The sequence below is a fragment of the Petromyzon marinus genome, chromosome 51, assembly GCF_048934315.1.
Source record: "Petromyzon marinus isolate PM22_M1 ecotype Great Lakes invasive population chromosome 51, UKy_Petmar_22M1.pri1.0, whole genome shotgun sequence".
Lineage (NCBI taxonomy): Eukaryota > Metazoa > Chordata > Hyperoartia > Petromyzontiformes > Petromyzontidae > Petromyzon > Petromyzon marinus.
Window position 1 is genome coordinate 7,320,075 of NC_133717.1, and position 72,089 is coordinate 7,392,163.

General features: G+C 47.6%; 1 protein-coding gene across 6 annotated transcripts; it reads right to left on the bottom strand.

Moving 5' to 3' along the window:
- Positions 1–15,008: 15,008 nt before the first annotated feature.
- TYR (tyrosinase) lies at positions 15,009–54,531 on the bottom strand. Of its 6 annotated transcripts, none has more exons than XM_076074931.1 (6): positions 52,294–54,508; positions 34,644–37,441; positions 31,564–31,780; positions 29,741–29,888; positions 25,855–26,033; positions 15,009–19,463 (listed from the first exon to the last, which is right to left on the bottom strand). In XM_076074931.1, exons 2-6 carry the CDS (start codon positions 35,556–35,558, stop codon positions 19,186–19,188), a joined length of 1,737 nt encoding a protein of 578 aa, XP_075931046.1. In that variant the 5' UTR covers positions 35,559–37,441; positions 52,294–54,508; the 3' UTR covers positions 15,009–19,185. The 6 variants fall into 6 exon arrangements, with proteins under 6 accessions (XP_075931046.1, XP_075931048.1, XP_075931047.1 ...); XM_076074933.1 differs by lacking the exon at positions 52,294–54,508 and having other exon boundaries at positions 34,644–36,976; positions 37,343–38,282; XM_076074932.1 differs by lacking the exon at positions 52,294–54,508 and having other exon boundaries at positions 34,644–36,985; positions 37,343–38,282.
- Positions 54,532–72,089: the final 17,558 nt, after the last annotated feature.

Below are 72,089 nucleotides of genomic sequence, written 5' to 3' on the forward strand. Positions count from 1 at the left end.
ATACAATTTGGTTGTGATCGCCAGGTCGTTTCGGAATAAAAAAATCGCTTATATAGCTCATTAGACCTTACCTGGTAAATAATAATAATAAATACATATCTAGATTTGGAGCTTTCGTGACATGCTGGAATCCATACTCGTTGGTTCTTTCGGTAAAGTCACGTAGGTAGAAAAAATAATAAAATGAAAACCAAAAATAAAATATCACGACGTTTCGATCGCAACACAAGCGATCGTCCTCAGGCGGACAAAATAATCCAGCAGTGGAACTGCTGAACCAGCGAGCGAATAAATAAATAGTTTAGTTCAAGTATTCAGCTGCTTTAAAGTGTTGCGAGTAACATTTCATCGACCTGGTGGAACGACATCGCCGCTGGTCTCGTTGGGGCAAAAAAATAAAATAAAAAACCTCGTGGCGAACCCGCCCACGCATCTGGCGACGTCACCACAGTGACGTGACAACAGCGAATCTATGAATAAATTAACATTCGATTCCACGTGCTCGCTAGGCAGAGCACGACGCCCCTCTGCCAGGCCAATTGTGTATGCGCGCGCGCGTGTACGTATGAGTGTGTGCGTGGGAGCGGTGGTGCAGCGGTTAGCGCGCTGCCCTAGGAACCCGGCGAGCCGAGTTCGATTCCCGCTCACTGCCAACACCAGTCACGTTTCTTTGAACCGGTCCTGGGCCTCCCCTAGGTGGGCTCAGCCTCAAATGAGTACTTGGTGCGATGTGTAAGCATCGCTGCTGGGGAGACAAAGGCGGCCGGGGGTGGTGCTGCCCGCCCAACTCCCTCGTGTGCCGTTCCGGCCTTCACAGGTGCTCGCTAACAGCACTTGCCCCAACAGTCTTTTAAGGCTATACCGGTGAGGGGATCTTTGTCTTTGTACAGAGTGTGTATAAAATGTATATCTCAGATCTATTCATATCACGAGGCGAGACATTTCAGGTTCACAGCGGTCTAATTAATATTTTTCACGGTTTCGCGTTTTGCAGTTTTATTTTGTTGTGGCTGGGAGCGGAGTGGCTCCCTCCTCGTCATCGCGTCGGGCGCAACCACCATCCCCCCACCACCAGAATATACATAAACATTCGTGTTCGTGACAAAACGGGCTTAATTCGATAGTTATCCTTCCCTTGTACCTCTGATTAGCACGGTTGGCTACGTACGATGCGAAAGAAGTTCAACATGCACACGTACAGTCCTGGGACCATCACCTCTTTCCCCGTAATTTCCACGAGCAAGACCAAACTTCTATTTACAGCGTTCTGAAGTGATCGATAATAATGCTTCTTTGTAAGTTACACCACGACAACATCAACAATCACAGGAATGTATAATGCAAATTGATGGCACGCACAATCGATAGCAGCTGGTGTGCTTAGTGCAGGACTCAGCTGAGATGGCGCAACCCCCCGGTAGCTTTCCTGCGGAAGCGTGGAGACGCAGCAGCAGTTTCAGCAGCTGCGGCTGCAGCAGCAGTTTCAGCAGCAGCTGCAGCAGCAGCAGCAGCTTGAGCTGCAGCAGCTTGAGCTGCATCAACTGCAGCAGAAGCATCAGCTTGAGCTGCAGCAGTTTCAGCAGCAGCTGCAGCAGCAGCTTCAGCAGCGTCAGCAGCTTGAGCTGCATCAGTTTCAGCTGCAGCAGCAGCATCAGCATCAGCTTGAGCTGCAGCAGCTTCAGCTGCAGCAGCTTCATCTGCAGCAGTTTCAGCAGCAACTGCAGCAGTAGCATCAGCTTGAGCTGCAGCAGCTTCATCTGCAGCAGCTTCAGCAGCAACTGCAGCAGTAGTAGCAGCTTGAGCTGCATCAGCTTGAGTTGCAGCAGCTTCAGCTGCAACTGCAGCAGTAGTAGCAGCTTGAGCTGCATCAGCTTGAGCTGCATCAGCTTGAGCTGCAGCAGCTTGAGCTGCAACTGCAGCAGTAGTAGCAGCTTCAGCATCAGTAGCAGCAGCAGCAGCTTCAACTGCAGCAGCAGCAGCAGACCACAAAAGGAAGTCAATATTTGCTTTAGCACGGCTGTTTGGGTTCCACGTGCTTAGCTGGTGACAGTTTCGCATTTAACATGCGTGCATTTGCTTGAAATGTCGATCAAATGTCGACACATTGTACGCGTCATTAAAACAAAATCACCACCCGTTGCATGGGGTGGTAAGCATCTGTGTAGGCACAATTCTCAATCCACCACCTCCGACTCTCACTCGTCCTGTCGACGGCACTGGGCATGCAGGCCACGGCGCTCCAACTGCACCCACACGATCGCGAGGAGGCAAATTCTCGCATTTTTGAAACCGCTTCTCGTCCGTCAGTGAACTACTATATTTCATTATTTTTTGTTTGTTTGTCAACACCGTCATCATCATCATCATCAAACAGCATCAACAACAACAACAACCGACGGCGACGACAACAACTCACGACAAAAAAAAGTGACCTTAAAGAAAACCTCAACAACAACAACAACCCCGGCACGAACGACCCTTTAATTATTTTGTTCCCTTTATAAAACGTCGCCGCTTTGAGATCGCGAACGTTGTAACCCCCCCCCCCCCCGCCATGTGCTTGCGTGCGGTAGTAATCAGATTTCACTCATTGGCCGCTATTCATGAGACGCGCTGGGGACACGCGTTTAGTGGTGCGAGCGTAATTGAGTCTCGTCCTTCGCGGGGAAGAGATCGCATTACTGCCCCGCGTGATGTGATTTTACTTCGCTCGCGTTCCTCTCTCTCTCGCTGTCTCTTTCTCTGTGTGTGTCTCTGTGTGTCTCTGTGTGTGTGTCTCTCTTTGTCTCTGTCTATGTGTGTGTCTCTCTCTGTGTGTGTGTCTCTGTGTCTCTCTTTATGTGTGTGTGTCTCTCTATCTCTCTGTCTCTCTCTGTGTTTGTCTCTCTCTATGTGTGTGTCTCTCTCTCTGTGTCCCTCTCTCTCTCTGTGCGTCTGTCTCTCTGTGTCTATCTCTTTGTGTGTGTCTCTCTCTGTCTCTTTCTCTGTGTGTGTCTCTCTCTTTCTCTGTGTCTCTCTCATTATGTGTGTGTGTATCTCTCTCTGTGTCCCTCTCTCTCTGTGTGCGTCCGTCTTTCTGTGTCTATCTCTTTGTGTGTGTGTCTCTCTCTGTGTGTCTCTTTATCCGTGTGTGTGTCTCTCTCTGTCTCTTTATGTGTGTGTATCTCTCTCTGTGTCCCTCTCTCTCTGTGTGCGTCTGTCTTTCTGAGTCTCTCTATGTATGTGTCTCTCTCAGTGTCTCTCTCTCTGTGTGTCTCTCTCTGTCTCTCTCTCTCCGTGTGTCTCTCTCTCTGTGTCTCTCTTTGTGTGTCTCTCTCTCTCTGTGTCTCTCTCTGTGTCTCTTTCTCCGTGTCTCTCTTTCTGCGTACAAAGACACGCACCGGCAAACGACGCACAGACAAAGATACTCCTACACACAGTTCCCCGCGCCTCCGAATAGCGTGGTTGGTCACGTGCTATGCGAACGAAGTCCAACACGCATGGCACAGAAACAGATGCACTACAGAGACACACAGACAGAGAATGCAAGGACTAAAATCCCCCTACAGACTTTGACAGGCGTGTTGGCGCTGTTAGACAGCACGCGTAGGCACACGCACACACACATACACGTATACACATACAGACACAGAGGCAAGCATAGACACAGGACATATACGGTACACAAATACCAGAGACACACGCACACGACACATGCAACAACACAGACAGACGCGTGCATACAGACAGCCACAAAGACAAAGGTCCCTCGTGTAATCTGCACAGACTGTTGGGGCTAGTGCTGTTAGCGAGCACCCACAGACAGCCACAGATACGCACACAGACGCGCGCATTGAGACAAACACAGACGTGCAGACATACGCACAGATACACACACCGACACACACACTCACTAGCGTGGTGAAGTATGGTCCAACAATCATCCCCCCGACCAACGCCACCACCACTCATGACTATAAACTGCATGGGTTGACCTTCATCCAGCAGTGGATTGACAAAGGGCTGTAAATGTCTTATGATGATTGTGTTGTATATAAATGTTGTCGCGTGACCTCTGTAGCAGCCAACCAGATGTGTGACCGCTGCTCTATCCACAGATTTTTTTGGGAATCGTCGTTGTGGTTGTGTGGGTGGGGGGCCGTGACGGGGGTGGAGGGCGGAGGGGGGGGGGGCTAGGGGAGGAGGCGTGGAGGGGGTAAATGGAACGTCTAATACAAAATACAGGTTGCTGTTTTTTTTGGGTTAGATTGCGTGAATATATAAATGTGTCGTTAAACCCGCCACCACCCGACACAGCCAACTAGTAAGGGTTGTCACGTCAACAGAGCGTGTCCAATTCGTGTGTTGGAGAGCCAAACCACAACATTTACGATCTGAGCACGACGTCTCGCCAGTAATCGCAACCAGCTTCATCAGTCGACGGCCAGATTTTTGTCTAATATCAAATTGTTAGAGAGTCCACTCGTACCACTGCGTCACCACCCCCCTCCCTCCCCTCCCCCCGTAACCGCTCGCTGCTTCATTGTCAACGAGCTGCTGGCATTTTGACGTCGTGAAGAGACGAGAGTCCCACACGTTGAGGGTGATATTGGTTAGATCGGGGGAGCGTGTGGTGGGTGGGTGGGTGGGCTGGGGCCTAATTTCCACGTGTGCGTCTGGCTGCGGGGAGCGGTGGCGGAGCGGTTAGCGCTACGCTGCGCTGCAAACATGGCCACCCGGGTTCGATTCCCGCTCACGGCCAACACCGGTGACGATTTTCTGAGCCGGTCCTGGGCCTCCCCTAGGTCGACTCAGCCTCAAATGAGTGCCTCGTACGGTGTGTAGTAAACATCGCCACTAGGGAGACAAAGGCGGCCGGGCGTGGTGGTGGCAACCCACCCCCTCGTGTGCCGTGCCCGGCCTTCTTTGGTGCTCGCTAACAGCACTTGCCCCAACCGCCTGTTCATGCTATATGGGGGATCTTTGTTTTTGTGCATGTGTTGGGGAACGGTGACGCAGCAGTTAGCGCACTGCGCTACGAACCCAGCCGGTTCGAGTTGGATTCCAGGCCGCGGCTAACTCTAACTAACGAACCAATATCAGCCGGCAGGAAGTAATGTTCTCAATCGGTCCTTGTCACCCGCCACCACCACCCCTAGATCGACTCAGCCTGTAAATTAATACCCAATGAGGTGTGTAGGAAGGAAAAGCGCATCATCAACATCATCACCATCATCAACATCATCAACATCATCAACATCATCACCATCATCAACATCATCAACATCATCACCATCATCATCAACATCATCAACATCATCACCATCAGTACCGGAGAAAGCCACCGCCACTAAGGAGCCGTGCCGGTCTACACAGGTGCTCGCTGACAGCACTTGCCCCAACAGCGTGTGTAGGCTACACGGGGGATCTTTGCCTCTGTTGCCGGCTGGGTCTCATTGTTATTCAGCTCGCGCCCGCGACTCGTTAACATTCAGGGCACACGGCAATGCATCGAGCTTTGCGTCTTTCACGGAGACGGAGTCGTACACGAAGACAAAGATCCCCCGTACAGCCTTAACGGACACCTTGGGGCAAGTGCTGTTAGCCGGCACGATATCCATACGATAGGGTGGGTGGTCAGCATCACGCCCGACCGCCTTTGTCTCTCCAGTGGCGATGCTTACGCATCGCAACCGGTTGCTAATTTTAGACCCACTCGACCTAGGGAAGGCTCAGAATGGCTTCAGATAATCGTCACCGGTGTTGGCCGCGAGCGGGAATCGAACTCGGGTCGTCCCCGGGTTCGTGGCTGCAGTGCGCTAACCGCTGCACCACCGCTCCCCGCAGTCGTACACGGACACACAGTGAGACGCAATCGCATCTCGTGCACATGCTGATAGGCACACACACACTCACAATCACACACACGTACACGCTGACATACACGATCATACGCTCACGGAGTCATCACCCATTGACACACACGCTCACACGTGACGTCGTTTGTAAGAGTTGGCCATTGTGTACCGGCCTCACGGTTCAAAATTTTATTAATTGTGACGGATTTTTCCTCCTGTATAGCAGGCGAGGTAGTTGACATCTCATAGCCACCGTGGTGAGGATGAGAGAGAGACACCCAAACTCCAAACATACACCAGCAGGCGTCAGAGTCTGAATCGAACCCACGACCTCCTGTATACCAGGCAAAGTAGTTAACATCTCAAGCACCGTGGCGCCCTTCGGCTCAGAATTTCAATTGAAAACGGTGATGTCCATCATGAACCAAAACCTGGCCTCAGCCTGGTCCTTAGCCTGGCTCCCCTGGCTGGCAGCGGGGGGTGGTGGTGGTGGTGGTGATGATGATGGTGTTTGTGCTATCGAGTGTGGCGGTGTTTCGAGAGTGGATTCGATTTGCGGTTGTTGTGAACGTTCTGCCGAGTTTCTGTTGTTGTTGGTTGTTGGCGTTCGCCACAACGGGAGGTGGTGGTGGTGACGCGAGGCGCTCACCAAAACCCACAACCTCTATACCAGAGCCGGCCGAGCCTGCTTCTTGTTGAGGGTCCAATTTGACCTTCATGTCACTTTGGCGGGCACCCATCCACCCACCCACACTCGATTATAAGACGCACTTCTCTCACTCGCCGCTGGAGGCGTCTTTCGGTGGCAGCTGCTGCTGAGAGCGGTCCTGACATTTGAATTCACGCGGTGGAGTTTCCACGGGGGGGGGGGGGGGGGGGGGGGGGGCGGGGGGGGGGAGATATTCCACCACCCTCCCCTCCAGAACCCGATGAGTGCGACTAAGATGCTCGCAGCGACGGGTAAATAGCGATTGCGGGCCGTTTGGAAGCGGTAAGCCTCATATGACAAAGTCATGAAATTCGCGGGGCCCTGTGATATGAAGTCGCGGGCCGTGTATAGCCCACGTGGCGTAGGATCCTCCCACCCTTCGTATATCCCGGGGCCAAGACCTCTGTGCTCGAGGTCCCATCATCGGGTTTCAATAACCAACGTGAACGTTTGGTCATGAAGCACTTGCTCGGCGTGTTTTTATTTAACATTAACCATCATCATTCCTCGTGATGAAAATAATGCTAATGATGATTGTGATGATGATGATTTTTTGGGGAATCGTTTCTCTCCGCCAATGGCTGTCCATTCCATTTTTGAACAAGAAAAAAATCTCAGCGATGAAGATTTAATTTTGGTTATTTTTTTCGCCTTTGTTTTTCAAAGAAAATATATTTAGTGATTGCGACTTGAAGCACTGTACAGAGCGGGTTTTGATAGACGCACTTTAGTTCTGCCTTTTATGAAGCGATACCCCGTGCGTGTGAGAGTGCGTGTGTGTGTGTGTGCGCGTGTGTGTCTGAGGAGCGGTGGCGCAGTGGTTAGCGCGCTGCGCTACGAACCCGGCGACCCGAGTTCAAGACCCGCACTCGACCAATAACAGTGGCGGTTATCTGAACCGGTCCAGGGCCTCCCCCTCCCTTCCCCTAAGACGACTCGGTCGTTAAAATTAATCACTGGTGCGGTGTGTTCACATCAGCACTGGGGAGACAAAGGCGGTCGGGCGTGGTGTTGGCCACCCGCCGCCCTCCAGTGATGTGCCGGCATTCATAGCTGCTCGCTAACAGCACTTGCCCCAATAGTCTGTTAAAGGCTCTACGGGGGATCTTTGTCTTTGTGTGTGTGTGTGCGCGCGTGGGTGCATATCCATTGCATATCTTTACTGTACAGCAATCTATTTAAAGACAAAAACAAAACGACAATCTGAATTTTAAAGGCAAAGGTGCACAATCGTCTGAAACAACAAAAAAAGCTAAAGCAAAAAAAATGATGTTCAAGTTGAAAATAAAAATGCATAACATTTCCATTCGCTAAAAAAAAAAAACCCGCACCGTGTCGAGACTCTCATTGCTCCGTGTGGATTTCACCGGCTCTGTTTCCCGTGATGCCCCCCCCACGCCCACTTCACAAGCGAGGTTGTTCGACGGCTGCCGCCAAAAGCCCGGGTCGGATCGACGGATTTGCAACGGCGATCCTGGATCCGGATTGTAACGAGCAGATCAAGATCCACGCGGTTACGGGAGGCGCGCGGGTGATCTCCAATCAACTGCCGTGACAGTGTGCCACCATCTGCTCTTAAACTCACACAGAGACCCATAGACTCACACAGAGACCCATAAACTCACACAGAGACCTATAGATTCACACAGAGACCCATAGACTCAAACAGAGACACATAGACTCACATAGAGACCCACAGACTCACACAGAGACCCATAGACTCACACAGAAATAGAGATCCACATCAAATTGAAACTTGTCCAGTAATACGGAGACACGCAGCAATTCGTCGACTCACACACAGACCCAGATATAGTCACCCACAGGGGCGGAGCCACAGGCTGCCACCTCGTGCTGCCCTGCAGGCTGCCACCTTGTGCTGCCCTGCAGGCTGCCACCTTGTGCTGCCCTGCAGGCTGCCACCTCGTGCTGCCACCTTGTGCTGCCCTGCAGGCTCCAACCTTGTGCTGCCCTGCAGGCTGCCACCTTGTGCTGCCCTGCAGGATGCTTGAGCGGCAGCCTTTCGAACTTATCGAACTTATCAGCCACATCAGCGGCTCCGACCTATTAATAAACTCCGCGCTCAAATCCAATAAAATTTGTTTTATACATTTGTGGCGCCCATTGGAAAACATTACACTGGTTATCTCAGAATATTGAAGTCAGCCCCCCCCAAAGTCAAAATCCTGGCTCCGCCCCTGGCCACCCATAGACCCTTAGACTCATGTAGACACCCATAGATCTGCCCTAACAGCCTGCCACTCTTTGGCCTTAGGCCTCCTCTTCCCCCGTTGTCGTCGAATTTGTGGAGGCCACTTCAATGCCGGTCTCCATCCTGCCGCGCACGCGCGTTCCGCTTAGCGCTACCCTTTTTAAAAAAAAAATCTCGTTCCGAATGATGAGCACGGGTGGACCTTGAACCCGGCAGACGAGAGTAGAGGTTTGAGTGTGAGCGGGGCACAACTATTGAAGGCGGGCCCGGATCAAAACAATGAAGGGTAAGACCAAGGCCATGCGGCGTCTAGGAAGAGAGTTTGCAATCGGCGCTTCCAACCTGCTGTGCCACGCGGGCACAGAAGACGAGTCCGCGAATGACTAAACGGCGTGAGAGCCAAACGTGAAAAGTGAGCGGAGGGGCGCACGCGCTGGCAACTGCACGGAGAGACAGAACGAGGAGCACGTGGGTTAGGGAACTCACCCAGGGCTTGGTTAACGACGTCATCCGAAATTCTTAGGACGGGGCTCGGCAAACAACATAACAAGAAGTGCCTTTGTAAAAAAAAAGAATAGAATTGGGTAAAAAAATATATATAAACGCACAACTTTACTCGTGATGAATATGATGAACGCTGCACTTCACGTAATTTTCTGCAGGGGGCGCTGCAAACCTACGCGCGCCCCCCTGCATGAACGACGGAGGTGCAGGGACAGACGTTCGATCACGTTGGAATCGATCTGCAGACGGCGGTCTTCTCCGCACGGCCAACAGCTCCGCGTCGCCTTATCTCGATCCCGCAAACCCAAACAGGTGGAAGTCCGCATCGAACCGAAACCCCCCAGCAAGGCCATCGTCTACTTAACGCCGCGTAGAAATTCACGCGAAATGTCGTTTTCAATGAAGTCCTCCGGATGTAAAATGATATTTATATATGAACAACTTTCACTTTCTGTCTATGATGAACGCTTGAGAGAGTGAGAGAGAGCGAGGCGATTCGGTGTTGATTCCTAGCATCGAATTGGTCCCCAACCGACACGACTTTGCCATTTGTTCTGCATTGACGATGACAATTCCTCATTCTCCCCGCACACGCTACACAATCAACAAGTCGCAAGCACAGACGTCCCATCACGTTGGTAAGCGCACTACTTTATCTGTCTTTCTATGATGAATACGAGGTTGTTGGGGGGGGGGGGGCGACGCAGGCGACCCCCAAACAACCCAGTCAATCAATATTTCAAGAGCCGAAATGCTCTGCGTGACGCACACGAGACGGTGACTCCTTTATAAACGGCGTCACGAAGCAGTCCCTTGAAGAACCACCGGAGCGGCAGACAAGGAATGGAACGCGGGATGCGGAGGCGGCTGATGATGATGAGCCAGGGTCGTGCGAGATTGAGACGGCCTTCAGCCAGCAAAGGTCTGTTGGCCGTGGCTGATTATGATGATGATAATTGTATTTCGAAATATACAGCGAGCTCAGATGACCTTGGTTGCTCGGCGTAGATTCATATCCGTCTCATGTAATACAAATCACAAGCGAGCCAGCTGGCAGTAAAACCGGGCTCGGCAAAATTTTTGTCGGATCAGGATCGCGCTACATGCTCCGGGCGTATTCTCTCAGTCCAATCCGTTGGATCCACTCCGTGTTTCCACTGCGGGCACCGCGCATGCGTGCGTGCGGTGAGCGGTGGTGTAGCGGTTAGCGCGCTGCGCTATGAACCCGGCGACCCGGGTTCGATTCCCGCTCACGGCCAACACCAGTGACGATTATCTGAACGGTTATGGGCTTCCTCTAGGTCGACTCAGCCTCAAATGAGTACCTGGTGCGGTGTGCAAACATCGCCACTGCTGGTCAACGCAGCCCTTTCGTGTGCCGTGCTGGCTTTCAGAGGTGCTCGAAAAACAGCACTTGCCCCCCAATAGGACGTCGAGCTATACGCGGGGGGGGGGGGGGGGGTCTTTGTCATTGTCTCTCCTACCACGTTGCCCGGGGTATTTCCCCGCGTGTCCAGGCGGAGTGGAACATTGCACGCTGACGGGAACACGCGCGGCGCCCGTTGTGTTGCAAGGCGGCGCGCGTGAGTGCGTCGTAATAACAATGCAATTAATGGCAATTAACTGTGACTTTGCTTTAAATTGATTCATCCAGGATACGGCCACGCTGAGTCGAACGGCATTTGGGGCGGGGGGGTGTCTTACTGCCGCCACAGTGTGTTTTTTTATTTGAAGATGTTCGGCCAATTAATGACGATGAGTTGCGTTTGTAATTATTTATTATAATTATCCAGGTGGGATCGAGGACGCCAGAGCTCGCGGAGTGAATCCCCAAGGCTTGCGCGAGAGGGCACGTGGTGGTAACGCGAGAGGACACGTGGTGGTAGCGCGAGAGGGCACGTGGTGTAGCGCGAGAGGACACGTGGTGTAGCGCGAGAGGACACGTGGTGGTAACGCACTGCCTCGCGTGGCTGTTACCCAGTCGACGTGGAACGTTGGAGACCAACGTTGGCCCAACGTTGGGCCCTGGGGGCCTGTGCTCAGCGACTGTGTTAAAATAACAACAGCAACAACAACAGCCCAAACAGACACTGTGTCGATGTGGCAATACGAATTCGATTTCTGCTCATGGCCAACACCAGTGACCATTATTTGAACCGGTGCTGGGCCTCCCCTAGGTCGACTCAGCATCAAAGTGAGTAACTGGTGCGGTGTGTAAATCATCCCCAGCACCTCCGATTAGGACTGTTGGCAAAGCACGGTGCGAAAGAAGTTTAACATATATATCGCCGGGAAGGAGACAGAGGCGGCTGGGCGTGGTGTGGTCCACCCACCCCAATCGTATGCCGTGCCGGCCTTCATCGGTGCTTCCTAAAAGCACTTGCCCCTACAATTTGTTAAGTCCATACGGGGAGTCTTTGTCTTTGCAGGGGGAGCTGCAGTGCAGTGGTTTGAGCGACCCGAGTTCCATTCCCGATCGCAATCAATTACGGTGGCGAATATTGGAACCGGCCCTGGGTCTCCTCCGTGGTTCGACTCCACCTTGGATAGGTACCTGGTGCGATGTGTAAACAGTAGCACTGGGGGAGACAAAGGTCGGCCGGGCATGGTTGCTGCTTGCCTAACAACACTTGCCCCAACAGCGTGTCAGAGGCTACACGGGGGAACTTTGTGCTTGCATTACATGACGTCATGTTCGGACTGTGACAGTGGAGTAGAAACCGTTTTCTTTTTTAGGTTCAAAACGTTCTCAGGTGATTGCTTCTGATGCCGCTGCTGCGTTGGGTCGTGATGCTCAAGCGCAATTAACAAAAACACTGGCGGAGCCAGTGGGGGGGGGGGGGGGGGGGCACGTGCACCCCCAATAATACGATCGAAATCCCTAATTTCGATCGGATCATTGGGGTTTTTTGCGACCCCCACTGCCACTGTGTTGCATATTATTACGTGCCAGGGACTCTATGAGTTGATAGGACAATAGTCTGAGTCCATAATTGGCAATAAGTGACGGCAAAGCGGTTATAAGTGACTCAGAATTGTGCGCAGTTGCGTAGCCAGTCCACGACTTCCCTGAAGGCATCAACACCTTCAGCGAGCTCGATGCCGATCACACAACGCGGTTGGAATTCGACCCTCGATCGATGGCTGCGCCATCGCCGCACACGAATAAAAAGCAAGGAACAAGTCCTTACTTACTAGCAACGCCTCTATCATTTTTCATTGCTGGAGGAGTTGCCTCCCCTACCTGAAAATTCCGGCTCCGCCATTGAACAAGAACACATCGACAAAGTCGCAAATATATACAGTGAGGGAAAAAAGTATTTGATCCCCTGCTGATTTTGTACGTTTGCCCACTGACAAAGAAATGATCAGTCTATAATTTTAATGGTAGGTTTATTTGAACAGTGAGAGACAGAATAACAACAACAAAAAATCCAGAAAAACGCATGTCAAAAATGTTATAAATTGATTTGCATTTTAATGAGGGAAATAAGTATTTGACCATTCTACAAAACATGACTTAGTACTTGGTGGCAAAACCCTTGTTGGCAATCACAGAGGTCAGACGTTTCTTGTAGTTGGCCACCAGGTTTGCACACATTTCAGGAGGGATTTTGTCCCACTCCTCTTTGCAGATCTTCTCTAAGTCTTTAAGGTTTCGAGGCTGACGTTTGGCAACTCGAACCTTCAGCTCCCTCCACAGATTTTCTATGGGATTAAGGTCTGGAGACTGGCTAGGCCACTCCAGGACCTTAATGTGCTTCTTCTTGAGCCACTCCTTTGTTGCCTTGGCCGTGTGTTTTGGGTCATTGTCATGCTGGAATACCCATCCACGACCCATTTTCAATGCCCTGGCTGAGGGAAGGAGGTTCTCACCCAAGATTTTACGGTCCATGGCCCCGTCCATCGTCCCTTTGATGCGGTGAAGTTGTCCTGTCCCATTAGCAGAAAAACACCCCCAAAGCATAATGTTTCCACCTCCATGTTTGACGGTGGGGATGGTGTTCTTGGGGTCATAGGCAGCATTCCTCCTCCAAACACGGCGAGTTGACTTGATGCCAAAGAGCTCCATTTTGGTCTCATCTGACCACAACATTTTCACCCAGTTGTCCTCTGAATCATTCAGATGTTCATTGGCAAACTTCAGACGGGCATGTATATGTGCTTTCTTGAGCAGGGGGACCTTGCGGGCGCTGCAGTATTTCAGTCCTTCACGGCGTAGTGTGTTACCAATTGTTTTCTTGGTGACTATGGTCCCAGCTGCCTTGAGATCATTGACAAGATCCTCCCGTGTAGTTCTGGGCTGATTCCTCACCGTTCTCATGATCATTGCAACTCCACGAGGTGAGATCTTGCATGGAGCCCCAGACCGAGGGAGATTGACAGTTCTTTTGTGTTTCTTCCATTTGCGAATAATCGCACCAACTGTTGTCACCTTCTCACCAAGCTGCTTGGCAATGGTCTTGTAGCCTATTCCAGCCTTGTGTAGGTCTACAATCTTGTCCCTGACATCTTTGGAGAGCTCTTTGGTCTTGGCCATGGTGGAGAGTTTGGAATCTGATTGATTGATTGCTTCTGGCTCCCAGGTGTCTTTTATACAGGTAACAAGCTGACATTAGGAGCACTCCCTTTAAGAGTGTGCTCCTAATATCAGCTCGTTACCTGTATAAAAGACACCTGGGAGCCAGAAATCTTTCTGATTGAGAGGGGGTCAAATACTTATTTCCCTCATTAAAATGCAAATCAATTTATAACATTTTTGACATGCGTTTTTCTGGATTTTTGTTGTTGTTATTCTGTCTCTCACTGTTCAAATAAACCTACCATTAAATTATAGACTGCTCATTTCTTTGTCAGTGGGCAAACGTACAAAATCAGCAGGGGATCAAATACTTTTTCCCTCACTGTAATAGGCGACGTTTCGGGCAATGACCCTTCCCTGACAGCACGTAAACAAAAAAAGAACAAAGCCTTGTTGCGTGGAACTTCTTTCGCACCGCACGTCGCCACCCATCCTAATCGGATGTGCGGGTGGGGCGAGGACATTCGGGGGTGCATTCATCCGGCCTGTCGCATTGATGTCCGGCGTTCGAGAGCAGCGACGGAGTGGAAGCCAACGGACGGATCCGCGAGGCATCCCCACCGAGGAGAGACGGAGCGATTCTCAAGCGTCGGCCGGGCGAGAGGCCTTCATCCGGCAGCGGATTTGGCCCCCGGCCGACGAGCAGCGGTCTGGCCACGCGTTTAGCCGCGCGGTTGCGAAAGACGTCCAAGCGTTGCACACGGCCCGTGAAAGTTGACGGCGTCGTGACGAGTCGCTGCGTTCCGCTCAGAGATGTCGGGGCTCTCCGAGTCTCGCGCGGTAGTCGCGGAGGGAGCGGTAGGGAGAGGAGCCGCGGTGACTGGGAGCGGAATTTTGGGGGAGGAGGGGACGGAGGTGGGGGGGGGGACGGGGGATTATGAAGGGGCGGGAGGGGGGGGCTGATCGGCTCGTGACGGTCAGCTGCTCACCAGGGGGTGAGAGCGATGTTGTGAGATGGAGCTTGGAGTGGGGGGGGGGGTTACTGGGTTGGGTGTGCGCGTGATTGACCCCCCTCCAGCACTGGCGATAGTCGAGAGGGGACGGGGAGGGTCAAACAATGGGGGGGGGGGGGGCTGGGTCCTTCTACGAGGATGTCCGGGTTGAAGGCCGTTAGTGGATGGCCGTACTTGCATGGGACACAGAACTTCACCCAGCGAGACAATCTAAACTCAAACCTCTTATTTTATTTTACCACCTCAGGCCCACTGGGCCGCTCCGTCGCTCTCTTTCTCCAGAAGCGGCCCGGCTATCACAAATGATAGCTCAACGAAGCGGGCTCATCACGTGGACATTCGTAGCAGCCAAATACTCTGGAGCAGTGGTTCTTAACCTTCACTTGGAGCCTTGCTTCCCCCTGCATCTGAATCGTAACAAAAAAAAAGAAGACATGTATGATTGCTGATTTAAAGCTTTCGTGACTGCAGGGATTCATATTCTTGGTTCTTTCGGTAAAGTCACCACGTAGAAGGGAAACAATAAAATGATAAAAATATAAAACAATAAAAAATATATATTTTTATTTTATTGTTTCCCTTCTACGTGACTTTACCGAAAGAACCAAGAATATGTATGATTCTAATAAACACGTAGGTTTGATGAAACAAAGTAGTTGTGAATTGATTTGAAACTTTCGTGACTGCACGAATCCACACTCTTTGGTTCTTTCGGTAAAGTCACGTGGTAGGTAGAAAATAAAATAAATCACGACGTTTCGGGCGCAGACTCTTTTAAAAAGGTTTCAACACAGTTTGCATCAGCAGCAGACCATGCTTTTCCCACCTGATGACGCACGCTTGTGTTGCGCCCGAAACGTCGTGAATTATTTTATTTTATACCTCCGTGACCTTAACGAAAGAATCAAAGAGTCAAGTAGTTGTGTTGAATTTGTGTTTACCTTCAAAAACAATCTGACCACGTCTAGAACCTCCGGAGGGTGCAGCGTGCACCCCAGGTGAAGAAGAACCACTGCTCTTAACGCGTGGATGTTGATTCGAAATGATGTGGAAGGAGGACCCGGAGAAAAACACACGCCACCACGTTCAGGGAGACATGCACGCTCAAAATATCGAGTAGGTATCAAGGTCGGGATTGAACCCGCGACCTCCTGTATACCAGGCGAGGTAGTTAACATCTCATAGCCACCGTGGCGTCCTAATCACAAGTAGACTCCACCACATTCGACAATCACACAGCCATAAATAGGGACCGAAATTAATAGGTGACGTTACGGGCAATGACCCTTTTATAGAATCAGAGAATCCATATTGGATAAAGCTCCTTTTTACATATGCCCAGTCGATATCTGTCATTGAAGGACGGTGCTTGTGAGGATTGTGTTACGTTTTGTTGTTGTTGTTGTTTGTGATCATGCGTCACTGCCGACGCAGCAGGACTCAATCGCACGTTCAATCCTCAGGACACATGACAGACGAGTTATTGATCATTTATTCGCGTCTATAATATTGATGATGATGCTGATGACGATGATAGAGAAATTTACCCTACGACATTTTGACAGAATCTACGATCAGAATCGATGTCTGCTTCGAACCGACGCGTCCGGTGCTGGATTCCAGCCCTAACAGCGCGGAAGGGCTGTGCCGGTAATTATATTGGCCATCGCGTGCAATGACCATAGCGTTCAATGATCATAGTGTGCAATGACCATAGCGTTCAATGACCATAGTGTGCAATGATCATAGCGTTCAATGACCATAGTGTGCAATGATCATGGTGTGCAATGATCATAGCGTTCAATGACCATGGTGTGCAATGATCATAGCGTTCAATGACCATAGTGTGCAATGATCATAGCGTTCAATGATCATAGCGTTCAATGACCATAGTGTGCAATGATCATAGCGTTCAATGACCATAGTGTGCAATGATCATAGCGTTCAATGATCATAGCGTTCAATGATCATGGTGTGCAATGATCATAGCGTTCAATGACCATAGTGTGCAATGATTATAGCGTTCAATGACCATAGTGTGCAATGATCATAGCGTTCAATGATCATAGCGTTCAATGACCATAGTGTGCAATGATCATAGCGTTCAATGACCATAGTGTGCAATGATCATAGCGTTCAATGATCATAGCGTTCAATGATCATGGTGTGCAATGATCATAGCGTTCAATGACCATAGTGTGCAATGATCATAGCGTTCAATGACCATAGTGTGCAATGATCATAGCGTTCAATGATCATAGCGTTCAATGATCATGGTGTGCAATGATCATAGCGTTCAATGACCATAGTGTGCAATGATCATAGCGTTCAATAACCATAGTGTGCAATGATCATAGCGTTCAATGACCATAGTGTGCAATGATCATAGCGTTTAATGACCATAGTGTGCAATGATCATAGCGTTCAATGACCATAGTGTGCAATGATCATAGCGTTCAATGATCATCGACACAAGCACTGCTTCCCCCCTATGTTCCGTTTGGAATTGATAAAAGCTATCATACTGCCTCTACTTGACTACGGTGACATCGTGTATAAATCAGCCCCAAGTACTCTACTGAAGAAGCTTGATTCCATCTATCACTCGGCCTTAAGATTTGCATTGAACTGCCCATATAGGACTCACCACTGTGATCTCTACATTGGGTCAAACTTAACATCTCTTAATGTTCGACGGCTTGTACACCAGATATTATTTATTCACGATGTACTTACAGAAAAATCCGCAGACTACCTGCTGGATCTCCTCTCTGTTTCAAAGAACAAATTTGACCTCAGGTCTTCACTCATTTACCAGCTTCACATTCCCCGTTGCCGTACAAAGACCGGATGAAAGGCCTTTGCTATTGATGCCCCCAGGGTCTGGAATGCTATTGCCAATAAACTGCAACTTGAATCACTACCGATGAGATCTTCACTCAAAACTGTTCTAGAGGAGTTGTACACTCCTAGCTGCCACTGCTATTTAGTGACCTAAAATAAAATAAAATGTTTCGCTCCGGATGACCGCTGCAAAGTATTATCTTAAAGGTACATTGAAAAATGCGATACTCCGACTGATGCTCCTATTGTTTGTGGAGTGGCTCATGCAGGGTTTGGTGTTACATGTTATTTATGTAGTTTATTGTTCAAAATTCGGTCACAGTTCCTATGATCACTGTTACATTGCATTTATGGCTTTATTTTGGTGATTTCTAAAAGTTTTTTGGTTTGGCCATGTTTTGTTTATTGTAGTACGGAGTGAGACTGATGGCCTTAATCTAAGTTTTCTTGTTGTTGTTTGACTTGTATCCCACTGGGATTTTTTCACACAGCGTTGGTGTACGGTGCTATTTCAGGAATATTTTGATGTTTTTTTCCTGGATTTTCTGTTTGCACATGCACAAAGTCACTTTAAGATGTTTTCTTGTTCATGTTTTTGTTTTTTTGTTTGTTGCGGTTGCACCCGATTCAAGAGCCGAATGGCTCACAGGGCTATACCAAATAAATGAAACTATGAAACTAAACTATGAAACTACACACACACGTACACACACACACGTACACACACAGTATATATATACACACACGTATACACACGTATACACACACACACGTACAATGGTATTTTGCCCCGCGCGTCCTGCCCGTGTCTCCCGTACAACTCCTACGACACCACCGAAAACAAAGATCCCCCGTATAGCCTTCACAGGCTGTCGAGGGCAAGTGCTGTTAGCGAGCAGCACCTATAAATTGCGGACATACCACCACCAAAAGAATAATGGCAAATATCCCCTATCTAGCCTCACAGCCACCACCACTAGAACGTCATTTAGGACGCGCTGGGGTAATACCATTGGGTCATGTGCCCTCCTATGATGATGAGGGTGACGGATGGTGGTTGGATAATTGATGATTCATCATGATTGTGATGACAGAAGAGAATCTGTACAGCAAATATTACCACCTTCCAGAATCAAGTTCTACTCTGGGCCCATGAAATCGTGGTAACCATCACCACCATCACCACCACCACCATCACCACCACCACCATCACCACCAGCAGCAGCAACATCCTGCTCATGACCCCGTGCCCCCTGGCCACGTTTGCCCTACAACTCTTACACCACCACCATGATCATCATCATCACCAACACCACCACCACGATCACCACCACTACCACCAGCAACATCCTACTCATGACCCAGTGCCTCCTGCCCATGTCTGCCCTACAACTCTTACACCACCACCACCACCATGACCACCACCACCACCACCATGACCACCACCACCACGAGCACCACCATGACCACCACCACCACCACCATGACCACCACCACGAGCACCACCATGACCACCACCACCACCACCACTACGAGCACCACCGCTAGAACGTCGTCTGGAACGAGCCGGGCATCCCGTTGGGCTCGACGCCATCCAGCAACCTGCGGGTCTCCTCCCCCGCCTTGCCCTGGGCGCCCTCCCAGGCGAGGAAGCCGCCGCGCTGTGGCCTCTGACGGGGCGCCCCCCCGAGGCCGCACGCCCGCCACGCGCCCAGCCCCAGCAGGGAGGCGAGCAGGGCGCCCAGCAGCAGGGCGCCCACCACCCACGGCCACAGCTGCTGCAGCTGCACCTGGAAGCGCGTGAACCAGGAGCCCTCGCCGCCTGCGATGGGGCAAGTGTGGGGGGTGGGGGCAAGTGTGTGGGGTGGGTGGTGGGGGCAAGTGTGGGGGGGGGGGCAAGTGTGTGGGGTGGGGGCAAGTGTGGGGGGTGGGGGTGGGGCAAGTGTGGGGGGTGGGGGTGGGGCAAGTGTGGGGGGTGGGGCAAGTGTGGGGGGTGGGGGCAAGTGTGTGGGGGGTGGGAGGGGCAAGTGTGGGGGGTGGGGGGGGGCAAGTGTGTGGGGTGGGGGGGCAAGTGTGGGGGGTGGGGGTGGGGCAAGTGTGGGGGGTGGGGCAAGTGTGGGGGGTGGGGGCAAGTGTGTGGGGGGTGGGGGGGGCAAGTGTGGGGGGTGGGGGGGGGCAAGTGTGTGGGGTGGGGGGGCAAGTGTGGGGGGTGGGGCAAGTGTGGGGGGTGGGGCAAGTGTGGGGGGTGGGGTGGGGCAAGTGTGGGGGGTGGGGCAAGTGTGGGGGGTGGGGCAAGTGTGGGGGGTGGGGGGGCAAGTGTGGGGGGGTGCGGCGAGTGTGGGGGGGGGCGGGGCAAGTGTGGGGGGGGGCGGGGCAAGTGTGGGGGGGGGCAGGGGGAGAGGTTGATGATGAAGGTGTGAGTTGTTGTTGTTTACGAGAAGCGATTGTGCACCACTACCACCACCACTACCAGCACCACGTGCTTGTCTTACCACGTGGGTTATCACTCGCTACAGACAAGCCACGCTGACTCATGTCACGAGGGTTCCTGCTGCTGCTACATTGGTTGTTACTCTCACGTGGTTTCAACCGCTTCATGACGAGTCGTGGTTTTTGCACATCATTGTTATTCCGCGTGGGAGGAGGAATCCCACGCCTTGCGCGAGGGGACAACAACAACAATAACAACAACAACAACGACAACAACAATAACAACAATGACAACAACAATAACAACAACAACGACAACGCTCCATCCCCGTACGGAGATTCGTCCACACTTCGCTGCATCGCCTCCTCATGACGGCACCTCCTCGACACCCACGGGTAGAAGAAGAAGAAGAAGCAGCAGCAGGGAGTTCCACAACATTCGTGCGGTGATCCACCAACCCCTCGCTGCTGCTGCTGCTACTTCAGCAGTGCTGGCTCACGGGCAGCCACGTGCAGCGTAGCCACCACCACCACCATCACAACCATCTCGGCTAGGCTAGGCGTGTGCAGGTGGTGTCATTAATGCACAGTGGGTGATTTAAAATAGATTACGCGGGGAGCGGTGGCGCAGTGGTTAGCGCACGCTGCGCTACGAAACCGGCGATCTGGGATCGATTCCCGTTCACGGCCGCCGCCGGTGACGATTGCCTGAACAGGCAATGGGCCTCCCCAAGGTCGACTCAGCCTCAAACGAGTGCTTCGTGTAAACATCGCCACGAGGTAGACAGAGGCGCGGCACGTGGTGCTGTCTCACCCGCCCCCTCGTGTGCCGTGCCGGCCTCGCTGGCTGCACTCGCCGGAGACAGCCTGCCGAGGCTATACGGGGGATCTTTGTCTTTGTACCGCCTGCCGCGGTGTGGAAACATCGCCGCGAGGGAGCCAGCGTCGGCGGGCGTGGCAGGCCGTGGTGTTGGCCCACCGAATCGACCGCTCCGTCGTGCCGTGCCGCGCACCGCTCGCTAACAGAACACGAGGGTGAACACTAACAGAACACGAGGGTGAACACTAACAGAACACGAGGGTGAACACTAACAGAACACGAGGGTGAACACTAACAGAACACGAGGGTGAACACTAACAGAACACTAGGGTGAACACTAACAGAACACGAGGGTGAACACTCACAGAACACGAGGGTGCTCACTAACAGAACACGAGGGTGAACACTAACAGAACACGAGGGTGAACACTAATAGAACACGAGGGTGAACACTAACAGAACACGAGGGTGAACACTAACACAACACGAGGGTGAACACTAACAGAACACGAGGGTGAACACGAACAGAACACTAGGGTTCTCACTAACAGAACACGAGGGTGCTCACTAACAGAACACGAAGGTGAACACTAACAGAACACGAGGGTGCTCACTAACAGAACACGAGGGTGAACACTAACACAACACGAGGGCGAACACTAACAACACGACGGTGAACAATAACAGAACACGAGGGTGAACACTAACAACACGACGGTGTTCACTAACAGAACACGAGGGTGAACACTAACAACACGAGGGTGAACACTAACAGAACACGAGGGTGAACACTAACACAACACGAGGGTGAACACTAACACAACACGAGGGTGAACACTAACAGAACACGAGGGTGAACACGAACAGAACACTAGGGTTCTCACTAACAGAACACGAGGGTGCTCACTAACAGAACACGAAGGTGAACACTAACAGAACACGCGGGTGCTCACTAACAGAACACGAGGGTGAACACTAACACAACACGAGGGCGAACACTAACAACACGACGGTGAACAATAACAGAACACGAGGGTGAACACTAACAACACGACGGTGTTCACTAACAGAACACGAGGGTGAACACTAACAACACGAGGGTGAACACTAACAGAACACGAGGGTGAACACTAACACAACACGAGGGTGAACACTAACACAACACGAGGGTGAACACTAACAGAACACGAGGGTGAACACGAACAGAACACTAGGGTTCTCACTAACAGAACACGAGGGTGCTCACTAACAGAACACGAAGGTGAACACTAACAGAACACGAGGGTGCTCACTAACAGAACACGAGGGTGAACACTAACACAACACGAGGGCGAACACTAACAACACGACGGTGAACAATAACAGAACACGAGGGTGAACACTAACAACACGACGGTGTTCACTAACAGAACACGAGGGTGAACACTAACAACACGAGGGTGAACACTAACACAACACGAGGGTGAACACTAACAGAACACGAGGGTGAACACTAACAACACGAGGGTGAACACTATCAGAACACGAGGGTGAACACTAACAGAACACGAGGGTGAACACTAACAGAACACGAGGGTGAACACTAACAGAACACGAGGGTGCTCACTAACAGAACACGAGGGTGCTCACTAACAGAACACGAGGGTGAACACGAACAGAACACTAGGGTGCTCACTAACAGAACACGAGGGTGCTCACTAACAGAACACGAGGGTGAACACTAACAGAACACGAGGGTGCTCACTAACAGAACACGAGGGTGAACACTAACACAACACGAGGGTGAACACTAACAACACGACGGTGAACAATAACAGAACACGAGGGTGAACACTAACAACACGACGGTGTTCACTAACAGAACACGAGGGTGAACACTAACAACACGAGGGTGAACACTAACACAACACGAGGGTGAACACTAACAGAACACGAGGGTGCTCACTAACAGAACACGAGGGTGAACACTAACAGAACACGAGGGTGAACACTAACAACACGAGGGTGAACACTAACACAACACGAGGGTGAACACTAACAGAACACGAGGGTGCTCACTAACAGAACACGAGGGTGAACACGAACAGAACACTAGGGTGAACACTAACAGAACACGAGGGTGAACACTAACAGAACACGAGGGTGAACACTAACAGAACACGAGGGTGCTCACTAACAGAACACGAGGGTGCTCACTAACAGAACACGAGGGTGAACACGAACAGAACACTAGGGTGCTCACTAACAGAACACGAGGGTGCTCACTAACAGAACACGAGGGTGAACACTAACAGAACACGAGGGTGCTCACTAACAGAACACGAGGGTGAACACTAACACAACACGAGGGTGAACACTAACAACACGACGGTGAACAATAACAGAACACGAGGGTGAACACTAACAACACGACGGTGTTCACTAACAGAACACGAGGGTGAACACTAACAACACGAGGGTGAACACTAACACAACACGAGGGTGAACACTAACAGAACACGAGGGTGCTCACTAACATAACACGAGGGTGAACACTAACAGAACACGAGGGTGAACACTAACAACACGAGGGTGAACAGGAACAGAACACGAGGGTGCTCACTAACAGAACACGAGGGTGCTCACTAACAGAACACGAGGGTGAACACTAACAACACGAGGATGAACACTAACACAACACGAGGGTGAACACTAACAGAACACGAGGGTGCTCACTAACAACACGAGGGTGAACACTAACAGAACACGAGGGTGAACACTAACAACACTAGGGTGAACACTAACAGAACACGAGGGTGAACACTAACAACACGAGGGTGCTCACTAACAACACGAGGGTGAACACTAAAAGAACACGAGGGTGAACACTAACAGAACACGAGGGTGCTCACTAACAACACGAGGGTGCTCACTAACAGAACACGAGGGTGCTCACTAACAACACGAGGGTGAACACTAACAACACGAGGGTGCTCACTAACAACACGAGGGTGAACACTGACACAACACGAGGGTGAACACTAACAGAACACGAGGGTGCTCACTAACAGAACACGAGGGTGAACACTAACAGAACACGAGGGTGAACACTAACAGAACACGAGGGTGCTCACTAACAGAACACGAGGGTGAACACTAACAGAACACGAGGGTGAACACTAACAACACGAGGGTGAACACTAACAACACGAGGGTGAACACTAACAGAACACGAGGGTGCTCACTAACAGAACACGAGGGTGCTCACTAACAGAACACGAGGGTGAACACTAACAACATGAGGGTGTTCACTAACAGAACACGAGGGTGAACACTATCAACACGAGGGTGAACACTAACAGAACACGAGGGTGAATACTAACAACACGAGGGTGAACACTAACAGAACACTAGGGTGCTCACTAGCAGAACACTAGGGTGCTCACTAACAACACGAGGGTGCTCACTAACAGAACACGAGGGTGAACACTATCAACACGAGGGTGAACACTAACAGAACACTAGGGTGAACACTAACAACACGAGGGTGAACACTAACAACACGAAGGTGAACACTAACAACACGAGGGTGCTCACTAACAGAACACGAGGGTGAACACTAACACAACACGAGGGTGCTCACTAACAACGCGAAGGTGAACACTAACAACACGAGGGTGAACACTAACAGAACACGAGGGTGAACACTAACAACACGAGGGTGAACACTAACAGAACACGAGGGTGAACACTAACAACACGAGGGTGAACACTATCAGAACACGAGGGTGAACACTAACAGAACACGAGGGTGAACACTAACAGAACACGAGGGTGAACACTAACAGAACACGAGGGTGCTCACTAACAGAACAACAGGGTGAACACTAACAACACGAGGGTGAACACTAACAGAACACGAGGGTGAATACTAACAGAACACGAGGGTGAACACTAACAACACGAGGGTGCTCACTAACAGAACACGAGGGTGAACACTATCAACACGAGGGTGAACACTAACAGAACACTAGGGTGAACACTAACAACACGAGGGTGAACACTAACAACACGAAGGTGAACACTAACAACACGAGGGTGCTCACTAACAGAACACGAGGGTGAACACTAACACAACACGAGGGTGCTCACTAACAACGCGAAGGTGAACACTAACAACACGAGGGTGAACACTAACAGAACACGAGGGTGAACACTAACAACACGAGGGTGAACACTAACAGAACACGAGGGTGAACACTAACAACACGAGGGTGAACACTATCAGAACACGAGGGTGAACACTAACAGAACACGAGGGTGAACACTAACAGAACACGAGGGTGAACACTAACAGAACACGAGGGTGCTCACTAACAGAACAACAGGGTGAACACTAACAACACGAGGGTGAACACTAACAGAACACGAGGGTGAATACTAACAGAACACGAGGGTGAACACTAACAACACGAGGGTGAACACTAACAGAACACGAGGGTGAACACTAACAGAACACGAGGGTGAACACTAACACAACACGAGGGTGAACACTAACAGAACACGAGGGTGCTCACTAACAGAACACGAGGGTGAACACTAACAACACGAGGGTGAACACTAACAGAACACGAGGGTGAACACTAACAGAACACGAGGGTGAACACTAACAACACGAGGGTGAACACTAACAGAACACGAGGGTGAACACTAACAGAACACGAGGGTGAACACTAACACAACACGAGGGTGAACACTAACAGAACACGAGGGTGAACACTAACAGAACACGAGGGTGAACACTAACAGAACACGAGGGTGAACACTAACATCACGAGGGTGAACACTAACAGAACAGGAGGGTGCTCACTAATAGAACACAAGGGTGAACACTAACAGAACACGAGGGTGAACACTAATAGAACACTAGGGTGCTCGTCAAACACGTGGGTAGGGCGGGCGCCGCCGCTCCCGCGGCGCGTACCTGGCTGCAAGTACTCGTACTCGTAGCCCAGCTCCCTCGAGGGCACGAAGGCGGCCGCGTTGGTGACGAGCGGCAGGAAGGGCACCATGAAGTCACCGCCGTTCTGGCCGATCGGCGAGCCGCGCGCCGGGTAGGAGGAGGCGTTCGCGCCGTGAGTGCGCAGCCACCGCTCGTACAGACTGCGCACGGGATGGGAGATTATATCACATTGACTCATGATGATATCACATTGACTCATAATGATATCACATTGCCCCATGATGATATCACATTGCCTCATGATGATATCACATTGCCTCATGATGATATCACATTGCCCCATGATGATATCACATTGCCTCATGATGATATCACATTGCCCCATGATGATATCACATTGACTCATGATCACATTGCCTCATGATGATATCACATTGCCCCATAATGATATCACATTGCCTCATTATGATATCACATTGCCCCATGATGATATCACATTGCCCCATGATTATATCACATTGCCCCATGATGATATCCCATTGCCCCATGCTGATATCACATTGCCCCATGCTGATATCACATTGCTCCATGATGATATCACATTGCCCTATGATGATATCACATTGCCCCATGATGATATCACATTGCCCTATGATGATATCACCTTGCCCCGTGATGATATCACATTGCCCCATGCTGATATCACATTGCCCCATGCTGATATCACATTGCCCCATGATGATATCACTTGCCTCATGATGATATCACATTGACTCATGATAATATCACATTGCCCCGTGATGATATCACATTGCCTCGTGATGATAACATTTCCCCATGATGATATCACCTTGCCCTATGATGATATCACCTCGCCCTATGATGATATCACATTGCCCCATGATGATATCACATGGACTCATGATCACATTGCCTCATGATGATATCACATTGCCCCATGATGATATCACATTGCCTCATTATGATATCACATTGCCCCATGATGATATTACATTGCCCCATGATGATATCACATTGCCCCATGGTGATATCACATTGCCCCATGCTGATATCACATTGCCCCATGATGATATCACATTGACCCATGATGAGCTCACATTGCCCTGTGATGATATCACTTTGCCCCATGATGATATCACATTGCCCTGTGATGATATCACATTGCCCGATGGGGATATCACATTGCCCCATGAGGATATCACATCGCCCCATGCTGATATCTCATTGCCCCGTCATGATATCACATTGCCCCATGATGATATCACATTGCCCCATGATATCACATTGCCCAATGATGATATCACATAGCCCCATGCTGATATTACATTGCCCCTTGATGATATCACATTGCTCCATGATGATATCACATTGCCCCATGATGATATCACATTGCCCCATGCTGATATCGCATTGCCCCATGATGATATCACCTTGCCCCATGATGATATCACATTGCCCCATGCTGATATCGCATTGCCCCATGCTGATATCACATTGCCCCATGCTGATATCACATTGCCCCATGATGATATCACTTGCCTCATGATGATATCACATTGACTCATGATAATATCACATTGCCCCGTGATGATATCACATTGCCTCGTGATGATAACATTTCCCCATGATGATATCACCTTGCCCTATGATGATATCACCTCGCCCTATGATGATATCACATTGCCCCATGATGATATCACATTGACTCATGATCACATTGCCTCATGATGATATCACATTGCCCCATGATGATATCACATTGCCTCATTATGATATCACATTGCCCCATGATGATATTACATTGCCCCATGATGATATCACATTGCCCCATGGTGATATCACATTGCCCCATGCTGATATCACATTGCCCCATGATGATATCACATTGACCCATGATGATATCACATTGCCCCATGATGATATCACATTGCCCCATGATGATATAACATTGCCCCATGCTGATATCGCATTGCCCCATGCTGATATCACATTGCCCCATGATGATATCACTTTGCCTCATGATGTTATCACATTGCCTCATGGTGATATCACATTGCCCCGTGATGATATCACATTGCCTCGAGATGATATCACATTGCCCCATGATGATATCACCTTGCCCTATGATAATATTACCTTGCCCTACGATGATATCACATTGCCCCATGATGATATCACATTGCCCCATGCTGATATCACTTTTCTCCAGCTGATATCACATTGCCCCATGATGATATCACATTGCCCCATGATGATATAACATTACCTCATCATGATATCACATTGCCCCATGATGATATCATATTACCCCATGATGATATCGCATTGAACCAATGATGATATCACATTGCCCCATGATGATATCACATTTCCCCATTGTGATATCGCATTGCCCCATGATGATCTCACATTGCCCCATGCTGATATCACATTGCCCTGTGATGATATCCCATTGCCCGATGCTGATATCACATTGCCCTGTGATGATATAACATTGACCCATGCTGATATCACATTGCCCCGTGATGATATAACAATTCCCCATGATGATATCACATTACCCCATAATGATATCACATTGCCTCATGCTGATATCTCATTGCCCTATGATGATATCACATCGCTCCATGATGAGCTCACATTGCCCTGTGATGATATCACTTTGCCCCATGATGATATCACATTGCCCTGTGATGATATCACATTGCCCGATGGGGATATCACATTGCCCCATGACGATATCACATCGCCCCATGCTGATATCTCATTGCCCCGTCATGATATCACATTGCCCCATGATGATATCACATTGCCCCATGATATCACATTGCCCAATGATGATATCACATAGCCCCATGCTGATATTACATTGCCCCTTGATGATATCACATTGCTCCATGATGATATCACATTGCCCCATGATGATATCACATTGCCCCATGCTGATAATGCATTGCCCCATGATTATATCACCTTGCCCCATGATGATATCACATTGCCCCATGATGATATCACATTGCCTTGTGATGATATCACATCGCTCCATGATGATCTCACATTGCCCTGTGATGATATCACATTACCCCATGATGATATCACATTGCCCCATGACGATATCACATTGCCCATGATGATATCACATTGCCCCATGCTGATATCACATTGCCCCATGCTGATATCACATTGCCCCATGATGATATCACATTGCCTCATGCTGATATCACATTGCCCCATGCTGATATCACATTGCCCCATGATATCACATTGCCCCATGATGATATAACATTGCCCTACGATGATATCACATTGCCCCATGATGATATCACATTGTCCCATGATGATATCACATTGCCCTGTGATGATATCACATCGCTCCATGATGATCTCACATTGCCCTGTGATGATATCACATTGCCCCATGATGATATCACATTGCCCTGTGATGATATCACATTGCCCGATGGTGATATCACATTGCCCCGTCATGATATCACATTGCCCCATGATGATATCCCATTTCCCCATGATGATATCACATTGCCCCATGCTGATATCACATTGCCCCATGATGATATCACATTGCCCCATAATGATATCACATTGTCCCATGATGATATCACATTGCCCCATGATGATGTCACATTTCCCGATGGTGATATCACATTGCCCCATGCTGATATCACATTGCCCCATGATGATATCACATTGCCCCATAATGATATCACATTGTCCCATGATGATATCACATTGCCCCATGATGATGTCACATTTCCCGATGGTGATATCACATTGCCCCATGCTGATATCACATTGCCCGATGATGATCTCACATTGCCCCATGCTGACATCACCTCGCCCCAGCTACAGTCCGGCTCCGTCCCTTCACCTGTCTACGAAGGTGTGGTGCACCGTGAAGATGGGGTCGTTGGCGGAGCCCTGCACCGAGGACATGGAGCCGTTCATGAAGATGTGCAGGGAGTTGTGCATGCTGCTGCGCGAGGGGGTCACCATGCCGGTCAGCGGGTCAGCGAAGCCTGGGGGGGGGGAGTCGCGTGGGTGCCAGACATTGCCAACGAGAGGGAGAGTGCGCGTGTGTGTGTGTGTGCGTGCGTGTGTGCGTGCGTGTGTACAGCTTTTGTTGGGCCGGATCGAGGGGGCTAAACGGGCGCGGCACGGGCTAGAGAAAAGATGGAGTGATGTGGTACAGGAGGACGTGGAGCTGAGTGGACTTGCCGATGACTGGTACCAGCGGTGTCAAGATCGGCCTCTGTGGAGGAGGCTCGTGAAGGATTGCTACTGGGCAGTTGGAGGCAGTCGCCCTCCAACAACAACGGAGGGCGGAGGAGCGACGCTCACAACAACGAGCGGAGCGCCGGGTGGCTAAAGCACAGCAGATTGGCATAGTAGGGGGCACAGGTGGTGCATCAGCCAGTCATCTCAGTCATCTTAGTGGCGAATGTGGGTTCTTGTTGTTGCGTGTGGTGTAGCAGTTAGCGCGCTGCGCTATGAACCAAGCGACCCGGGTTCGATTACTGCTCATGGCCAACACCAGTGACGATTATCTGAACCGGTCCCGGGCCTCCCCTAGGTCGATTCAGCCATACATGAGTACCTGGTGCGGTGTGTAAACATCGCCATGGGGGAGACAAAGGCGGCCGGGCGTGGTGTTGGCCACCCACCCCCTCGTGTGTCGTGCCGGCCTTCATAGGTGCTCGCTAACAGCACTTGCCCCTACAGTCTGTTAAGGCTAAATGGGGGATCTTTGTCTTTGGTGTAACAGTTAGCGCGCTGGGCTATGAACCCGGCGACCCGGGTTCGATTTCCGCTCACGGCCAACACCGGTGACGATTATCTGAACCGGTACTGGGCCTCCCCTAGGCCGACTCAGCCTCAAATGAGTACCTGGTGCGGTGTGTAGGAAACAACTTCCGCACCTCGGATTCGCACGGTTGACTACGTACGGTGCGAAAGAAGTTCAACCTATACATACAAACATCGCCACTCAGGAGACTAAAGGCGACCGGGTGTGGTGCTGGTCACCTCGTGTGCCGTGCCGGCCTTCATAGGTGCTGCGACTCGCTAACAGCACTTGCCCCAACAGTCCGTTAAGGCTACACGGGGGATCTTTGTCTTTGTCGACACGGCGTCCGGTGCTCGTGTGCGCTCCGAACCTGGCGAACCCCGGGTTCGATTCCCGCTCACTGCCCACCAACACCCGTGACGATTGATCTGAACCGGTCCTGGGCCTCCCCGCGGTCGACTCAGCCTCGCGAGGAGTACCTGGTGCCGTGGTGTGGAGTCAACGTCGCCACTGGGGAGACAAAGGCGGCACGGGCGCGGTGTTGGTCACCCACCACCTCGTGTACCGTGCCTGCCTACTCGCTCGCATCACTTGCTCCTGCAGTCTGTTTGGGATTTTACGGACGTGGATCTTTGCCTCTGTGTGCAAGATCTTTGTCTCGTACACAGCGTGAACATTACCACCGGGGAGACAAAGGCGGCACGGGCGCGGTGTTGTCCACCCACCCCCACGTATGTGCCGTGCCGACCTTCGTAGGTTGCTCTACTCGCTAACAACAACAACAACACTTGCCCCAACAAGTCTGCTAGAGGCTCCCACGACGAGGGGATGGTGGGCGGCCGTGACGGCGTGCTGCGTAATCTTCGCCGCGCGCGCGTGTGCGCGCGCACGACCAGCTGGACGCGGACCTTCCAGCGTGTTCCTGAAGCTCCGGTTCGCGTCGCGGTTGAGGGGCGGGCTGTCGAAGTCGGCGAGGCCGAGGCAGGACTCCACGTGGGCGCTCGTGGGCAGCGAGGCGATGCGCGTTGGGTCGTGACGCCCCGGGTTGCGCAGCACGGGGCCCTCCGGGGAGCCGTCGCACAGCACCCCCAGGCGGTTGTAGTCGTCCGGCCGGGTGCAGATCACCTGCAGTGGGGGGGGGGGGGAGAGTGGGACGCGTGTTGCATGTCGGTCGAGCTTTCTTTCGCACCGTACGTTGCCGATATTGATAATCGGAGGAATGTATGTAAGTTTAAGTTCTTTCGCGCCGTACCTAGCCAATCCTGCGAATCAGTGGAATGTATATTGAACTTCTTTCGCACCGTACTTAGCCAACCGTGCTAATCGGAGGTACGCACATTGAACTTCTTTCGCACCGTACGTAGTATTTGGCTGCTATACGTCTCTACATGATAAGCCACTTGGTTGAGCTTTCATTTGGGACCGATGTCGCTTCTCGACCAGAGCTACATAGCTCAGTAGGCCTTACCTAGTAAAAACTAACTAAATGTTTTTCTCGTTCAGTTTCGTCTAGTCCAAGGCCAAGGAACAGGCGCAGCTCCTGCAATGGTTCTGCTCGTGCCACTGCTGGTGGGAGAGGCCCCGCTGGACGGCAGCTCTGGAGAGCAACTCTCTCTCTATCTGCCCTCTCTCTGCTCTCTCTCTCTCTGCTCTCTCTCTCTGTGCTCTCTCTGCTCTCTCTCTGTGCTCTCTCTCTCTCTGCTCTCTCTCTGCTCTCTCTCTGCTCTCTCTCTATCTGCTCTCTCTCTCTCTGCTCTCTATCTGCTCTCTCTCTGCTCTCTCTCTATCTACTCTCTCTCTGCTCACTCTCTCATTTTTTTGCACATTCTATTTACGCTTCAACATTGACAAGCTTCGTTGACCATCAAACACAATTCAACTCGCACATTCCCATTATGACGATGAAACTGTCAGCGAATCTGCATACAAAACCATCCACGTCAAAATAACAGTACACTCCCATATTTGTATCGGTTTGCAGTCGGTGGGACAAACCCGCTGTTGCCGTTGTCGCTGCCATCCGACAGAGCACGTTGACGCACACAATGGCTCTGGGATCGGCAACCTTTCAAAGAGAACGAAGAAGAAGAAGAACAAGAGCCACCTCGTGCACACACAACGCAGACGCCAGCCGCTCGGCAGGTCACGTGACCTGCCGAGGGGTTAAACCGTGGCCACCTCGTTCCAAGACACCCCGGGACCGGAGTCGAGGAGCAGATTGAGACTTAAAACTTTCGTGACTGCAGGAATTCATATTCTACGGCTCTTTCGGTAAAGTCACGTAGACGGAAAATTTAATAAAAAAGTAAGTAAATAAATAAAGATATAAAAATATATATATATATAACAAAAAACCCAAAATAGTCACGACGTTTCGATCGCAACACAAGTGGTCGTCGCTTGTGTTGCGATCGAAACGTCGTGAATATTTTTGTTAAAATATTTTTTTTCAAATATTTTAATTATTTTAATTTTCTTTTCTATCTACGTGACTTTGCCGAAAGAACCATAGAATCGAAGAGCAGATGACAGCACAGGTTCCGACTTTAATAAAAACAAAGAAAGAGGTTATGGAATAAACTTAGTTTTTTCCTCTCCCTCTTAGTTATTCTTTGCCAATGCAGTTTCACTGTTGTACATTTGCTCGTCACCAAGACATTCCGTAGTTACCCAGATCCCCTGCCATGTTCAGGACATTATTTTTTCGTACGTGAAATGACGTTTTAAGATTTTTAAAAATTGTATTTTAAAACGGCTGCCCGTAAGGGGGCAGCCAAAGAGCCGTGAAGGGGGCAGCCAAAGAGCCGTGAAGGGGGCAGCCAAAGAGCCATGAAGGGGGCAGTCAAAGAGCCGTGAAGGGGCAGCCAAAGAGTCGTGAAGGGGGCAGCCAAAGAGCCGTGAAGGGGCAGCCAAAGAGACGTGAAGGGGCAGCCAAAGAGACGTGAAGGGGCAGCTAAAGAGCCGTGAAGGGGACAGCCAAAGAGCCGTGAAGGGGGCAGCCAAAGAGTCGTGAAGGGGGCAGCCAAAGAGACGTGAAGGGGCAGCCAAAGAGCCGTGAAGGGGCAGCCAAAGAGACGTGAAGGGGCAGCCAAAGAGACGTGAAGGGGCAGCTAAAGAGCCGTGAAGGGGACAGCCAAAGAGCCGTGAAGGGGGCAGCCAAAGAGACGTGAAGGGGCAGCCAAAGAGTCGTGAAGGGGGCAGCCAAAGAGCCATGAAGGGGGCAGTCAAAGAGCCGTGAAGGGGCAGCCAATGAGCCGTGAAGGGGGCAGCCAAAGAGCCGTGAAGGGGCAGCCAAAGAGACGTGAAGGGGCAGCCAAAGAGACGTGAAGGGGCAGCTAAAGAGCCGTGAAGGGGACAGCCAAAGAGCCGTGAAGGGGGCAGGCAAAGAGCCGTAAAGGGGGCAGCCAAGGAGCCGTAAAGGGGGCAGCCAAGGAGCCGTGAAGGGGCAGCCAAAGAGCCGTGAAGGGGGCAGCCAAAGAGCCGTGAAGGGGGCTGCCAAAGAGCCGTGAAGGGGGCAGACACATTATTCCACCCGTGCCATCCGTGTCGCCCGTGGCACCCGTTCCTTTTATTCGACACCTTCCACCCGTGCCACCTGTGCCATGAGTGTCACGAGTACCACCAGCACCATCTATACCACCCGTGCCATTAATGCCACCCGGCCCACCCGTGCCGTGTTTTCTATCCGTGCTACCCGTGGCACCCATGCCACATTGTGCCTCCGTGTCAGCCGCGGTCACCCGTGCCTTTAATTCCACACCTTCCACCCATTCAACCCGTGCCACCCGTGCCTTTAATTCCACACCTTCCACCCATTCCACCTGTGCCACCCGTGGTCACCCGTGCCTTTAATTCCACACCTTCCACCCATTCAACCCGTGCCACCCGTGCCATTTATTTCCCTCCCTCCTCGCGCCGTGCCACGACGCGTGCCCTCGTTTTTAGTTTTTTTCCCCCTCCACGTTGCCGAACTGATCGGCCGACTCGCCTGCCACGCGGAGAAGACGGACGCGGGGCTGAGTCGGCCCACGACGCTCGGATGGCGCCCTCCGAAGAAGTCGTCCGTGCAGACCTCGCAGTCCCGCGCGTCCCTCCAGTCCCAGTAGGGGATCGTGAACTCCTCGTCTCCCGTCAGCTTGCGGATCTCCCTCTCCCACATGAGCAGGAAGACGCGGTGCCACGGCGCGAACCCAGGCCCCTCGTGCGCAAAGTCCACGCCGGGAAACGCCACGGGGCCCGCGAGGAGCGCGTCGCGCGACGCGTAGTAGTGCATCCACACGAAGAGGTCGAACACGCTGACGTCCCGGAACGTCGGCCGCGTCCCGTTGCCCATCTGCTCGAGGGTGGCGGCGGCGATCTGGAACTCCGGGTGGACGCTCACCTTGGCCAGGTTGATGTAGGAGAAGAATTTGCTCCGCTCGGCGGCGCTCAGCAGCATCAGGTTGCGCCTCAGGCTGGGCTCGCTCGGCCGCTCGGAGCACGCGGGGCCGCGCCAGCCGAAGCGGCACTCGCCGCAGTCGTGGCCCCAGTAGTTGGCCCGGCAGCGGCACAGCCGCGAGTAGAAGGCCGTGGGCCAGAGCTCGCGGTCGTCGACTCCCGCGAAGGGGAAGCCCGCCCCGTGCGGCTCCGTGGACGGCACCACGAGCTCGCAGGAGCCGCGCGAGGTCGCCTCCCCGCACGGAGAGCCGTCGCCGGGCCACGGAGGGCAGCAGATCTTGGACACCAAGTTCGCCGACGAGGTGCAGGCTCGGGGGAACTGCGCTACGCACGGCGGCGGCGTGGCCAGCGTCACCAGGCAGACGGCCAGCGCGAGGAGGAGATGGTGACGGTGCCGCTGCTGCTGCTGCTGGTGGTGATGGTGGTGGTGATGGTGGTGGTGGTGATGGGCTGGTGAAGATGACATCTCGCGGATGGGGTCGGTCACGGTGGCTGGAGACGCGCTCGAGGAATCGCGAGGGGTTCTGAAGGGAAAACTTTTCGCGCGCCGCGCTCGCGAAATGCGCTGCCGCCGAGGCTGGCTCGGCCTGTGTTAAAGCGGTGGATTGTGGGGGTCTTTTTGTTGCTGCTGTTGCGATCTGACCGTCACGTGTTACAGGATTAGCCCCCCCCCAGAACGCGACGTGCCCACTGCCAGGGATGAAGAGATGCGTTTGTGTGTGCGTGTGTGTGGGGAGCGGTGGTGTAGCGGTTAGCACGCTGCGCTATGAACCCGGTTCGATTTCCGCCTTCATAGGTGCTACTCGCTAACAGCACTTTCCCCAACAGTCTGTGTAGGATATACGGGGGACCTTTGCCTTTGCAAGCTAAGTATAACCTCTATACTTAGCTGTATTTGTGTTCACGTATAATATTGTGTCTGAGTACCTGGTGTCAATTTTTGTTAACATGAACAAAACACATCGGCTACGTACGGTGCGAAAAAAATTCAACATACATTTCCACTACGGAGACACAGGCGACCGGGCGTGGTGCTGGCCACCCACAGGTGCTACTCGCTGATGAAGCTAGTTGTAATTACTGGCGAAACGTCGTACTCAGATTGCAAATGTTGTGGCTTGGTTCTCCAACACACCGGTGTTGCTGTACTAGTATACTACACTACTGTACACTACACTATACACTACACTATACACTACACTACACACTACACTACACACTAGTGCTGTACTAGTGACGAATTAGCCACGTTCTGTTTACGTGACAACCCTTACAAGTTGGCTGTGTCGGGTGGTGGCGGGTTTTAACGACACATTTATATATTTTACGCGATCCAACCCAAAAACCGCGATTATGGATGACATTGGTCACGAAAGCCTACGACGTGTTATATCGTTCATTTAGTTTTAGTTTGTGGTAAAATCCTCCACGGGGTGAGTGGGGTGCTCACAGCACCGCGAGGCTCGACGGGACTCTTTGATCTTGGTGACACTGTGTGTGTGTTGATGGTGGGTGGGTTCGTGGTTGGGGGGGAGGTGGAGTAGGAGCGGTGGGGGGCGGGGGCAGTCATTGCCTCGTGTGGTATCCACGTGCTCAACATGACCACAGTGCACGCGCTGCCTCGCGGCACACAGCACGTGGGGGTGAAGCAGCAAATTCCGTGCGGCGCTGGCTGCTGATCCCACGACGTTCCTCCTCCTCCTCCACTTCTTGTTCTCTCCGCATGGCCGATGCGATGCGCTGAGCGACGGCCACAACAACTCTCGCAGTGCGGCGATGGAAACGACGCCAACAGCCCTCGCCAAGGCCACGCTCGGTTGTCGAGGTGAGAAATCGCGACCCGTTGACCCATTCGACGGGGGCGACCGAGCGTCGACCATCGATCTGCCCGGTCTCCGGAGACGCAGCAACAACAACAACAACGACAACAACAACAACAACGACAACAACAACAACGACAACAACAACAGCAACAACGCAAGCGGGTCTGCTCGGAGTCAAACAAACGGGCGCGCCCAAGAGGTCCCCCGGGATCTGGAGGCCTCCAACTGAACCCTCAATATTTGCAGCTTTCCTGACTGCATGAACCCATTACTCTTCGGTTCTTTCGATGAAGTCGCGTCGGTGGAAATGAAACGAATCAAATCACCCACGTTTCGGGCGCAACACGAGCGCCCGCCTGCACGTGAAAATCGCAAGCATCGTCGGTTGCTGGTCGCAGCAGACCATCCCACCCGTCGAGATTCTCACCTGAAGACGGGCGCTCGCGTCGCGTTCGAAGCGTGCCACCTACGGAGTCGGACAGACACCCCTTAGATCGACACGGCGTGCGGGGAGGCCTTCATCCAGCTGTGGATTGAGTGTGGGGGTGGGAGAGGGGGTGAACCACACACACACATACACTCGAGCGAGCGCGCACAACGCTGAAATGATTTTGCCGATGGTGGTGCTGCTGATGCTTCGTTGTCATCATCACGGCCGTCAGCAACGACCGCCGTTAGCGGTGACGCCACCACAGCCCCCCTGTGCCAGGATGGGTGCACGTTTAAGTCGAGTCGCGTAGACAGCACGGCCCCCACGAGTCCACCATGAACACTGCGTGGCACGCGGAGGAAGGGGGGGGGACCCCTTTGATATAATAAACGACGTTTTGGGCGATGAGCCTTTTTCGGCTGCCTTAAATAAGTGCATGTTCACAGCACGAGTGTGGATGTGTGTGTGCGTGTGTATGTTCGTGTGTGTGTGTGTGTTAATGTGTGTGTGTTCGGGTGTATGTTTATGTGTGTGTTCGTGTGTGTACGGGGGGAGCGGTGGTGCAGCGGTTAGCGCACTGTGCACCGAACCTGGCGACCCGAGTTCGATTCCTGCTAACGGCCAAAGCCGTTAGCAGGAATGCCCCAACAGTCTGTTACAAGGCTACACGGGGGATCTTTGTTGTCTTTGTGTGAGTGCGCGCTCGTGTGAGTTATATTGGCTACACAGCCCTTACGGCTATCATGTACTTTGAAGAAGGGCCATTGCCCGAAACGTTGCTTACACTTTTATAAAAAAATAATTTTCAAACCACGCCATATTATTAAGGAATCTGTTGATTTTCTTCAATACTATTATTACGAGATTTGTTGAGAGGCCAATTGGGCTGGTGGGGCCTTTTAAATTAAATTGAAAGTGCATGCGTTGTGCGCTGTTTTAGTCCGGGGGGGGGGGGGGGGGGGGGAGCGGTGGCACAGTGGTTAGCGCACAGTGCTACGTGATGCCGCATCGGGACGTCTGCCCAAAGGCCCGTACTGCGTTGTTGTGGACGTGGGAAGAAAGGGGAGACCTCCCCCCCCCCCCCCCCCGGAGACAGCCCATGTCTGCAAGTAAGAAAGGGATTGCTACGGATATTATATTATTACAAGCAGCCACACCAGTTGGTGATGATGGTGATGCTGCTGCCTTAGCAGTCAGTGGTGTACGATTAACAACAAAATACCCGTGTGTGTATCCTTAAAAAAAGAAAACAATACATTTTATATTCTTGGTTCTTTCGGTAAAGTCACGTAGAAGGGAAACAATAAAATATAAAGTATTTTTTAAATAAATAATAAAATAGTTCTCTTATTTTATTGTTTCCCTTCTACGTGGTGACTTTACCGAAAGAACCAAGAATATGAATCCCTGCAGTCACGAAATCTATAAATTAAAAAAATACACTTTAAAGGCGACGTTTCGGACAACGGCCCTCCTTCATAGCACAACAATCAATGACAAGGCACGACGACACCGCACACACGAAGCAGCTCCGTGTGTGGCGAGCGAACGAGCGTGCTGGCCGGATTTCGTTGCTGCAACGCAGGCGGCTTGGGGGAGGCCATCATCCAGCAGTGGATTGGCCATGGCTGCTGTTGCCGCTGTTGCTGACAGAGAGGGTTATGAGACATCGACGCCTGCCCTCCCCAGATTGTAGAATGGGAGTTGTGCGCTTTAGCGCCCTTCCGACCCTGCCTCTTAGACTTCTTTCAACTCGGCGAGGATGGAATTCGAAAGCATCCCCCCCACCCCCACCAGAGTCACAGGACCCGTCACGAGAATAATTCACCCCCCCCCCCACCTCGTGGCCCCCTCCACCTTCATCCACACCCCACCACCACCCACCCACCCACCCCCAGTCTCCCCCCACCACTAGTGCCACCTCCTCCCCCCCTGTTCCGGTCAGCTGGTCAGCGTTGGCAAAGTGGAGAATTCGTTTGGCTTGATTTTAAATCGGTGCACATTTAATACAGTACATTCATTTATTGTACGACGTCGTCCAGGTGATTACTTCCTGAATCTACCACGATTGAGATGTTGCTGATGATGCTGACCATGATGCTGCTATTACCAAATCGGACATTGTAATTTAAATTATTTATATTTAGTAACCTGTTCACTATTTTCTCTTTGCTGTATTGTTTGCTTGCTGACTCGCCCAAGATGGGCATCTGTTTAAAAGAGCTTCATAGCTCATCGGATTTCTCCTGCGGTCTATATAAAGATTCTTATGATGATGCTGATGACGGCAGTGCTGCTGATGCTGCTGCTGATGCAAACATAGTGGTAGGAACCTCCTGGTTACTACACCAGCCCACAAGGGATTATTGTGTCCGTCCGTCGTGCATCCAAAAAATGGGAGGGGGTGGGGCTGGGTGGAGAGGGGAGGGTGGGGAGGGGCTGGGTGGGGAGGGGCTGGGTGGGGAGGGCGGAGCTGGGTGGGGGGTGGGGAGGGTGGGGGCTGGGTGGGGAGGGGAGGGTGGGGAGGGGCTGGGTGGGGAGGGTGGGGCTGGGTGGGGGGTGGGAGGGGTGGGGCTGGTTGGGGAGGGTGGGGCTGGGTGGGGGGTGGGAGGGGTGGGGCCGAGTGGGAGGGTGGGAGGGGCTGGGTGGGGAGGGACTGGGTGGGGAGGGAGGGTGGGGAGGGGCTGGGTGGGGAGGTTGGGGCTGGGTGGGGGGTGGGAGGGGTGGGGCCGGGTGGGGAGGGTGGAGGGGCTGGGTGGGGAGGGACTGGGTGGGGAGGGGAGGGTGGGGAGGGGCTGGGTGGGGAGGGAGGGTGGGGAGGGGCTGGGTGGGGAGGGTGGGGAGGGGCTGGGTGGGGAGGGTGGGAGGAGGGGCTGGGTGGGGAGGAGGTGGGGAGGGAGGGGCTGGGTGGGGGGTGGGAGGGGTGGGGCCGGGTGGGGAGGGTGGGAGGGGCTGGGTGGGGAGGGACTGGGTGGGGAGGGGAGGGTGGGGAGGGGCTGGGTGGGGAGGGGAGGGGTGGGGAGGGGCTGGGTGGGGAGGGTGGGGAGGGGCTGGGTGGGGAGGGTGGGAGGGGCTGGGTGGGGAGGGACTGGGTGGGGAGGGAGGGGCTGGGTGGGGGGTGGGAGGGGTGGGGCCGGGTGGGGAGGGGCTGGTCACCCCGTGGTGCCCTTATAAAACTCAACGTTTAACCTACTCACGCCGGCTTGTGCCCGCCCTCACAGTCGGGCATATTTGCGGAATACACCACATGGTGCCGCCGTTGTTGACCCTGGCCATTGACCGAGCAACCCAACGTTCCTACCAGCTCCCTCCGCAGGAGAATGTGTTCATTACTGCTGCTAAAGTTATTTTGAAAATCGCTGCTGTTTCTGCTGATGATTTCCCGCTGTTGATATTTGTAACAATGCTGACGATTTCTTCATGTAATCATGCTGATCGCTACTGCTGCTGTTGATGATGATTATTATCATCATTAAGTTGCTGATTGTGATAATGACGACCGCTGCAAGCTCCTGCTGTAGTTGCTGATGGTGGTGTTGAGTTTTTTTGTTTGACTGGTTTGTTTACGTTTACTATACTTTACATTCGTATCGTGATTTCTTTTCCATTGGTTGCTGTTGTAACGTCCTGACCGGCCCCGGCTGGACATCTGTGAAAAGAGCTTCATAGCTCACCGGGTTCCTCCAGTCTAATAGACACATTCTGACTCTGTTGCTGATCTCTGCTGCTGTGGGCTGATGATAATAACGATGACCGCTGCTGCTGTAGCTGCGACTGCTGTCGCTGATTATGATGACGACGATGATGACGATGATGACGACGACGATAATGACGACGATGATGGACGACGACGACGATGACGATGATGACGACGATGATGAAGACGATGATGACGACGATAATGACGACGATGATGACGATGACGACGATGATGACGATGATAATGACGATGATGATGACGATGGTGCTGGTAACTAACAAAAACGCCACGGAGTGTAGCAGGCGAGGGATCGTCATCACGAGCTTCGCCCCCCCTCCTCCCCCCTCCTCCTCCCCCCCTCCTCCCCCCTCCCTCCTCCCTCCCCCCTCCTCCTCCCCCGTCTTCTCGCCCCCCCCGTCCTCTTCCCCCTCCCCCCCACCTCTTCCCCCCTCCTCCTCCCCCCTCCTCCTCCCCCTCCTCTCCCCCCGTCCTCTTCCCCCCCTCCCCCCCCTCCTCTTCCCCCCTCCTCCCCCCCTCCTCCCCCCTCCCCCTCCTCCCCCTTCCTCCCCCTCCACTTCCCCCCCCCCTCCTCTTCCCCCTCCAACGGCCGCCACCCCCCAACTCTCATGGGACGCCATTGTCTCCTCCGTCACGTGGTTGTTCTGGTGGTGGTGGTTGATGTGGTAGTTGTGGTGGTAATGTTGTGGTGGTTGTGGTGGTAATATTGTTGTGGTGGTAATGTTGGTGTGGTTGTTGTTGTGGTCGTTGTTATTGTTGTTGTGGTGGTGGTTATTGTGGTGGTAATATTGTTGTGGTGGTAATGTTGTTGTGGTTGTTGTTGTGGTCGTTGTTATTGTGGTTGTGGTGGTAATGTTGTGGTGGTAATGTTGTGGTGGTGGTTATTGTGGTGGTTGTTGTGGCTGTGGTGGTAATGTTGTGGTGGTTGTGGTGGTAATATTGTTGTGGTGGTAATGTTATTGTGGTTGTTTTTGTGGTCGTTGTTATTGTGGTTGTGGTGGTAATGTTGCGGTGATGGTGGTGGTTGTGGTGGTAATTTTGTAGTGGTGGTGGTAATGTTGTGGTGGTGGTTGTTGTGGTTGTGGTGGTAATGTTGTGGTGGTGGTTATTGTGGTGGTTGTTATTGTGGCTGTGGTGGTTGTGGTGGTAATATTGTTGTGGTGGTAATGTTGTTGTGGTTGTTGTTGTGGTCGTTGTTATTGTGGTTGTGGTGGTTGTTGTGGTTGTGGTGGTAATGTTGTGGTGGTAATGTGGTGGTGGTTATTGTGGTGGTTGTTATTGTGGCTGTGGTGGTAATGTTGTGGTGGTTGTGGTGGTAATGTTGTTGTGGTTGTTGTTGTGGTCGTTGTTATTGTGGTTGTGGTGGTAATGTTGCGGTGATGGTGGTGGTTGTGGTGGTAATGTTGTGGTGGTGGTAATGTTGTGGTGGTTGTTGTGGTTGTGGTGGTAATGTTGTGGTGGTAATGTTGTGGTGGTGGTTATTGTGGTGGTTGTTGTGGCTGTGGTGGTAATGTTGTGGTGGTTGTGGTGGTAATATTGTTATGGTGGTAATGTTGTTGTGGTTGTTTTTGTGGTCGTTGTTATTGTGGTTGTGGTGGTAATGTTGCGGTGATGGTGGTGGTTGTGGTGGTAATGTTGTAGTGGTGGTGGTAATGTTGTGGTGGTGGTTGTTGTGGTTGTGGTGGTAATGTTGTGGTGGTGGTTATTGTGGTGGTTGTTATTGTGGCTGTGGTGGTTGTGGTGGTAATATTTTGTGGTGGTAATGTTGTTGTGGTTGTTGTTGTGGTCGTTGTTATCGCGGTTTGTGGTGGTAATGTTGCGGTGATGGTGGTGGTTGTGGTGGTAATGTTGTGGTGGTGGTTGTTGTGGTTGTGGTGGTAATGTTGTGGTGGTAATGTTGTGGTGGTGGTTATTGTGGTGGTTGTTGTGGCTGTGGTGGTAATGTTGTGGTGGTTGTGGTAATATTGTGGTGGTGGTAATGTTATTGTGGTTGTTGTGGTCGTTGTTATTGTGGTTGTGGTGGTAATGTTGCGGTGGTGGTGGTGGTTGTGGTGGTAATGTTGTAGTGGTGGTGGTAATGTTGTGGTGGTGGTTGTTGTGGTTGTGGTGGTAATGTTGCGGTGGTAATGTTGTGATGGTGGTTGTGGTTGCTAAGGAAGAGGAAGGGGCTGATGCAGAGTTAAGTAAGAAAGCGTCAATGCCGAGTCCAGGAGGGCACGGAGAGTGGGAGGAGGAATTTGGGTGGTGGTGGTGGTTGGGCAAGGGTAGAAATGGTAGTGGTGGTGCACTGACGATGATGACGGATGATGATTGGAGGGAGAGACCCTCATGTCGATATGTGAACCACGCCAATTTTATAAATCATCCAATCTGTTATGTCATCCCGCGCAAGATTAACAAGGCAATGTCCGCACGTGCGTCGTTGTAAGCCTCTGTTAGACTCCGTTAGACTCTGTTAGTTAGACTTTGTTAGTTAGACTCTGTTAGTTAGACTCTGTTAGTTAGACTCTGTTAGTTAGACTCTGTTAGTTAGACTCTGTTAGACTCTGTTAGTTAGACTCTGTTAGTTAGACTCTGTTAGACTCTGTTAGTTAGACTCTGTTAGTTAGACTCTGTTAGTTAGACTCTGTTAGTTAGACTCTGTTAGTTAGACTCTGTTAGACTCTGTTAGACTCTGTTAGTTAGACTCTGTTAGTTAGACTCTGTTAGTTAGACTTTGTTAGTTAGACTCTGTTAGACTTTGTTAGACTCTGTTAGTTAGACTCTGTTAGACTCTGTTAGTTAGACTCTGTTAGTTAGACTCTGTTAGGTAGACTCTGTTAGACTTTGTTAGACTCTGTTAGTTAGACTCTGTTAGTTAGACTCTGTTAGACTTTGTTAGACTCCGTTAGACTTTGTTAGTTAGACTCTGTTAGACTTTGTTAGACTCTGTTAGTTAGACTCTGTTAGACTCTGTTAGTTAGACTCTGTTAGTTAGACTCTGTTAGTTAGACTCTGTTAGACTCGGTTAGTTAGACTCTGTTAGACTCGGTTAGTTAGACTCCGTTAGTTAGACTCTGTTAGTTAGACTCTGTTAGACTTTGTTAGACTCTGTTAGTTAGACTCTGTTAGTTAGACTCTGTTAGACTGTTAGTTAGACTCTGTTAGTTAGACTCTGTTAGTTAGACTCTGTTAGACTCTGTTAGTTACACTCTGTTAGACTTTGTTAGTTAGACTCCGTTAGTTAGACTCTGTTAGACTCTGTTAGACTCCCTTAGACTCTGTTAGACTGTTAGACTCTGTTAGTTAGACTCTGTTAGTTAGACTCTGTTAGTTAGACTCTGTTAGTTAGACTCTGTTAGACTCTGTTAGTTAGACTCTGTTAGTTAGACTCTGTTAGTTAGACTCTGTTAGTTAGACTCTGTTAGACTCTGTTAGTTAGACTCTGTTAGTTAGACTCTGTTAGTTAGACTCTGTTAGACTCCGTTAGACTCTGTTAGTTAGACTCTGTTAGTTAGACTCTGTTAGACTTTGTTAGACTCTGTTAGACTCTGTTAGTTAGACTCTGTTAGACTTTGTTAGACTCTGATAGTTAGACTCTGTTAGACTCTGTTAGTTAGACTCTGTTAGTTAGACTCTGTTAGTTAGACTCTGTTAGACTCGGTTAGTTAGACTCTGTTAGACTGTTAGTTAGACTCTGTTAGTTAGACTCTGTTAGTTAGACTCTGTTAGACTGTTAGTTAGACTCTGTTAGTTAGACTCTGTTAGGTAGACTCTGTTAGACTCTGTTAGACTCTGTTAGTTAGACTCTGTTAGTTAGACTCTGTTAGTTAGACTCTGTTAGTTAGACTCTGTTAGGTAGACTCTGTTAGACTCTGTTAGACTCTGTTAGTTAGACTCTGTTAGTTAGACTCTGTTAGTTAGACTCTGTTAGTTAGACTCTGTTAGTTAGACTCTGTTAGACTCTGTTAGTTAGACTCTGTAGTTAGACTCTGTTAGACTGTTAGTTAGACTCTGTTAGACTTTGTTAGTTAGACTCTGTTAGGTAGACTCTGTTAGACTCTGTTAGACTCTGTTAGTTAGACTCTGTTAGTTAGACTCTGTTAGTTAGACTCTGTTAGTTAGACTCTGTTAGTTAGACTCTGTTAGACTCCGTTAGTTAGACTTTGTTAGTTAGACTCTGTTAGTTAGACTCTGTTAGTTAGACTCTGTTAGTTAGACTCTGTTAGACTCTGTTAGACTCTGTTAGTTAGACTCTGTTAGTTAGACTCTGTTAGTTAGACTTTGTTAGTTAGACTCTGTTAGACTTTGTTAGACTCTGTTAGTTAGACTCTGTTAGACTCTGTTAGTTAGACTCTGTTAGTTAGACTCTGTTAGGTAGACTCTGTTAGACTTTGTTAGACTCTGTTAGTTAGACTCTGTTAGTTAGACTCTGTTAGACTTTGTTAGACTCCGTTAGACTTTGTTAGTTAGACTCTGTTAGACTTTGTTAGACTCTGTTAGTTAGACTCTGTTAGACTCTGTTAGTTAGACTCTGTTAGTTAGACTCTGTTAGTTAGACTCTGTTAGACTCGGTTAGTTAGACTCTGTTAGACTCGGTTAGTTAGACTCCGTTAGTTAGACTCTGTTAGTTAGACTCTGTTAGACTTTGTTAGACTCTGTTAGTTAGACTCTGTTAGTTAGACTCTGTTAGACTGTTAGTTAGACTCTGTTAGTTAGACTCTGTTAGTTAGACTCTGTTAGACTCTGTTAGTTACACTCTGTTAGACTTTGTTAGTTAGACTCCGTTAGTTAGACTCTGTTAGACTCTGTTAGACTCCCTTAGACTCTGTTAGACTGTTAGACTCTGTTAGTTAGACTCTGTTAGTTAGACTCTGTTAGTTAGACTCTGATAGTTAGACTCTGTTAGACTCTGTTAGTTAGACTCTGTTAGTTAGACTCTGTTAGTTAGACTCTGTTAGTTAGACTCTGTTAGACTCTGTTAGTTAGACTCTGTTAGTTAGACTCTGTTAGTTAGACTCTGTTAGACTCCGTTAGACTCTGTTAGTTAGACTCTGTTAGTTAGACTCTGTTAGACTTTGTTAGACTCTGTTAGACTCTGTTAGACTTTGTTAGACTCTGATAGTTAGACTCTGTTAGACTCTGTTAGTTAGACTCTGTTAGTTAGACTCTGTTAGTTAGACTCTGTTAGACTCGGTTAGTTAGACTCTGTTAGACTGTTAGTTAGACTCTGTTAGTTAGACTCTGTTAGTTAGACTCTGTTAGACTGTTAGTTAGACTCTGTTAGTTAGACTCTGTTAGTTAGACTCTGTTAGGTAGACTCTGTTAGACTCTGTTAGACTCTGTTAGTTAGACTCTGTTAGTTAGACTCTGTTAGTTAGACTCTGTTAGTTAGACTCTGTTAGGTAGACTCTGTTAGACTCTGTTAGACTCTGTTAGTTAGACTCTGTTAGTTAGACTCTGTTAGTTAGACTCTGTTAGACTCCGTTAGTTAGACTTTGTTAGTTAGACTCTGTTAGTTAGACTCTGTTAGTTAGACTCTATTAGACTCTGTTAGACTCTGTTAGTTAGACTCTGTTAGTTAGACTCTGTTAGTTAGACTTTGTTAGTTAGACTCTGTTAGACTTTGTTAGACTCTGTTAGTTAGACTCTGTTAGACTCTGTTAGTTAGACTCTGTTAGTTAGACTCTGTTAGGTAGACTCTGTTAGACTTTGTTAGACTCTGTTAGTTATACTCTGTTAGTTAGACTCTGTTAGACTTTGTTAGACTCCGTTAGACTTTGTTAGTTAGACTCTGTTAGACTTTGTTAGACTCTGTTAGTTAGACTCTGTTAGACTCTGTTAGTTAGACTCTGTTAGTTAGACTCTGTTAGTTAGACTCTGTTAGACTCGGTTAGTTAGACTCTGTTAGACTCGGTTAGTTAGACTCCGTTAGTTAGACTCTGTTAGTTAGACTCTGTTAGACTTTGTTAGACTCTGTTAGTTAGACTCTGTTAGTTAGACTCTGTTAGACTGTTAGTTAGACTCTGTTAGTTAGACTCTGTTAGTTAGACTCTGTTAGACTCTGTTAGTTACACTCTGTTAGACTTTGTTAGTTAGACTCTGTTAGTTAGACTCTGTTAGACTCTGTTAGACTCCCTTAGACTCTGTTAGACTGTTAGACTCTGTTAGTTAGACTCTGTTAGTTAGACTCTGTTAGTTAGACTCTGATAGTTAGACTCTGTTAGACTCTGTTAGTTAGACTCTGTTAGTTAGACTCTGTTAGTTAGACTCTGTTAGTTAGACTCTGTTAGACTCTGTTAGTTAGACTCTGTTAGTTAGACTCTGTTAGTTAGACTCTGTTAGACTCCGTTAGACTCTGTTAGTTAGACTCTGTTAGTTAGACTCTGTTAGACTTTGTTAGACTCTGTTAGACTCTGTTAGACTTTGTTAGACTCTGATAGTTAGACTCTGTTAGACTCTGTTAGTTAGACTCTGTTAGTTAGACTCTGTTAGTTAGACTCTGTTAGACTCGGTTAGTTAGACTCTGTTAGACTGTTAGTTAGACTCTGTTAGTTAGACTCTGTTAGTTAGACTCTGTTAGACTGTTAGTTAGACTCTGTTAGTTAGACTCTGTTAGTTAGACTCTGTTAGGTAGACTCTGTTAGACTCTGTTAGACTCTGTTAGTTAGACTCTGTTAGTTAGACTCTGTTAGTTAGACTCTGTTAGTTAGACTCTGTTAGGTAGACTCTGTTAGACTCTGTTAGACTCTGTTAGTTAGACTCTGTTAGTTAGACTCTGTTAGTTAGACTCTGTTAGTTAGACTCTGTTAGACTCTGTTAGTTAGACTCTGTAGTTAGACTCTGTTAGACTGTTAGTTAGACTCTGTTAGACTTTGTTAGTTAGACTCTGTTAGGTAGACTCTGTTAGACTCTGTTAGACTCTGTTAGTTAGACTCTGTTAGTTAGACTCTGTTAGTTAGACTCTGTTAGTTAGACTCTGTTAGACTCTGTTAGTTAGACTCTGTTAGTTAGACTCTGTTAGTTAGACTCTGTTAGACTCCGTTAGACTCTGTTAGTTAGACTCTGTTAGTTAGACTCTGTTAGACTTTGTTAGACTCTGTTAGACTCTGTTAGACTTTGTTAGACTCTGATAGTTAGACTCTGTTAGACTCTGTTAGTTAGACTCTGTTAGTTAGACTCTGTTAGTTAGACTCTGTTAGACTCGGTTAGTTAGACTCTGTTAGACTGTTAGTTAGACTCTGTTAGTTAGACTCTGTTAGTTAGACTCTGTTAGACTGTTAGTTAGACTCTGTTAGTTAGACTCTGTTAGTTAGACTCTGTTAGGTAGACTCTGTTAGACTCTGTTAGACTCTGTTAGTTAGACTCTGTTAGTTAGACTCTGTTAGTTAGACTCTGTTAGTTAGACTCTGTTAGGTAGACTCTGTTAGACTCTGTTAGACTCTGTTAGTTAGACTCTGTTAGTTAGACTCTGTTAGTTAGACTCTGTTAGTTAGACTCTGTTAGACTCCGTTAGTTAGACTTTGTTAGTTAGACTCTGTTAGTTAGACTCTGTTAGTTAGACTCTGTTAGTTAGACTCTATTAGACTCTGTTAGACTCTGTTAGTTAGACTCTGTTAGTTAGACTCTGTTAGTTAGACTTTGTTAGTTAGACTCTGTTAGACTTTGTTAGACTCTGTTAGTTAGACTCTGTTAGACTCTGTTAGTTAGACTCTGTTAGTTAGACTCTGTTAGGTAGACTCTGTTAGACTTTGTTAGACTCTGTTAGTTAGACTCTGTTAGTTAGACTCTGTTAGACTTTGTTAGACTCCGTTAGACTTTGTTAGTTAGACTCTGTTAGACTTTGTTAGACTCTGTTAGTTAGACTCTGTTAGACTCTGTTAGTTAGACTCTGTTAGTTAGACTCTGTTAGTTAGACTCTGTTAGACTCGGTTAGTTAGACTCTGTTAGACTCGGTTAGTTAGACTCCGTTAGTTAGACTCTGTTAGTTAGACTCTGTTAGACTTTGTTAGACTCTGTTAGTTAGACTCTGTTAGTTAGACTCTGTTAGACTGTTAGTTAGACTCTGTTAGTTAGACTCTGTTAGTTAGACTCTGTTAGACTCTGTTAGTTACACTCTGTTAGACTTTGTTAGTTAGACTCTGTTAGTTAGACTCTGTTAGACTCTGTTAGACTCCCTTAGACTCTGTTAGACTGTTAGACTCTGTTAGTTAGACTCTGTTAGTTAGACTCTGTTAGTTAGACTCTGATAGTTAGACTCTGTTAGTTAGACTCTGTTAGTTAGACTCTGTTAGTTAGACTCTGTTAGTTAGACTCTGTTAGACTCTGTTAGTTAGACTCTGTTAGTTAGACTCTGTTAGTTAGACTCTGTTAGACTCCGTTAGACTCTGTTAGTTAGACTCTGTTAGTTAGACTCTGTTAGACTTTGTTAGACTCTGTTAGACTCTGTTAGACTTTGTTAGACTCTGATAGTTAGACTCTGTTAGACTCTGTTAGTTAGACTCTGTTAGTTAGACTCTGTTAGTTAGACTCTGTTAGACTCGGTTAGTTAGACTCTGTTAGACTGTTAGTTAGACTCTGTTAGTTAGACTCTGTTAGTTAGACTCTGTTAGACTGTTAGTTAGACTCTGTTAGTTAGACTCTGTTAGTTAGACTCTGTTAGGTAGACTCTGTTAGACTCTGTTAGACTCTGTTAGTTAGACTCTGTTAGTTAGACTCTGTTAGTTAGACTCTGTTAGTTAGACTCTGTTAGGTAGACTCTGTTAGACTCTGTTAGACTCTGTTAGTTAGACTCTGTTAGTTAGACTCTGTTAGTTAGACTCTGTTAGTTAGACTCTGTTAGACTCTGTTAGTTAGACTCTGTAGTTAGACTCTGTTAGACTGTTAGTTAGACTCTGTTAGACTTTGTTAGTTAGACTCTGTTAGGTAGACTCTGTTAGACTCTGTTAGACTCTGTTAGTTAGACTCTGTTAGTTAGACTCTGTTAGTTAGACTCTGTTAGTTAGACTCTGTTAGACTCTGTTAGTTAGACTCTGTAGTTAGACTCTGTTAGACTGTTAGTTAGACTCTGTTAGACTTTGTTAGTTAGACTCCGTTAGTTAGACTCTGATAGACTCTGTTAGACTCCGTTAGACTCCCTTAGACTCTGTTAGACTCTGTTAGACTCCGTTAGACTCTGTTAGACTCTGTTAGACTTTGTTAGTTAGACTCCGTTAGTTAGACTCTGTTAGACTCCCTTAGACTCCCTTAGACTCTGTTAGACTCCGTTAGACTCTGTTAGACTCTGTTAGTTAGACTTCGTTAGACTTCGTTAGACTCTGTTACTGTTAGACTCTCTTAGACTCTGTTAGACTCCGTTAGTTAGACTCTGTTAGACTCCGTTAGTTAGACTCCGTTAGACTCTGTTAGACTCTGTTAGACTCTGTTAGACTCCGTTAGACTCTGTTAGACTCCGTTAGACTCCGTTACTGTTAGACTCTGTTAGACTCAGTTAGACTCCCTTAGACTCTGTTAGACTCCGTTAGACTCCGTTAGACTCTGTTAGACTCCGTTAGACTCCGTTAGTTAGACTCCGTTAGTTAGACTCTGTTAGACTCCGTTAGTTAGACTCTGTTAGACTCCGTTAGACTCCGTTACTGTTAGACTCTGTTAGACTCCGTTAGACTCCCTTAGACTCTGTTAGACTCTGTTAGACTCCGTTAGTTAGACTCCGTTAGACTTCGTTAGACTCCGTTAGACTCTGTTACTGTTAGACTCTGTTAGACTCTGTTAGACTCCGTTAGTTAGACTCTGTTAGACTCCGTTAGTTAGACTCCGTTAGTTAGACTCTGTTAGACTCCGTTAGTTAGACTCTGTTAGACTCCGTTAGACTCCGTTAGACTCTGTTAGACTCCGTTAGTTAGACTCTGTTAGACTCCGTTAGTTAGACTCTGTTAGACTCCGTTAGTTAGACTCTGTTAGTTAGACTCTGTTAAACTCCGTTAGACTCTGTTAGACTCCATTAGACTCTGTTAGACTCCGTTAGACTCTGTTAGACTCTGTTACTGTTAGACTCCGTTAGACTCCGTTACTGTTAGACTCTGTTAGACTCAGTTAGACTCCCTGAGACTCTGTTAGACTCTGTTAGACTCCGTTAGACTCCATTAGACTCCGTTAGTTAGACTCCGTTAGTTAGACTCCGTTAGACTCCGTTACTGTTAGACTCTGTTAGACTCCGTTAGACTCCCTTAGACTCTGTTAAACTCTGTCAGACTCCTTTAGACTCTGTTAGACTCTGTTAGACTCCGTTAGACTCCGTTAGACTTCGTTAGACTCCGTTAGACTCTGTTACTGTTAGACTCTGTTAAACTCTGTTAGACTCCGTTAGTTAGACTCTGTTAGACTCCGTTAGTTAGACTCTGTTAGTTAGACTCTGTTAGACTCCGTTAGACTCTGTTAGACTCCGTTAGTTAGACTCTGTTAGACTCCGTTAGTTAGACTCTGTTAGTTAGACTCTGTTAGACTCCGTTAGACTCCGTTAGACTCTGTTAGACTCCGTTAGTTAGACTCTGTTAGACTCCGTTAGTTAGACTCTGTTAGTTAGACTCTGTTAGACTCCGTTAGACTCTGTTAGACTCTGTTAGACGCCGTTAGACTCCGTTAGACTCTGTTAGACTCCGTTACTGTTAGACTCTGTTAGATTCTGTTAGACTCCGTTACTGTTAGACTCTGTTAGACTCCGTTAGGCTCTGTTAGTTAGACTCCGTTAGACTCTGTCAGACTCATAATAAAGGGTTAGATCGCGTTATTTATAAATGTGTCTTAACCCTCCACCACCCGACACAGCCAATCATCAAAAAAGTGTCACGTTGACAAAAGACAATTAGTTCACTACTTTAGCCCACCGGTGCGTTGAAGAGTGAATCCACAACATTTACAGTTTGAATACGACGTTTCGCTGGTAATTACGATTTTTAAGATTTTAGTCAGTGTCACAGCTGCGAAATACAACCAAGCAAAGATCGAGGGCCCGCCCCCCTCCCTCGCGCCGCGAAGGCCCCACTCGGCCACCGACCCATCCGCAGGACCGGAGTCGCCCCCGACACAGCACTTGCCACATCTGTTGCATGGAGGGGCTACCTCCCCTCCAGCCACGCACGACCTCGCCCCTGGGCGCCAGTAAAGCCCCCCCCCCCCATCCCCGGCCGCCCTAACCCACCCTGGGCAGTGGCCACTTCCACTTTTCCCGTGGTGCTTCGTGTCCCAGCCTCACCCGATCCACCTCCACCACCCTCTCCAACAACCTCCTTGCCATGTAGCACGCTTCCAAAGGGGACATCTGGGACCCCTCCAGTTCCTTCTTGCGCGCCTTCCACAAGGCCTCCTTTGTTGCGCCTATTATGGCCCACGCCCGGTCCCTGTCCTCCCCTCCCACTCCCCGCAGTTCCCCCCACATAACGTCCCATGTTGTCACCTTCGACAGTGCGAACCGGGCCAACAACGGTTTGCTCCGCCTCCACACCTCCTGGGCAAAGGGGCATGCCACCATCACGTGTACTGCGCTTTCGTCCCCGTTGCAGCCCCTCGGGCACTTGGGGGTGCGTGCCATTTGGCGGGCGTACATAAAACCCCTCGTCTCCAGTTTGTCCCGGACCGCCAGCCAGGACAGGTCCCTCTGTTCCTTTGTGAGTGCCGCCGACGACATGTTTCTCCAAATTTGCCGGTGCACTTCCCTCCTCGCACCTGGCACCTCGTCACAGGCCTCCCCTCTCTCCGCCTCGGCCCGCACCTCTCTGGGGCTCCACCGGCCCCCCCACCGGTTCAGGCCGTGCTGCCCAACGTAGCCCCCCACCACGTCACTCAGCCAGCCTCCCGGCCAGTCCAAGGGTGTGCTCCTCTCTGCCTGGGTCATCCCGAGGCCCCGCAGGCGCCACGTCAGGCGATACCTCATGTAGCACGCCGCCTTGCCCCGCGGCTCTGCGGAGAAGAACAGTCTCAGCGCGTTACACACAAAGGTCGAGTTCAGGGTGTACTCCACATTTGGGGCGCCCCTCCCCCCGTTCCCAACCTGCATACAGAGTATGGCCCTCCTCACCCTCTCCATCCCTCCCCCCCAGATAAACCCGAAAAGCGCCGATGTCAAGGCCTTGACCTCCCTCTTACCAGGTGGGAATACCTGTGCCAGGTAGCTTAAAGTTGGCAGTATCTCCACCTTCACCACCATGATCCTGCCAGCCATCGTGAGCCACCTTCCTGCCCACTTACTCAGACGACCCTTCGCATTCCTTATCCTCTTCTCCCAGTTATGTTCCCCCGACCTATCCTTACAGAAGGTCACCCCTAGCACCGTTATCTCTTCTGTCTGCAGCCTCAGCTCTGGCGGCCGATCCTCGAACAACCTCGAGTCTCCAAAGGCCATTAGCTCGCCCTTTCTCGCGTTGACCTTCAAGCCGGAGGCCGCGCAGAACCGCCCTGTCCCCTCCATTGCTCTCCACACCGACGCAGTGTCCCTGCACAGCACGGCCACATCGTCCACATACAAGGTCACTTTCCCTTGTTCCTTGTTTCCTGGTATTGTCACCCCCCTAATCCTTTGGTCATCTCTTATTACCTGTGCTAGAGGCTCCATACTCATAACGAACAAGACCGGGGACATCGGGCACCCCTGCCGCACCCCAGACCCTACTTGAATCACCCCCGAGCATTCCCCGTTTATCAAAAGTCTAGCCCTGAGTCCACCATAGAGCCGTGCCACCCACTCCACCAGGGGCCCACTCATTCCCATCCTCGCCATCACCGCCAGCATATATTCATGTGAAAGACGGTCAAAAGCCTTGTCCAAATCCAAGCTCAGAATCCTCAGCGGGCACCCCCCTCTCTCTTTCCCCTTCTACTGAATGCCAAATCACGATCGCAAAGCAACACTGCTGAAAGCGATCAGATTGTTTAAACAATTAAAATTCCATATATCTCAGGAGTAACTGACAAATTAGCCCGTGTTTTGCAAAAGCAAAACATTACAGTAAAATTTGGTACAGTACACAAAATTCAAAAACTAGTATCTTGCACTAAAGACGAATTACCTAAATTATCAACAGGTGTATATCGGATTAATTGTTTATGTGGCAGATGCTATATTGGACAGACTGGACGTAACATCAGCATAAGACTAAAAGAACACCAAAGAAATTCAAATTATCTCAAACACAACTGTCGGCAGTGGCAGACCATGCTTGTCAACAAGGACACTCAATTGATTTTGATAACGTTGAAGTGTTGTGTAAAACTAATTATTACTGGCAAAGACTAATTAGAGAATTCATTGAAATTGAGAGAAATAAAAATAACTTTAATCGCTCTGACAGCTACAGGCTTAGTGCGGCTTGGAAGCATATTATTAAATAATACATATTACAATTCCTTATAGGGGAAAGACATACTAATTAACGGATTACTAACGTAGCATACAATCACAATAACACACATTACAACTAATTACTAATCTACAACTCATTACTAATCATAACCGTTGACTGATTACCAATCGATTATATAATTACAATACCCCCCCTCCGCCTCAAATCACTGCACCTGAATGAGTTAAATGATGACGTCACCCTGCTGCTCTATTTAAGACCAGGATCAAGTGAGGGCTTTACCATTCTGGCGAATTGCCCGATGATGCTGGATGTAATTACCAGCGAAACGTCGTACTCAAACTGTAAATGTTGTGGATTCACTCTTCAACACACCGGTGGGCTAAAGTAGTGAACTATTTGTCTTTTGTCAACGTGACACTTTTTTGCTGATTGGCCGTTTTGGGTGGTGGAGAGTTACGACACATTTATAAATAACGCGATCTAACCCAAAAACCTTTATTACGATTAATATTTGTGGCGAAATCCTACGTGTTAAACAGTCTCTAGATTGTTAGACTCTAGACTCTTAGACTCTTAGATTCTTAGACTCTAGACCCTTAGACCCTTAGATTCTTAGATTCTTAGACTCTAGATTCTTAGACTCTTAGACTCTTAGACTCTTAGACTCCTAGACTCTTAGACTCCTAGACTCTTAGACTCCCAGACTCTTAGACTCCTAGACTCTTAGACTCCTTGACTCTTAGACTCCTAGACTCCTAGACTCCTAGACTCTGAGACTCCTAGACTCTTAGACTCCTAGACTCTTAGACTTTAGACCCTTAGACCCTTAGATTCTTAGACTCTTAGACTCCCAGACTCCTAGACTCTTCGACTTTTAGACACTTAGACTCCTAGACTCTTAGACTCCTAGACTCTAGACTCCTAGACTCTTAGACTCCTAGACTCTTAGACTCCTAGACTCTAAACTCCTAGACTCTTAGACTCCTAGACTCCTAGACTCTTAGACTTTTAGACTCTTAGACTCCTAGACTCCTAGACTCCTAGACTCCTAGACTTTTAGACTCTTAGACTCCTAAACTCTTAGACTCTTAGACTCTTAGATTCTTAGACTCTAGACCCTTAGACCCTTAGATTCTTAGATTCTTAGACTCCTAGACTCTTAGACTCCTAGACTCTTAGACTCCCAGACTCTTAGACTCCTAGACTCTTAGACTCCTTGACTCTTAGACTCCTAGACTCCTAGACTCCTAGACTCTGAGACTCCTAGACTCTTAGACTCCTAGACTCTTAGACTTTAGACCCTTAGACCCTTAGATTCTTAGACTCTTAGACTCCCAGACTCCTAGACTCTTCGACTTTTAGACACTTAGACTCCTAGACTCTTAGACTCCTAGACTCTAGACTCCTAGACTCTTAGACTCCTAGACTCTTAGACTCCTAGACTCTAAACTCCTAGACTCTTAGACTCCTAGACTCCTAGACTCTTAGACTTTTAGACTCTTAGACTCCTAGACTCCTAGACTTTTAGACTCTTAGACTCCTAAACTCTTAGACTCTTAGACTCTTAGACTCTTAGACTGTTAGACTCTAGACTCTTAGACTCTAGACTATTAGACTCTAAACCGCATGGCACCGCACCGACCATGCCAGCAATAGATGCGCATACCCTGATGCACAAATGGGAAATTAAAAACTCTCAACTAGCAGTGTGCCGTGACCATGGGTCATCCAGAAGAGACCACAATGCAACGCATAACGACCCAAATGCCCCCAGTTTTCAGTTTCAGTTTCATTTCTTAGGATTTACCCTGTGAGCCATTCGGCTCTTGATTTGGCTTCAACCGCAACAAACAATGAAATTACAAGATACACCTAAAATTAATCGTACACAAATCTAAACATCACACACGCGAAACAATAAAACGCTACGGAAAAAAAGCACAACCCGTCCATGCTGCGTACAAAAAGTGCGAAAAAGATTCCATTTCGACGTTTCATCCCAATAGCAATCACAATACAAGGAAGATAAAATCTTTAAGTATAAATCTATACTGAAGCAAAAAAAAATCGGGCCAAACCAAGCCCCTCTAAAACTTACTAAAACAATGCAATGTAAACAACGTAACAGTTTTCCCAACCCACAAACACGAAGAAGGAGACATCGCAGCGACACACGACTCTACTGCTGCTCCTGCTGCTGAAGCGGTTGTCTGGGCTTTGACCACCCTGAGTGCGACATTGCAGTGGGTGCTCTGCATCTACATCGGCAGCCATACGGAAGAAGAAATTGAAGAGGTCAGAGGGGATGGTGTGGACAATAAGAGATGGAGACCTCAAAACATGACGAGTCATTTGCGTTCGTGTATTTGTTTTCATCAACAGTTTAAACATTTCATAGTTTTCATAGTTTCATTTATTTGGTATAGCCCTGTGAGCCATTCGGCTCTTGAATCGGGTGCAACCGCAACAAACAAAAAACAAGAACAAGAAAACATCTTAAAGTGACTATGTGACTGTGCAAACAGAAAATAGAGGAGAAAAATATCAAAATATTCCTGAAATAGCACCGTACACCAACGCTGTCTGCAAAAATCCCAGTGGGATGCAAGTCAAATAACAACAACAACCACAAGACAACTAAGATTAAAGCCATCAGTCTAACTCCGTACTACAATAAACAAAAACATGGCCAAAAAAACTTTTCGAAATCACCAAAATAAAAGCCATAAATCCAATGTAACAGTGATCATAGGGACTGTGACAGAAATTTTTAACAATAAACTACTTAAATAAATTATAACACCAAAATCTAGAGCCATATTTTAGGCCACTGAATAGCAGTGGCAGCTAGGGTTGTACAACTCCTCTAGAGCAGTTTTGAGTGAAGATCTCATAGGTAGTGATTCAAGTTGCAGTTTATTGGCAATAGCATTCCAGACCCTGGGGGCATCAATAGCAAAGGCCCTTCCTCCAGTTTTTGTACGGCAATAGGGAATGTGAAGCTGGTAAATGAGCGAAGACCTGAGGTCAAATTTGTTCTTTGAAACAGAGAGGAGATCCAGTAGGTAGTCTGCGGAATTTTTTGTAAGTACATCGTGAATAAATAAGATCTGGTGCACAAGCTGGGACACGAAACATCATCGCATGAATAGAATAGCACGGTCGGCTGCGTAAGGTGCGAAAGGAGGTCAACATTGATACATTAATTATAATTAAAGTTATTGAATCGGTTACTAATAAATTCGGGACGGGCATCGCGTGGCTATGAGATGTTAACTACCTCGCCTGGTGTACAGGAGGTCGTAGGTTCGATCCCGACCCTAACGCCTGCTGCTGTATTTTTGGAGTTTGCGTGTCTCTCTCTCATCATCATCATCATGGTGTCTATGAGATGTTAACTACCTTGCCTGGTATACAGGAGGTCGTGGGTTCGATCCTGACCCTGACGCCTGCTGCTGTATATTTGGAGTTTGCGTCTCTCTCTCTCTCTCAACGTGGTGACTGCGTGTTTTTTTTTGCCGGGTTCTCCGTTTCCCCCCCTCCACATTTAGACTCAACATCACGCGTTTAGAGCGTCTGGCTGATATAAGTGTCCACACGACAAGACACTTTTGTTGAGCTATCATTTGTGGCCAGGTCGCTTCTGAAAAAGAGCTACATAGCTCAGCGGGCCTTACGTGGTCAAATAAAATAAAATAAAGAATTCACGTAGTTCTAGTTTTTACTCTCGCGTTGTGGAGCGACCCGCAGTGGCGCAACAGCGCCATGCAGCGGCCACACCACGAGATTCCAGCACCACAATCTTACAATCTGAGTGGCTTTGCTCTCCAAACACACCGGTTGTGTGTCGGAGAGCAAATCTACAACATATTCTTGGTTATTTCGGTAAAGTCGCGTAGATAGAACATTAAAATGAAAGACATTTTAAGTTAAAAAATAAGCAATAAATAAAAAAAACACGACAACATAAGCGGTCTTCATCAGGCATAGAGAAAAGAGTCGAATTCCTGCAGTCACGAAAGTTTTAAGTCAACATTTTAAGCTACAGCATTTACAATTTGAGTACGACGTTTCGCCAGCAATGAAATAAAATTAATGGTTCATAGTTGCATAGTCCAGGGGTCCCCAAACCCCGGGCCACGGACCGGTATGAGATGAGCGGTGGGCGAGCGAGCGAAGCTTCATCATCATCATCTGTATTGACAGACGCTCCCCATCTGAGCTCCGCCTCCTGTCAGATCAGCGGCGGCATTAGATTCCCATAGGAGCGCGAACCGTCCTGTACACTGCGCATGCGAGGGATCTGCGTTGCGCGCTCCTTATGAGAAGTCCGAATCCGACGCTTATTTTAGTCCGCGCGTGGCACGCCCGCCCATTGTTTTATTTTAGTCCGCGTCTCTTTCCCGCACCGCGCACTTGTCTCAGTCACGTGGTGTTGGTAAGCCCACGAGCTCTAACCCCGAGGAGCTAAAATGAGTAAAAAAACAAACGTCGCTGGAGCGCTTCTTTGAAAAGGGGGAAAGACCCAATGATGAACCTCCCCCCCCTACCCCGGTCAGTGAAAAGATTGTCTTCCCACCAAACCGGTTCCTGGTGCCAAAAATGTTGGGCACCGCTGGTCTAATCTAGATTCGAAGTTTTCCTGACTGCAGGGAATCCATACTCTTCGGTTCTTTCGGTAAAGTCACGTAGGTAGAAAATAAAATGAATTAAATCACGACGTTTCGGGCGCAACACAAGCGTCCGTCATCAGGTGGGACAACCAACAGCAATAAACAATTTGCTGAAACGGGCAAAAAAGGGCTGCTTGTAATGTTACATTATTTTATACCCACGTGACTTTAGCGAAAGAACCAAAGAGTTTGGATTCCTGCAGTCACGAAAACTTCGAATCTAGATTAGACCAGCGGTCAATCCCCTCCCGCACCGCCCTGCATCACCGGAGACCCGACAACAAAGACGCTCCCCTCATGGCGAATTAGACCGCGTTCATAATTCATCGGCGACGTCATTGGAGTGAACTCCCAGGACCCCTCGAAAAGGAAGAAAATAAATAATAAATGAATTCCCCTGGCTCGGACCTCGGGGGACCCAATCGGCCGCGAGTGACACGGGGCGAGGGGAGAGGCGAATCCGAGTGAAGTATTTCGTGTCGTTCTCCCTGCAGGGTGACCTTGTTTTAAATAGGAGGGGGGGGGGGGGGTGCAGGAGAGGCGGGGGGGGGGCAGGTGAGATGAGTCCCCACTCCAGCTCCCCGCCACCCCCAAGCCTACGATGACCCTCGTGGTGAAGTATGGGCGAAGCGGTGCTCGCCGGTTACTGCACAGAGTGAGTGACTCTATTGGAGTGGTTCTTCAATGCAAGGCCCCGGGGTCCACTAGCGGGCCCTGGTGGCCTTTAGAGGGGCCCGCAGACGATACGCAACGAGTGACAACACCCCCCATCATCATCATCGTCGTCGTGCTGCTGTCAAACCCCACAACGGTTTCAAATGAGTGGCGGGACTCCCACTGATGATGTCTTATCGGCGAAAGTGTCCCCCCTCCAACCCCTTGTGAACATTCGTGAAGACCGCTTACCGAACAGAGTCTTGAGATGCCGGGCGCATTAAGATGCACCGGCCGCGGTATTGTTGTTATTGTCCAGGGAAAAAGGCCCACGGAGTCTCAAGGCTCTTCTTCAAGAGGTTCCTGCCAAGTTTTCGCAGGAGGGCGGCGTGATCCCCAATTGAGCGGTGGAGTCGCGGTTCGAACCCGGCCACCCGAGTTCAATTCCCGCTCACGGCCACCAACACCGGTGACGATTATCTGAATAGGTCCTCGGCCTCCCCTAGGTCGACTAGGCCTCAAATGAGTACCGAGTGCGGTGTGTACACTTTGCTACTCGGGAGACAAAGGCGACCCTTGCTATGAAGCAAATCGTTGTGAGGGCCGAAAGACATTTGCTTCATAGCAGCCCTTGCCCCAACAGTCCGGTAAGGCTATACAGGGGATCTTTATCTTGGTGTTTGCATTTAATTGACAGCAGTGACCAACACGCCCGAATGGGTCTAGGCAACGCCTTAGTGATCTCAAACCACGTCCCCCGCGAGACCTCCCTCAAATTAACTACATTATCAGTGGTGTAGTAACAACATTATCAGTGGCATAGTAACTACATTATCAGTGGTGTAGTAACTACATTATCAGTGGCGTAGAAACTACATTATCAGTGGCGTAGTAACTACATTATCAGTGGTGAAGTAACTACATTATCAGTGGTGTAGTAACTGCATTATCAGTGGCGTAGTAACTACATTATCAGTGGCGCAGTAACTACATTACCAGTGGCGTAGTAACTACATTATCAGTGGCGTAGTGACTACATTATCAGTGGTGTAGTAACTTCATTATCAGTGGCGTAATAACTACATTATCAGTGGCGTAGTAACTACATTATCAGTGACGTAGTAACTACATTATGAGTGGCGTAGTAACTACAATTTTAGTGGTGTAGTAACTACATTATCAGTGGCGCAGTAACTATATTATCAGTGGCGTAGTAACTACATTATCAGTGGTGTAGTAACTACATTATCAGTGGTGTAGTAACTACATTATCAGTGGCGTAGTAACTATATTATCAGTGGTCTAGTAACTAAATTATCAGTGGTGTAGTAACTACATTATCAGTGGTGTAGTAACTACATTATCAGTGGCGTAGTAACGACATTATCAGTGGCGTAGTAACTACATGATTAGTGATGTAGTAGCTACATTATCAGTGGCGTAGTAACTACATTATCAGTGGCGTGGTAACTACATTATCAGTGGCGTAGTAACGACATTATCAGTGGTGTAGTTACTTCATTATCAGTGGCATAGTAACTACATTATCAGTGGTGTAGTAACTACATTATCAGTGGTGTAGTAACTACATTATCAGTGGTGTAGTGACTACATTATCAGTGGCGTAGTAACTACATTATAAGTGGTGTAGTAACTACATTATCAGTGGCGTAGTAACTACATTATCAGTGGTGTAGTGACTACATTATCAGTGGCGTAGTAACTACATTATCAGTGGTGTAGTAGCTACATTATCAGTGGTGTAGTAACTACATTATCAATGGCGTAGTACCTACATTATCAGTGGTGTAGTGACTACATTATCAGTGGCGTAGTAACTGCATTATCAGTGGCGTAGTAGCTACATTATCAGTGGCGTAGTAGCGACATTATCAGTGGCGTAGTAGCGACATTATCAGTGGTGTAGTAACTACATTATCAGTGGCGTAGTAACTACATTATCAGTGGTGGAGTGACTACATTATCAGTGGTGTAGTAACTACATTATCAGTGGTGTAGTAACTACATTATCAGTGATGTAGAAACTACATTGTCAGTGGCGTAGTAACTACATTATTAGTGGCGTAGTAACTACATTATCAGTGGTGTAGTAACTACATTATCAGTGGCATAGTAACTACATTATCAGTGGCGTAGTAACTACATTCCCAGTGGTGTAGTTACTTCATTATCAGTGGCGTAGTAACTACATTCCCAGTGGTGTAGTTACTTCATTTTCAGTGGCGTAGTAAGTACATTATCAGTGGTGTAGTAACTACATTTTCAGTCGTGTAGTGACTACATTATCAGTGGCGTAGTAACTACATTATCAGTGGTGTAGTAACTACATTATCAGTGGGGTAGTAACTACATTATCAGTGGTGTAGTAACTACATTATCAGTGGTGTAGGAACTACATTAACAGTGGTGTAGTAACTACATTATCAGTGGCGTAGTAACTACATTATCAGTGGCGTAGTAGCTACATAATCAGTAGCGTAGTAGCGACATTATCAGTGGTGTAGTGACTACATTATCAGTGGCGTAGTAGCGACATTATCAGTGGCATAGTAGCGACATTATCAGTGGTGTAGTCACTATATTATCAGTGGCGTAGTAACTACATTATCAGTGGCGTAGTAGCTACATTATCAGTGGTGTAGTAACTACATTATCAGTGGTGGAGTAACTACATTATCTGTGACGTAGCAACTACATTATCAGTGGTGTAGTAACTACATTAGCAGTGGTGTAGTAACTATGTTATCAGTGGTGTAGTATCTACATTATCACTGGCGTAGTGACTACATCATCAGTGGCATAGTAATTACATTATCAGTGGCGTAGTAGCTACATGATCAGTGGCGTAGTAACTACATTATCAGTGGCGTAGTAACTACATTATCAGTGGTGTAGTAACTAAATTATGAGTGGTCTAGTAACTACATTATCAGTGGCGTAGTAACTACATTATCAGCGGTGTAGTAACAACATTATCAGTGGTGTAGTAACTACATTATCAGTGACGTAGTAACTACATTATCAGTGGTGTAGTAACTACATTATCAGTGGCATAGTAACTACATTATCAGTGGAGTAGTAACTACATTATCAGTGGTGTAGTAACAACATTATCAGTGGTGTAGTAACTACATTATCAGTGACGTAGTAACTACATTATCAGTGGCGTAGTGACTACATCATCAGTGGCATAGTAACTACATCATCAGTGGTGTAGTAACTACATTATCAGTGGCGTAGTAACTACATTATCAGTGGTGTAGTGACTATATTATCAGTGGTGTAGTGACTACATTATCAGCAGTGTAGTAACTACATTATCAGTGGAGTAGTAACTACATTATCAGCGGCGTAGTAACTACATTATCAGTGGTGTAGTGACTACATTATCAGTGGCGTAGTAACTACATTATCAGTGGCGTAGTAACTACGTTATCAGTGGCATAGTGACTACATTATCAGTGGCATAGTAGTGACATTATCAGTGGTGTAGTAACTACATTATCAGTGGCGTAGCGACTACATTATCAGTGGTGTCGTAACTACATTATCAGTGGCGTAGTAACTGTATTATCAGTGGTGTAGTAACTACATTATCAGTGGTGTAGTAACTACATTATCAGTGGCGTAGTAACTACATTATCAGTGGCATAGTAACTACATTATCAGTGGTGTAGTTACTTCATTATCAGTGGCGTAGTAACTACATTATCAGTGGTGTAGTAACTACATTATCAGTGGTGTAGAAACTACATTATCAGTGGTGTAGTGACTACATTATCAGTGGCGTAGTAACTACATTATCAGTGGTGTAGTAACTACATTATCAGTGGCGTAGTAACTACATCATCAGTGTAGTGAATATATTATCAGTGGCGTAGTAACTACATTACCAGTGGTGTAGTAGCTACATTATCAGTGGTGTAGTAACTACATTATCAGTGGTGTAGTAACTGCATTATCAGTGGCGTAGTAACTACATTATCAGTGGCGCAGTAACTACATTACCAGTGGCGTAGTAACTACATTATCAGTGGCGTAGTGACTACATTATCAGTGGTGTAGTAACTTCATTATCAGTGGCGTAATAACTACATTATCAGTGGCGTAGTAACTACATTATCAGTGACGTAGTAACTACATTATTAATGGAGTAGTAACTACAATTTTAGTGGTGTAGTAACTACATTATCAGTGGCGCAGTAACTATATTATCAGTGGCGTAGTAACTACATTATCAGTGGTGTAGTAACTACATTATCAGTGGTGTAGTAACTACATTATCAGTGGCGTAGTAACTATATTATCAGTGGTCTAGTAACTAAATTATCAGTGGTGTAGTAACTACACTATCAGTGGTGTAGTAACTACATTATCAGTGGCGTAGTAACGACATTATCAGTGGCGTAGTAACTACATGATTAGTGATGTAGTAGCTACATTATCAGTGGCGTAGTAACTACATTATCAGTGGCGTGGTAACTACATTATCAGTGGCATAGTAACTACATTATCAGTGGTGTAGTTACTTCATTATCAGTGGCATAGTAACTACATTATCAGTGGTGTAGTAACTACATTATCAGTGGTGTAGTAACTACATTATCAGTGGTGTAGTGACTACATTATCAGTGGCGTAGTAACTACATTATAAGTGGTGTAGTAACTACATTATCAGTGGCGTAGTAACTACATTATCAGTGGTGTAGTGACTACATTATCAGTGGCGTAGTAACTACATTATCAGTGGTGTAGTAGCTATATTATCAGTGGTGTAGTAACTACATTATCAGTGGCGTAGTACCTACATTATCAGTGGTGTAGTGACTACATTATCAGTGGCGTAGTAACTGCATTATCAGTGGCGTAGTAGCTACATTATCATTGGCGTAGTAGCGACATTATCAGTGGTGTAGTGACTACATTATCAGTGGCGTAGTAGCATCATTATCAGTGGCGTAGTAGCGACATTATCAGTGGTGTAGTAACTACATTATCAGTGGCGTAGTAACTACATTATCAGTGGCGTAGTAACTACATTATCAGTGTTGTAGTGACTACATTATCAGTGGTGGAGTGACTACATTATCAGTGGCGTAGTAACTACATTATCAGAGGCGTAGTAACTACATTATCAGTGGCATAGTGACTACATTATCAGTGGCATAGTAGCGACATTCTCAGTGGTGTAGTAACTACATTATCAGTGATGTAGAAACTACATTGTCAGTGGCGTAGTAACTACATTATTAGTGGCGTAGTAACTACATTATCAGTGGTGTAGTAACTACATTATCAGTGGTGTAGTAACTACATTATCAGTGGCGTAGTAACGACATTATTATCAGTGGCGTAGCGACTACATTATCAGTGGTGTCGTACCTACATTATCAGTGGCGTAGTAACTATATTATCAGTGGTGTAGTAACTACATTATCAGTGGTGTAGTAACTACATTATCAGTGATGTAGAAACTACATTGTCAGTGGCGTAGTAACTACATTATTAGTGGCGTAGTAACTACATTATCAGTGGTGTAGTAACTACATTATCAGTGGTGTAGTAACTACATTATCAGTGGCGTAGTAACGACATTATCAGTGGCGTAGCATCTATATTGTCAGTGACGTAGTAGCTACATTATCAGTGGTGTAGTAACTACATTATCAGTGGTATAGTAACTACATTATCAGTGGCGTAGTAACTACATTACCAGTGGTGTAGTTACTTCATTATCAGTGGCGTAGTAAGTACATTATCAGTGGTGTAGTAACTACATTTTCAGTCGTGTAGTGACTACATTATCAGTGGCGTAGTAACTACATTATCAGTGGTGTAGTAACTACATTATCAGTGGCATAGTAACTACATTATCAGTGGTGTAGTGACTACATTATCAGTGGTGTAGTAACTACATTATCAGTGGCGTATAAAGTACATTATCAGTGGCGTAGTAACTACATTATCAGTGGCGTAGTAGCTACATTATCAGTAGCGTAGTAGCGACATTATCAGTGGTGTAGTGACTACATTATCAGTGGCGTAGTAGCGACATTATCAGTGGCATAGTAGCGACATTATCAGTGGTGTAGTTACTATATTATCAGTGGCGTATTAACTACATTATCAGTGGCGTAGTAACTACATTATCAGTGGTCTAGTAGCTACATTATCAGTGGTGTAGTAACTACATTATCAGTGGTGGAGTAACTACATTATCTGTGACGTAGCAACTACATTATCAGTGGTGTAGTAACTACATTATCAGTGGTGTAGTAACTATGTTATCAGTGGTGTAGTAACTACATTATCACTGGCGTAGTGGCTACATCATCAGTGGCATAGTAATTACATTATCAGTGGCGTAGTAGCTACATTATCAGTGGCGTAGTAACTACATTATCAGTGGCGTAGTAACTACACTATCAGTGGTGTAGTAACTAAATTATGAGTGGTCTAGTAAGTACATTATCAGTGGCGTAGTAACTACATTATCAGTGGTGTAGTAACAACATTATCAGTGGTGTAGTAACTACATTATCAGTGATGTAGTAACTACATTATAAGTGGTGTAGTAACTACATTATAAGTGGCATAGTAACTACATTATCAGTGGCGTAGTAACTACATTATCAGTGGTGTAGTAACTACATTATCCATGACGTAGTAACTACATTATCAGTGGTGTAGTAACTCCATTATCAGTGGTGTTGTAGTAACTATATTATCAGTGGTGTAGTAACTACATTATCAGTGGCGTGGTGACTACATCATCAGTGGCATAGTAACTACATCATCAGTGGTGTAGTAACTACATTATCAGTGGCGTAGTAACTACATTATCAGTGGTGTAATGACTATATTATCAGTGGCGTAGCGACTACATTATCAGTGGTGTCGTAACTACATTATCAGTGGCGTAGTAACTGTATTATCAGTGGTGTAGTAACTACATTATCAGTGGTGTAGTAACTACATTATCAGTGGTGTACTAACTACATTATCAGTGATGTAGTGACTACATTGTCAGTGGCGTAGTAACTACATTATTAGTGGCGAAGTAACTACATTATTAGTGGTGTAGTAACTACATTATCAGTGGTCTAGTAACTACATCATCAGTGGTGTAGTGACTACATTATCAGTGGTCTAGTAACTACATCATCAGTGGCGTAGTAACTACATTATCAGTGACGTAGTGACTACATCATCAGTGGTGTAGTGAACTACATTATCAGTGGTCTAGTAACTACATCATCAGTGGCGTAGTAACTACATTATCAGTGGTCTAGTAACTACATCATCAGTGGCGTAGTAACTACATTATCAGTGACGTAGTAACTACATTATCAGTGGTGTAGTAACTACATTATCAGTGGCGTAGTAACGACATTATCAGTGGCGTAGTAACTACATTATCAGTGGCGTAGTAACTACATTATCAGTGGCGTAGTAACTACATTATCAGTGGCGTAGTAACTACATTATCAGTGGTGTAGTGACTACATTATCAGTGGCGTAGTAACTACATTATCAGTGGTGTAGTAACTACATTATCAGTGGCGTAGTAACTACATCATCAGTGGTGTAGTGAATACATTATCAGTGGCGTACTAACTACATTATCAGTGGTGTAGTAGCTACATTATCAGTGGCGTAGTAACTACATTATCAGTGGCGTAGTAACTACACTATCAGTGGTGTAGTAACTAAATTATGAGTGGTCTAGTAAGTACATTATCAGTGGCGTAGTAACTACATTATCAGTGGTGTAGTAACAACATTATCAGTGGTGTAGTAACTACATTATCAGTGATGTAGTAACTACATTATAAGTGGTGTAGTAACTACATTATAAGTGGCATAGTAACTACATTATCAGTGGCGTAGTAACTACATTATCAGTGGTGTAGTAACTACATTATCCATGACGTAGTAACTACATTATCAGTGGTGTAGTAACTCCATTATCAGTGGTGTTGTAGTAACTATATTATCAGTGGTGTAGTAACTACATTATCAGTGGCGTGGTGACTACATCATCAGTGGCATAGTAACTACATCATCAGTGGTGTAGTAACTACATTATCAGTGGCGTAGTAACTACATTATCAGTGGTGTAATGACTATATTATCAGTGGCGTAGCGACTACATTATCAGTGGTGTGGTAACTAAATTATCAGTGGCGTAGTAACTGTATTATCAGTGGTGTAGTAACTACATTATCAGTGGTGTAGTAACTACATTATCAGTGGTGTACTAACTACATTATCAGTGATGTAGTGACTACATTGTCAGTGGCGTAGTAACTACATTATTAGTGGCGAAGTAACTACATTATTAGTGGTGTAGTAACTACATTATCAGTGGTGTAGTAACTACATTATCAGTGGCGTAGTAACGACATTATCAGTGGCGTAGTAACTACATTATCAGTGGCGTAGTAACTACATTATCAGTGGCGTAGTATCTACATTATCAGTGGCGTAGTAACTACATTATCAGTGGTGTAGTGACTACATTATCAGTGGCGTAGTAACTACATTATCAGTGGTGTAGTAACTACATTATCAGTGGCGTAGTAACTACATCATCAGTGGTGTAGTGAATACATTATCAGTGGCGTACTAACTACATTATCAGTGGTGTAGTAGCTACATTATCAGTGGTGTAGTAACTACATTATCAGTGGCGTAGTAACTCCCTTATCAGTAGTGTAGTGACTACATTATCAGTGGCGTAGTAACTACATTATCAGTGGTGTAGTAACTACATTATCAGTGATGTAGTGACTACATTGTCAGTGGCGTAGTAACTACATTATTAGTGGTGAAGTAACTACATTATTAGTGGTGTAGTAACTACATTATCAGTGGTGTAGTAACTACATTATCAGTGGCGTAGTAACTATGTTATCAGTGGTGTAGTAACTACATTATCACTGGCGTAGTGACTACATCATCAGTGGCATAGTAATTACATTATCAGTGGCGTTGTAGCTACATTATCAGTGGCGTAGTAACTACATTATCAGTGGCGTAGTAACTACATTATCAGTGGTGTAGTAACTAAATTATGAGTGGTCTAGTAAGTACATTATCAGTGGCGTAGTAACTACATTATCAGTGGTGTAGTAACAACATTATCAGTGGTGTAGTAACTACATTATCAGTGACGTAGTAACTACATTATCAGTGGCGTAGTAGCTACATTATCAGTGGCATAGTGACTACATTATCAGTGGCATAGTAGTGACATTATCAGTGGTGTAGTAACTACATTATCAGTGGCGTAGCGACTACATTATCAGTGGTGTCGTAACTACATTATCAGTGGCGTAGTAACTGTATTATCAGTGGTGTAGTAACTACATTATCAGTGGTGTAGTAACTACATTATCAGTGGCGTAGTAACTACATTATCAGTGGTGTAGTAACAACATTATCAGTGGTGTAGTAACTACATTATCAGTGATGTAGTAACTACATTATAAGTGGTGTAGTAACTACATTATAAGTGGCATAGTAACTACATTATCAGTGGCGTAGTAACTACATTATCAGTGGTGTAGTAACTACATTATCCATGACGTAGTAACTACATTATCAGTGGTGTAGTAACTCCATTATCAGTGGTGTTGTAGTAACTATATTATCAGTGGTGTAGTAACTACATTATCAGTGGCGTGGTGACTACATCATCAGTGGCATAGTAACTACATCATCAGTGGTGTAGTAACTACATTATCAGTGGCGTAGTAACTACATTATCAGTGGTGTAATGACTATATTATCAGTGGCGTAGCGACTACATTATCAGTGGTGTCGTAACTACATTATCAGTGGCGTAGTAACTGTATTATCAGTGGTGTAGTAACTACATTATCAGTGGTGTAGTAACTACATTATCAGTGGTGTACTAACTACATTATCAGTGATGTAGTGACTACATTGTCAGTGGCGTAGTAACTACATTATTAGTGGCGAAGTAACTACATTATTAGTGGTGTAGTAACTACATTATCAGTGGTGTAGTAACTACATTATCAGTGGCGTAGTAACGACATTATCAGTGGCGTAGTAACTACATTATCAGTGGCGTAGTAACTACATTATCAGTGGCGTAGTATCTACATTATCAGTGGCGTAGTAACTACATTATCAGTGGTGTAGTGACTACATTATCAGTGGCGTAGTAACTACATTATCAGTGGTGTAGTAACTACATTATCAGTGGCGTAGTAACTACATCATCAGTGGTGTAGTGAATACATTATCAGTGGCGTACTAACTACATTATCAGTGGTGTAGTAGCTACATTATCAGTGGTGTAGTAACTACATTATCAGTGGCGTAGTAACTCCCTTATCAGTAGTGTAGTGACTACATTATCAGTGGCGTAGTAACTACATTATCAGTGGTGTAGTAACTACATTATCAGTGATGTAGTGACTACATTGTCAGTGGCGTAGTAACTACATTATTAGTGGTGAAGTAACTACATTATTAGTGGTGTAGTAACTACATTATCAGTGGTGTAGTAACTACATTATCAGTGGCGTAGTAACTATGTTATCAGTGGTGTAGTAACTACATTATCACTGGCGTAGTGACTACATCATCAGTGGCATAGTAATTACATTATCAGTGGCGTTGTAGCTACATTATCAGTGGCGTAGTAACTACATTATCAGTGGCGTAGTAACTACATTATCAGTGGTGTAGTAACTAAATTATGAGTGGTCTAGTAAGTACATTATCAGTGGCGTAGTAACTACATTATCAGTGGTGTAGTAACAACATTATCAGTGGTGTAGTAACTACATTATCAGTGACGTAGTAACTACATTATCAGTGGCGTAGTAGCTACATTATCAGTGGCATAGTGACTACATTATCAGTGGCATAGTAGTGACATTATCAGTGGTGTAGTAACTACATTATCAGTGGCGTAGCGACTACATTATCAGTGGTGTCGTAACTACATTATCAGTGGCGTAGTAACTGTATTATCAGTGGTGTAGTAACTACATTATCAGTGGTGTAGTAACTACATTATCAGTGGCGTAGTAACTACATTATCAGTGGTGTAGTGACTATATTATCAGTGGCGTAGCGACTACATTATCAGTGGTGTCGTAACTACATTATCAGTGGCGTAGTAACTGTATTATCAGTGGTGTAGTAACTACATTATCAGTGGTGTAGTAACTACATTATCAGTGGTGTACTAACTACATTATCAGTGATGTAGTGACTACATTGTCAGTGGCGTAGTAACTACATTATTAGTGGCGAAGTAACATTATTAGTGGTGTAGTAACTACATTATCAGTGGTGTAGTAACTACATTATCAGTGGCGTAGTAACGACATTATCAGTGGCGTAGTAACTACATTATCAGTGGCGTAGTAACTACATTATCAGTGGCGTAGTAACTACATTATCAGTGGCGTAGTAACTACATTATCAGTGGTGTAGTGACTACATTATCAGTGGCGTAGTAACTACATTATCAGTGGTGTAGTAACTACATTATCAGTGGCGTAGTAACTACATCATCAGTGGTGTAGTGAATACATTATCAGTGGCGTACTAACTACATTATCAGTGGTGTAGTAGCTACATTATCAGTGGCGTAGTAACTACATTATGAGTGGTCTAGTAAGTACATTATCAGTGGCGTAGTAACTACATTATCAGTGATGTAGTAACTACATTATAAGTGGTGTAGTAACTACATTATAAGTGGCATAGTAACTACATTATCAGTGGCGTAGTAACTACATTATCAGTGGTGTAGTAACTACATTATCCATGACGTAGTAACTACATTATCAGTGGTGTAGTAACTCCATTATCAGTGGTGTTGTAGTAACTATATTATCAGTGGTGTAGTAACTACATTATCAGTGGCGTGGTGACTACATCATCAGTGGCATAGTAACTACATCATCAGTGGTGTAGTAACTACATTATCAGTGGCGTAGTAACTACATTATCAGTGGTGTAATGACTATATTATCAGTGGCGTAGCGACTACATTATCAGTGGTGTCGTAACTACATTATCAGTGGCGTAGTAACTGTATTATCAGTGGTGTAGTAACTACATTATCAGTGGTGTAGTAACTACATTATCAGTGGCGTAGTAACGACATTATCAGTGGCGTAGTAACTACATTATCAGTGGCGTAGTAACTACATTATCAGTGGCGTAGTAACTACATTATCAGTGGCGTAGTAACTACATTATCAGTGGTGTAGTGACTACATTATCAGTGGCGTAGTAACTACATTATCAGTGGTGTAGTAACTACATTATCAGTGGCGTAGTAACTA

Coding starts and splice junctions, on each gene's coding strand:
- TYR (XM_076074931.1), bottom strand. CDS start 35,558: ATGTCATCTTCACCAGCCCATCACCACCACCACCATCACCACCACCAT. Junction 31,781..34,643: donor CCGTCTTCTCCGCGTGGCAG/GCGAGTCGGCCG, acceptor CCCCCACTGCAG/GTGATCTGCACCCGGCCGGA. Junction 19,464..25,854: donor GTACGAGTACTTGCAGCCAG/GTACGCGCCGCG, acceptor GCCCCATCGCAG/GCGGCGAGGGCTCCTGGTTC.